We start from the raw sequence: 66889 nt of genomic DNA on the forward strand, positions 1-66889 counted from the left end.
GAGCAGAGATAAAATAAAGAAAAAGAATAGAGAAGATAAATGAAACAGATGGTTTTCTGAAAAGATCAGTAAAATGACAAGTGGATGGACTAAGGAAAAAGAAGGTTCAAATTACTAAAACGAGGGCAACCCGGGTGACTCAGCGCTTTTGGCCCAGGGTGTGGTCCTGGGGACCCGGGATTGGGTCCCACATCGGGCTCCCTGTGTGGAGCCTGCTTCTCCTCTGCCTTGTGTCTCTGCCTCTCTCTCCCTCTGTGTCTCTCATGAATAAATAAAATCTAAAAAAAAAAAAAATTACTAAAATGAAAATGGGGACATTACCACTAATTCTACAGGAATAAAAAGGATTATAAGAGCTAATGAGCTATTGTAGTCTAACAAATTGGATACCTAGATGAAATGGGAAATTTCCTAAAAACAAAACCTACCAAGACTACAAAGAAATAGAAAACCTGAATAGATGTATAACTAGTAAGGAGATTGAATCAGTAATTTTAAGATCGCCTGACAAAGAAAAACCCTGGACCCAGTAGCTTCTTTGGTGAATTCTACCAAACATTTAAAGACAGACTAACGGGATCCCTGAGTGGCGCAGCGGTTTGGCGCCTGCCTTTGGCCCAGGGCGCGATCCTGGAGACTCGGGATCGAATCCCACATCAGGCTCCCGGTGCATGGAGCCTGCTTCTCCCTCTGCCTATGTCTCTGCCTCTCTCTCTCTCTCACTGTGTGCCTATCATAAATAAAAAATAAATAAATAAATAAATAAATAAATAAATAAATAAATAAATAAATAAATAAATAAAGACAGACTAACTTTCCAGAAAAGCAAAGAGGAGAAAAAACTTCCTAACTTACTCTGTAAGGCTGGCATTAACCTGATACCAAATCCAGACAAAGACACCAGAAGACTGCAGACCAACATCCCTTATGATCATTGATACAAAAACTCTTCCAAAAAATACTAGCAAACCAAAATCAGCAACATTCAAAGTATATGCCATCACTAAATGGGATTTATTCATGGAATGCAAGGTTGGTTCCAGATACAGAAATCAATCATTGTAACACAGTAACAAAACAAAAGGGAAAAATGGTAATTTTTTAAAAAAGATGTATTTATTCATTCAGAGAGAGAGAGAGGCAGAGACACAGGCAGAGGGAGAAGCGGGCTCCATGTAGGAAGCCCGACGCAGGACTCCATCTGGGGTCTCCAGGATCATACCCTGGGCTGCAGGCAGCACTAAACCACTGCACCACCGGGGCTGCCCGAAAAATGGTCATCTTAATTGAGGCAGAAAAGCATTTGACAAAATTCAACATCTTTTTGTGACAAATACACTCAAGAAACTAGGAATAGAGGAGCACCTGGCTGGCTCAATCAGAGGAGCATAAGACTTCTGATCTCAGGGTTATGAGTTTAAGCCCCATATTGGACATAGAGCTTACTTTATTAAAAAAAAAAAAAAAAGCAAACCTCAGAATGGGAGTAAATATTTGTAAATCACATGTCAGGAACATAAAGTGGACTCCTAAAACTCAACTAACAAAAGAATCTAATTTAAAAATGGAAAAGGACTTGAATATGTATTTCTTCAAAGAAAATATACAAATGGCCAATAAGACATAAAAAGATGGTGAGAATCACTAATAAGTAGGGAAATGGAAATCAAAACCAAGAGACGCCACTTCCCAACTATTCGGACTATTAGGCTATTACCAAAACAAAACAAAACAACAACAACAAAAAAATAAATGTTGGCAGGGATGGGGAGAAACTGGAACCCTTGTACGTTACGTACTGGTGGGAATGTAGAATGGTGCAGCTGTTATGGAAAATATAGCACTTCTTGAAAAAAATTAGAGAATTACCATATGGCCCAGCAATACCACTTTTGGGTATATACCCCCAAAGAACTGAGAGCAGAGTATCAAAAAGATTATTGGTACACCATAACAGCTAAAACATGGAAGCAACCCAAGTGTCCATTGACAGATGAATGGATAAGCAAACTGAAACATATATGTGTATGTATTTTGCAGTTATATATATTTCCACAGTTAGCTTTTCCATTATGTATATTATTTATTTCACATATATATTGCATGGTTTGCTTATCCACATATATATGCTACTCAATGTTAAAAAGGAAGGAAATTCTGCAATGTGCTACAACACAGATGAAACTTGAGAACATTAAAAGAAATCAGCCAGTCACAAAAAGACAAAAACCATACCATTCTCCTTGAATGAGGGACTTAACATTATCCAAATAATAGTGTCAGAAAGTAGAATGGTGGGTGCTGGATACTGAATTTCAGTTTTACAAGATGAAAGGAGTTATGGAGATGGATAGTAATGATGGTTGCACATTATGAATGTATTTTTTTTTTTAAGATTTAAGAGAGGGGCACTTGGGTGGCTCAGTGAGTGATCATCTGCCTTTGGCTGAGGTCATGATCCCGGGGTCCTAGGATTGAGTCCCTCATCAGCCTCCCTACAGGGAAGGGAGCCTGCTTCTCCCTCTGCCTATGTCTCTGCCTCTCCCTGTGTGTCTCATAAATAAATAAAATCTTTAAAAAATTTATTTAAGAGAGTGAGAGCAGGGGGAGGGGAAAAGGAAAGGAAGAAGGAGAGGGAGGGACTCTCAAGGAGACTCCCCACTGAGCATACAGCCCAACCCGGGGCTCAGTCTCAGGACCCAGAGATCATGACCTGAGCCAAAATCAAAAGTTGGACACTTAAAAAAAATGTTGGACACTTAACCGACTAAGCCACCCAGGCGCCCATGAACGTATTTAATACCACTGAACTGTACACTTTAAAATGGTTAAGATGATAAATTGTATGTTATGTGTTTTACCACAATAAAAAAATGGAAAAAAATTGAAAAAAAAAAAAAAAGACATGTATAGCCTTAACTGTTTATACTGGAAAAAAATGAAAGGCTGAGATTTATAGGTTATTGGATATCACTGTAAAGAAATCAGGAAGGGGGAGGAAGGGGTAAAACCAGAGCACCAATCCAAAGGAAATATTTGAGTGATGAAATTAAAAGCAGAAACTAGGGGCGCCTGGGTGGCCCAGTCAGTTAAGTGGCTGCCTTCAGCTCGGGTCTTGATCTCGGGTCCTAGGATCCAGCCCTGCATTGGGCTTCCTGCTCAGCGGGGAGCCTGCTTCTCCCTCTTGCCCCTTACCCTATTCATGTTCTCTATCTCTCTCAAATAAATAAATAAAATCTAAAAACAAAAAAAACAAAAAAAAGCAGAACACAATAATGATCAACAGGGCCAATAGTTGATTGTTTGAAATACTAACAAATAGAAAAAAAAGGATAAACAATTTTAGGAGTGAAAAAGGGCACACTACACAGCCAGATTAAAAATAATATGGATGATATTATACCAATAAAACTTTAAAAAAATGAAAACATTCCTAGAAAATAGCATTAAGCCAAGTGGCTTAAGAAAAAAATAGAACACTCGCAAGTCCTCTAACATTTAAAGACACTGAGTCAGTAGTGCACAATCTTCCCATAAAGAAAAGACCACCCCTAGGTTTTACAGAGGAGCTCCACAAAACTTCCAAAGAGGTTGAAATTCTTATTTTTCAGACAACAGAAACACTTCACCTTATGCATAATAGTACCATAACTTTGACACCATAATTAGAGGAAAAGAGTAATGGGTAGCTCTATCCGCTCATGAACAAAGATGCAAAAAGTTCTAAACAAAATATCAGAAACTGGATCCAGGCAACAGTCATAAAAGTATAACAACACATGTCAAAATTGGTTGCAAGAACTTCAGGTTGCCTTTAACATCAGAAAGCATGCCAATGAATTCAACACATTATGTTAAAGGAGTAGAGCTGGATGAGCTCAATATTTTCAGAAATACCCTTTGGTGAATCATATTTGTGATTTACAACAACAACAACAGAAAACCTCTGTACAAAGCAGGACCAGAAGTAGGTACACACTTACAACCTACAGCAACCATCCCACCTAAAAGCGGGAGGTTGAGAAACAAGCCTTCCAAACCAGGAGTGAACTGGGCTGCCCAGTAGCACCGCACTAAGGGCTGTTTGGGAGGTCTTAACCCATGCAGGAAAACATGTCAAAGAAATAAGGGGCATCAGAATTCGCAAGGATGAAACCAAGCCATCGCTGTTCTCAGATGATGTAATTGTCCACATACAAAGCCTCAAAAACTATACAAATTCAATTAGAATAAATAAGATACTTTAGCAGGATGTTAGATGAGTAGACAAAGATCAATTGCATTTCTACAGTCAAGAAACTAGAAAACAATGAAAAACCTCCATCTTCTGTAACAGCAGAAGATACAAGGTATACCTAAAACAAAATGAGCAAAAGTTGTGTCAGAGATTTAAGAACCGCAGCTCCCCCAGGCCCTAACCAGAGTGTTTCTTGGAAAGGAGATGCAGGGCCACTTCGTGGCTTTCACACCTAAGCCTCCTTGATTGTATGATAGGTCCCCAGGAAATCCTGCTGGTCGAGTCCGAGTACAGACCTTACAAAGCTGAGCCCAGCTCCTGCAAATTCTTAACCCCATGTGTGTCCTGAGCTCTTCAGTCTTCCAGGAGATACCCAACTGGACTGATTTCAGGATGGTTCTCATGGAGAAGAGTAGATTCAGCTCCTTAAAAATGTAATCCCAAAGTGTGGTCCTAACTCTAAAATTTCATCCAGTGTCTGGAGTAAATCTGTACTGTTGGTCGTTTTTGGAGGGTGACTGCTATGAAAACCAGCAGATTCAACTCCTGACAAAATTGAGTTTCCACTAACTCCTAAGTCTTAAATATTGTATCAAATGTCTGGAGTAAATCTGGGCTGTAGACTTGATTCCAGATGATCGTTATGATGGAAATAAGTAGACTGAACTTCTTACAAACTGGAGGTCTGAGGTGTGTCATTTCCTTTCAGCCTCCCTGATCACATGGAGGGTCAGAGGCGCAGGATGGTTTGCTGTTGGAACATAGATGGAACCCCTTACAAAACGTTTAGCTCAAGGTATACCCCCAACTCTTCAAATATGTTTTTTTTAAAGATTTTATTTATTTATTCATGAGCAACACAGAGAGAGAGACAGAGATGCAAGCAGGCTCCATGCAGGGAGCCTGACACGGGACTCGATCCCAGGTCTCCAGGATCACACCCCGGCTGCAGGCGGCACCAAACCGCTGCACCACCGGGGCTGCCCTCCCCAACTCTTCAACCTTTCAATATTGTATCAAAGGTCTCGGGATCCCTGGGTGGCGCAGCGGTTTAGCGCCTGCCTTTGGCCCAGGGCGTGATCCTGGAGACCTGGGATCGAATCCCACGTCGGGCTCCCGGTGCATGGAGCCTGCTTCTCCCTCTGCCTATGTCTCTGCCTCTCTATCTCTCTCTGTGTGACTATCATAAATAAATAAATTAAAAAACTAAAAAAAAAAAAAAAAAAACAAAGGTCTCTAGAAAATCTGCATCAAGTAAATTCATTTGGGAGGCTCTATCTCAGTAGACACAAGTAAATTGAACACCTTACAAGGCTTGCCCTCACCTCAAATGTCTCAAGTAATTCCGTGTTGGAATTACCAGCCCAGGGCTGGATGGTTTGCAATGAAGAATAGATCGAACCCCTTACAAAGCTGAAACCCAAGTTTCTGGACTCTTCAGTTGGGGACCTTGGCAGGCCACTTCCTCTCATCTATCATCAAGTCCTAAGCTGACAAATTATTTTGTCACTGTGCTTATCTTAGGAAACTGACAAAAGTGACTCTCATAGTCTGTTAATGGGCTGCGAGTTTTCAGATGGTCTGGCAATCCTGCCACAGTGGCCGCCCAGGGACATGGGTTGCAGCTGAGAGACCTTGACCAGGCTCAAGACACTGTACTTGTGGGGGCTACTTTAGGCCATAGACCCAGGTGGTCAACCTTGAGCAGGTGGGAAGGTGAGACTGGGCCTAAAAGACTCCATTGTCCATCATCTCAGGAACTTTCCCTCCCTTTATTACGTTTTTGCCACTTTAAAAACAGCTTTAGTGAGCTGTAACTCACATTATACAACTCACATGTTTAAAACATACAATTCAGGGGCACGCGGGTGGCTCAGTCAGTTAAACATCTGCCTCAGCTCAGATCATGATCCTGGGGTCCTGGGATCAAGCCCCACGTTGTCGTGGGGCTCCCTGCTCAGCCGAGAGTCTGCTTCTCCCTCTGCCCCTCCCCCTCCTCCTGTGTGCGCGCACACGCTCTCTCTCAAAGAAATAAATAAAATCTATAAAAAATAAAATGTACAATTCAAGGGCTTTTAGTATAATCATAACCCATTTTAGAACATTTTTATCACCCCCAAAAGAAACTCCATACCTTTTAAAAGCCAGGACTCCCATCTCCCCTCAAAACTCTCCTGGCCCTAGGCAAACTACTAGTCTACTTTCTCTGTGAATTCACCTATTCTAGGTACCTCATATAAATGAAATCCTACAACATGTGGACTTTTGTGTCTGATTTCTTTCACCTATCAGTTTTTTCAAGGTTGATCCATGTTGTACCAGGTATCAGAACTTTCTATCTATGGCTGAATAATAATATTCTGTTGTATGCATGCCAAATAAACTACATTTATTTACCTATTCATAACTTGATGGGCATTGGGTTGTTCTCAGTTTTAGGCTGATTATGAATAAGGCTGTTATTAACAGTTATGTGGAAGTTTCTGCATGGCCATATTTTTATTTCTCCTGTGTATACACCTAGAGTGGAATTATTGGTTGATCTGGTAACTCTTTAACTTTTTATTATGATAAAATATGTATAGAACATAAAATTCATCATTTCAACCATTTCATTTATTTAGGAGAGAGAGAGAGCAAGCAGGAGGGGAGGGGCAGAGGGAGAGGGAGAGAGAGAAAATCTTAATCAGTTTCCATGCTCATCATGAAGCCTGATGCAGGGCTTGATCCCATGATCTTGAGATCATGACCTGAGCTAAAATCACGAGTGAGATGCTTCACCAACTAAGCCACCCAGGCACCTGTTAACCATTTTTTTAAATTTATGTATTTATTTTGGAGAGTGTGTGTCTACTTATGTTTTTGCCATTTTTGAGTTGTTCCTTTGTTATTGAGTTTTAGGAGGTTCTTTGAATATTCTGGATATTAATCACTTATCGGAATATGATTTGCAAATATTTTCTCCCATTTTGTGGGTTACGATTTTATCTTGATAGTAGCATTCTTTGATGCCCAAACGTGATGAAGTCCAATTTATCTGTCTTTCCTTTTATTGTCTGTGATTTTGGTGTCAAATTCAAGAAATCATTGGCAAATCCAATGTCATGAAGTTTATCCCCCATGTTGTTTTCAAAGAGTTTTAGAGTGTTAGCTTTTACATTTAGGTCTTTGATCCATTTGTATGTAGTGTCAGGTAAGGGTCCAATTTCATTCTTTTGTATGTGGATCTCTAATCTTCCCAGCATCATTTATTGAAAAGGCTGGGGATCCCTGGGTGGCGCAGCGGTTTGGCGCCTGCCTTTGGCCCAGGGCGCGATCCTGGAGACCCGGGATCGAATCCCACGTCGGGCTCCCGGTGCATGGAGCCTGCTTCTCCCTCTGCCTGTGTCTCTGCCCCTCTCTCTCTGTGACTATCATAAATAAATAAAAAAAAAATTAAGAAAAGGCTGTCCTTTCCCCATTGAATGGTCTTGGCATCCTTTTTGAAAATTATTTGACCATATATGCAAGGGTTTATTTCTGGGTTCTCTATTCTAGTGTATTCTATTGATCTATATGTATTCCTTTTGGGCTTATACCACACTGTTTTTTATTATTGTATTAATATTTTAATATTATATTATTATATAATGCTATATTATATTAATTATAATAATATTATTATATTATTAACATACTAAGTTTTGAAATCAGAAAATGTTAGTTCTCCAAATTTGTTCTTATTTTTCAAGATTACTTTAGCTATTCAGGTCCCTTGAGGTTCCACATTAATTTTAGGTTGGATTTTTCTATTTCTGCAAAAAATATCATTGGGGATTGCACGTGAATTTGCAGATCCAAACTTTGGATAGTATTGACATCTTAACAATATTGTCTCCCAGTTCATGTAGATGGAATACCTTTCCATCTATTTCTTCTTTATTTTTTTAAATGTTTGTTTATTTATTTATTTGACAGAGAGATAAGTGCGAGCACACGCATGAGCAGGGAGAAGGAGCAGAGGGAGAGGGAAGCCGACTCCAGACTCCCCAGTGAGCAGGGAGCCTGATTCGGGGCTTTATCCCAGGACTTGGAGATCATGACCTGGCTTAGCCAAGTGAGCTACCCTTATTCCTGTCTAATTTCAGGAATAGTTTGTAGTTTTCAGTGCGCAATTCAGTGCACAAAAATAAATATGTCATTATAGTCATTAAAATCATACATAAGTATTTTAAAACAAATGCCATGCTATAGTTTGGGGTCATGTTCAGTCCTCTAGCTGCAGATTTGAGAATTCGATGAGTACTTCTCTGTTATGATGGAGGAAATCGTTGGTGTGGCAAAAGCATAACAAAACACTTCTCAGGTCTTGTTCTCTCCTTAGCTAAAACCTGAGGCCTCAGAAGGCAGGAACAGTGCCTTCTACACCTCCCCTGAAAATGCCTGTCAGTGCACTTACCACTTGGCTATCCACCCACCCAGTAGCCACAACGACTGTTCACAAAATGCAAATTTGATCATCTCTCTTTGCTTAAAACCCATCAAATGCATTGCTATTAGGATAGCTGTTGACGTGTTCTCCAAGGTCAGTGTTATGTTCCCAGTCAATACATCTTAGTAAGTTCATCCCGGCTCCCTCACTGCTCTGCAGTCATTCAGGCCTTCTTTCCATCTTTCTAAATGTTTTTTTCAAACATTTCTAATTGCAGCCTACAGTAAGAAATTTATTTTACGTTGCAACCTGGTTGGCATATATCACAACAAAAGATTTGCAAAGCAATTCTTAGCTTTACTACTTATGCAATACACTCCAGTAGTTTTTATTTTTCTTAGAAAGTTGGCACCCACTTGATTGCTACGACCAATTGATGGAGAACAACATGGATTTTGTAAAACACTGCTCTAAGCCTTCCATTTCTTTGCCTCAGGGTCTTTGCATTTGCTATGCTCTCTGGAAAGCTTTTCTCGTGCCCTCTTCATCTGGATAAATCTTACTTATTCTCAAAGTATGAAATCAAGGATGCTTCTCGCTCACTTGTGCGCTCTCTCTCTCTCTCTCCCTCCCTCCCGTCCACTGCCTGCATTTGAATCCTGGAGATCGTGATGGAAGAGTCAACATTTGCGAAGGGCACATTTCATCTTACTATTGCAAAAGGTACTAATTATACAACTATTTGTGTGACTATCAGTATCTGTCTTCCCACAACGCGCAGACTCTAAATCCTTCGATTATCTTTATCTTCACAGTCCTAGCCTCACTTTGCCATGGCAAGTAGGAAGCACTCAGGAAAAACGTAAGGGAGAAGGAAGAACTTGCCAGAAAGAATCAAAACCTGGAAGCTGGAAAACAGAGCCCGCGTTGACGTCATCACACCGCCCCAGAAGCCCCGCCCTAAAGGCGAGGACACGCCCCCTCGGCGGTCGGCGGTCACGTGGGGCTCAGCGGAGGCGCGCGGGGGAAGCTGGGCCAAGATGGCGACCATGAGGAAGGTGTTGCCGCGGAGACTGGTGGGCTTGGCGTCTCTCCGGGCTGTAAGTGCCCCGGCCCGCCGAGGGGCGGCCCTGCGGGCACCGTGACGGTCGGGGTCGGGGCCCCGGCCCGTGGCGGCTGCTCTCTGAGAGGCCAAGCCGGACAGCTCCTCAAGCCACAGTCGGGAGGGCCTTGGAGTCTTGGATCCTTTGTCCCGCGCAGATCCCTTGAGGGGCACGGGGAGACTGAGGCCTAGAGATGGGGAACGACTTGCCCGGGTCGTAGAGACCTGGGGCGCCATCCCAGGTGTCCTCATTCCGTCCAAGGCTCTTCCCGGCCACCCTGGCGCCTTCTCGCTCTGAGCTTCCGAACTCTCCAAGCTCCTTTGTAGTGAAAATCACGAATAATCTTCCAGTTCCGAGTGGAAAAAAAAGCAAGGTCCCCGCCCCCCCCCCCCCCGCCCCGCCTGCGTTTCCAGCCCGTGTTGTGCCTGGGGACACTTGGAGAGCTACGGTAGCGCCAAGGAGGACTGGGGCCGCGTCGGGCCGTGTGCGACTCCCCTGGAATGGTCCTTCGGGCGTGGGCCCCGGTGTTTACCCCCGCCCCTGCTCAGGGAGTCAGGGGAAGTGTAGCAGAGCTGGTTCCTCAGGGTTGAAGAAATTGTTTCGGCTACAGCTGAAGCTGTGGGTCTTCCAGTGGTGCTGCCACTTTCTGGGTTGAATGACGATTACTTGCTCTCTGAACCTCAGTTTTCTCATGTATGACACAGGTAAACATTGCCCCAGGGTTCTCTGGAGAGAAAGGGAAACGTAGGTAAAGCATCTGACATTGGTTTAGCTCACAGTAAGTGATAAATCAGTGGCGTTATTTTTGCTTTAAGTGTAGAAAGAGTAAGAAAAGTAGGAGTTACAAATGTGTGGTGGGGGAAATGACACTGTCGTAGCAGCGGGCCCTTCAGAAAACCACTTTTAATGGCTACTAGGCCACCTGCCAGTTGTTAAGGTGTAAAATAAAGATGGTATTTCCAACTTGAAAAACCAAAAAAATTACATGAGATCGTGATGATTATGTGCTTTGAGAAAATTCTGGGTTTAATGAGGTGGTGGTCCTAGGCCCTCTGTGGGTTTACGAACCTAGGCTTGCTATCGGAAACAGATGGTTCAAGGTCAGACTTCTTCACTTGCTAGCTGTGTGATTTTCATCATCTTTCTGAGGCTATTTCTTCCTATATGAAGTTGAGATAATGATAGCCCCTGCCATGTAGGGACTAAACAAGGTACTGATCCTGAAGTTTGCACTGGACTTCAGTTGGTATTAGCTGTTGGTAGACGTTCGCTGTAACTCAGGAGGCCTGGCCTAGGACTTTTGTGGTTAGAGGAGATCATCTAACCACAGAGCTGAGCTGTACAGAGGGAATAAACTAGGTGTTTAACCAAGACCAGAGAAGAATGGGGGGACAGGAAGGTGGTTTACAGGTTAAAAACCAGGGCTGTAGATCTACAATGCCAGGTTCAGATAATGATTGTGACCAGCTAACCATTTGTGACCTTGGGAAGGTTGCTTAATCTCTGGGCTTCATGTTTTTCACAGTACAATGGAGATTGTAATTGTTCCTACCTAATAAGGTTATTGAGAGGATGATATGGGTTTATATGTAAAAAGCTCTTCTAAGTGCCTGACCAATATTAAATGCTTAATTAATGTGAATTATTGTTTTATTATTATGTGAAGAGTTGTTATGGGGAAGGAAGTGGAATTAAGTGTGTCCTGTTCTAGTAAAAGGAACTTGGAGGCAGGTCTTGCTTGCTTTCAACAACATCCAATAGTCATCTTTCAAACCCCTGTAATGTCCCAGGGCCTTGGAATTATAGCAACAGATAAAACCAAGTCCCTGCCTCATGCAGCTTCCATTCCAGTGGGATCAACTTAGGGCAATGTAGCAGCATAGGAACATCCCTGTGGTAGTGACATCCAACTTTCAGGGACCTTCCAACCTAGCCTGTTGACTTCATGAAATTCAGTGGCTCATCACCTTAGTCTCTAGGAAGTTTTCCTGACTGAAAGCGAGGCCAGTTCAGGTGAATTGTTCAAATTCCAGCTGATTCGTAGCCCAGAATGTTTCCTTCCTCAAGGGTTTCAGGAGTTTGGGATCCTTACCAGGTCACCCAGTGCACTTCTCCCCTTGCCCCATTGCAGTTGGGTTTACCCAGATTAAATCTGGTAAATCAAAGTTAATTTGAAGAGTTACAGTATTAAGAAGAACAGAAGAAAAGAGGGAAAAGAAGCCTCATATTGTTTGGTGGTAAGGATGGGCAGATTTGGGGCAGACTTTATTTTTTTTTTTATATAAGATTTTACTTACTTAGGGATCCCTGGGTGGCGCAGCGGTTTGGCGCCTGCCTTTGGCCCAGGGCGCGATCCTGGAGACCCGGGATCGAATCCCACATCAGGCTCCCAGTGCATGGAGCCTGCTTCTCCCTCTGCCTGTGTCTCTGCCTCTCTCTCTCTCTCTCTCTCTCTGTGACTATCATAAATAAATAAATAAATAAATTTAAAAAAAAAAGATTTTATTTACTTATTCATGTGAGACAGAGAGGCAGAGACACAGGCAGAGGGAGAAGCAGGCTCCATGCAGGGAGGCCGATGTGGGACTCGATCCCAGAACTCCAGGATCATGCTCTGAGCTTAAGGCAGGTGCTCAACCACTGAGCCACCCAGGTGTCCCTGAGGCAGACTTTAAATGGAGGAGACTCAAAGCCTTTTTTACTGTGTTCAATTTTTGGTGTCCTCTCTCCTCAGACCCACTCCTCGTCATCACCCAGCCTATGACTGTAACAGAACAAGTCATCCTCCATACCCAAACCCCACAGAGTCCAAGGCTAACTACTCCTCCCCATACCTGGGAAATGCCCTCCCCTCAGGGCAGCTATGCCCTTCACGCATTTATTGTTTCGGTGACTTTAATGAGTGAGTGCCTGGTTTGTGCCAAGCACAAGGTCACACACAAAGGATGGAACAGAGGTCAAGACAAAGTCTCATAGAGCTTATTCTCATTATTGTTAGTGCTCTGAAGGAATTAGAGGTTTTCTTTAAGGGTAGGGACAGAGGGAGAGGGAGAGAGAATCTCAAGCATGCTCCATGCCCAGCGCGGAGCACAGTGTGGGGCTCACACTCACCACCCTGAGATCACGACCTGAGCCGAAATCAAGAGTCAGATGCTGGGACACCTGGGTGGCTCAGCGGTTGAGCACCTGCCTTCGGCCCAGAGCATGATCCTGGAGTCCTGGGACCGAGTCCCACATTGGGCTCCCTGCATGGAGCCTGCTTCTCTGCCTCTTTGTGTCTCTCATGAATAAATAAATAAAATCTTAAAAAAAGAGAGAGAGAGAGAGAGACGCTTAACCAACTGAGCCACCCAGGCATCCCAGGAATTAGAGTTTTGAAATAGAAAATATTGAGGGTCAGGGGATTGGCAGCTTTACAAAGGGCAGTCAGAGGAAGCCTGTCTGGCTGAAAAGTGAAAAGGAGTCAGATGTGGAAGAGCCAGGTGAAGAGGATTCTGGGGAGAGGGAGCAGTGACCCCTGAGAGGGAGGAAGGCCTTTAGGGCTGCAGTTTAGGGATCCCACTCAGGGAGGCTCAAGTGAGGACAAGTAAGGAGCTCACTGGGGGGTGTGGGACAGTAGAAACAAGTCATGAGTTCACTGAGATCAGCAGGAACCAAGTGATAAGAAACTTCTAGCCCATAGTGAGTCGGGTAAGGTGATGAATCTGGTTTCTGGCTTAAGCATTAGAATGCATGTGTTGCTTTTTACTGAGAAAGCATGAAGCCAGACAGGGCTTTAGAATTTGAACAGTTCTATTTGGGGACTTCTAAGTTTAGGAGGTACAAACAGGTTTGTGAAAGAAACAACTGAAATGTTCAGCTAGCAGACAGGCAGTTGGAAATGGGCCGGTACTGGGAGCATGATTCTCTTGCCCATTCCTCAGTGAAATACTTTGGTTCTTTTTTTTTCTTCCTTCTAAAACAAACCAAATGTGAGAGTACATAGTGTTTACAGTGAGAAATACTGCTTCTTGTCTCAGTGAAGGTGGATCCGTTCTTTTAGATTTGTCGCCTTGGAGAATTGTGACAATCTCCTACTGTTACCTCTTGTTTCCTCTTTTAAACCGCAGGTCAGCACCTCTTCTCTGGGTACTTTTCCAAAGCAAGTGAAAATTGTGGAAGTTGGTGCCCGAGATGGACTACAGAATGAAAAGGTAAAGATAGAAATCAACCAAAAGAGGTTTTTTGAGCAGTAAGAGTTGCCTGTGGAGGGCACAGCAGGGATGGACGGAGTTATGCAAGATATGATCACCCCACCCAATACAGAGCAAAGTCAGGGAGGCCAGGCAGGCGCATGACAGTAAAGCAATCTAAGATGGCAGAGCAAAAAGTATGGTGTCCCTGGGTCCATCTCAAGGCTTCGTGGAGCAGTGCAGATGGTAAAGGCTGCAGGAAAGTAAGGGGAGTGTGAGGGCATGCCTCTTATCTGATAATTCTAATTCCATGTAAGGGGACTCATCCAAAGAACATCATGAAGGCCACCTGCAAAGACAGCCTTAGAGATGTTCCTCACAGCCTCATAATGAAACAGTTGGAAACCACCTCAGTGCTCACTGTGGAGAAAGTCCAGATACTTTATTTATTTATTTATTTTAGTCAAGATACTTTAATGATTTCATAAAATGGATTAGGAAGCTGTTACTAATAGAAGAGTATGTTAAGTGACTGAAGCAGATTATAAAATAAGATATGTTTTCATTTATTTTTTATGTAAAGAGACTTTATATATCTGTGGCAACATCTGTCTAGAAAAGGATCTAGAACAGTGCTGTTCAGTAGCACTTGCTGTGAAGATGGAAACATTTTAGATGTGAGCTGTTCTGGACAAGTGGCTATTGAGCACTTAAAATATGGCTAGTGTGGTCGGGGAACTGAAACTTTGTTTTTATGTTATTTAAGTTAATGCAAATTTAAATAACCACATATGGCTAGTGTCTAATGTACTGGACTACACAGATCTAGAATGTCACATTATCAGAGCATTACTAGTGTTATCTCTGGGAGATTTTAAGGATTTTCTTTTGTTTGGGGCACGTTTTCTGAAATTATTGTACATGATTTTTTTTTTCAATCATGTACCATCAAGAGAAGCTTTTTATTTTTTTATTTTTTGGAAAGCCTAGCTATAATAGAGCTTATTGATAACAATAAACTGTAAGCTCTGTGAGAGCAGAATCATGTCTGTTCTGCTCACTGCTATATCCCTAGCACCTAGCACAATCCCTGGAAAATTCTCAGAAATTACTTTTGGGATGGATTAAGGTAAAGCAGTGGGAGAAAGATTGAGAGGGTTGGGATGGAAGGGCCTGGTGAGAAGGACTTGCAGTTCTTGGAATTTTTTTTACCTGATACTGTAAGCACTAGGGAGCCATAGAAGGCTTTTGAGGAGAGTGAAACAATGGAGACTGTTTTAGAAAGATTCCTGTGTGGGATGAATTACTAGAGTGAGACCATGCCGTAGTAGATAGGGGAGAATGATAGATTTGGAAAGAGGGATGCATAGAATCTGGCGAGCAGCTAGGCATGGTAGGGGAGGGATAGAAAGAAGCAATAGGTCAATCATGTGAGGACAAAGTCCTGTGCCAGTTAGGAGACAGTAAGGGGGACAGTGTGATACTTTGGGGGCCCCATCTCATAAGACCCAGACAGAGGGTTAGTCCTCTCTGCCCTTTCAGGCCATGGCACATTGCTCTCAATTTGTTTGTGATGGGGTCATAAATTAACAGTTAAGAAAAAACTTTTATGATAGAAAAATATTGTTTCCATGTAAATATTAACACCTTTTCAGGAGAGAAGCTGCCTCCACTGCAAAATGCTATCTGGCAAGGATTATGTGTGAATTCGTGTTCATGTTTGGAAGCCGAGATAGTGAAGTGCATGCTGTAGCAGAGCTTTGAACTACCAGGCACTGTATCTAAGACCATTTTATTCCCATCGTTGCTAACCTGTCTTTTCTGGCATTTCTCTCTCCATTACAGAATATTGTATCTACTTCTACAAAAATCAAGCTGATAGACATGCTTTCAGAAGCAGGACTCCCTGTTATAGAAGCCACCAGCTTTGTGTCCCCCAAGTGGGTTCCCCAGGTGAGCCCCAGCCCTCAGTAAGAAGCATTTCTCAGATGAAAGAGGTGAGGTTTTGCATTTGCTCTGGAAGTAAGGAGAGGTTGGGAACAGAGGTCTCCAGATCTCTGGCTTGGTCTCAGGTGACTTCTAGTAGCATGGTACAGCAGAAAACATCACCTGGAAGGTAGGAGGCATAGCTCCTGTCTTGGCTTTGCCCCCAGCTCACTTGGGGACCTTGAGGTCTTTCCCTCTCCGGACTGAGGGTTACCTCTTGGGCCTCTTCTGGCTCTGGAAGTCTGAAATCTCTAGCCCTGTCTAGAGATGTGGTGTCTGGTTTGTAAAAGGGAAAGACAGACAACAGCTCTTTCATAGAAACAATCATGTGGGAAGAAAGATCCTGTTTCAGCTGAGTGTTAAGTAACACAGAGTCATTCTCAGGAAGTGGCTGCCAGTGTTGTTACTGCTTATGTGAAGCTGGCAGGATTAGCCAAAGAGAGAAATTGAGGGACTTACTGGCACCAGAGAGCCTTCTGGCCCATCAGCGGTCAGATAGATAGTAAAAGCACGGGGGAGGGTAGCTCTGCAAGAGGACTCATTCTCCCATGGTTCTGGACAACAGATTTTGTGATAAAAATGTTTTCTCAGGGCGCCTGAGTGGCTCAGGCAGAAAGCATCTGCCTTCAGCTCAGGTCATGATCCTGGAGTCCCAAGATCAAGCCCCACATCCGGGTCCCTGCTCAGCAGGCAGTCTGTTTCTCCCTCTGCCCCTCACCTTGTCTGTGTACGCACGTGTTTGCTCTCTCTCTCATAAAAACAAGACAAAACAAAAAAATGTTTTCTCTACCTGAGCTCTCTGCCTGCCTTGGCAGTGACGTGGCCATGTCTCCTTTGGCTCCCAGATGGCTGACTGTGCTGAAGTCTTGAAGGGCATCCAGAAATTTCCTGGCATCAACTACCCAGTCCTCACCCCAAATATCAAAGGCTTCCAGGCAGCGGTAAGAAACTTGATGGCAGAGGTCCCTGAAATGAGATTGATGGCATTGGTCCCTGTCTTGTCGATGGGCCCTAGTCCCTGTCCTGGGCTGTTTGTCTGAAGTAATGATGAGCACTGTCAGAGAGACCCAAGGCAGTCCTGGTCCTCACACCCTCAGCTCTCTGATCTTAACCAGCTACTTAACCTCCCTGAGCCTCAGACTCTGCCTGTAAGTTAGAGCTGATCATAGTACCTAGTGCTGGGAGGATTTCAGAGGATACGATGCACCTGCGTTACTTGCCAAGAGCCTGGGAGAAGGGAAGCACTTAATAAGTATTAGCTCCATACAAAAAAAAAAAAAAAAAAAGCATTAGCTCCTGTTGTTATTATCCATTCCTCTTTAAAGAAGGTGCTCACACTCCCCACAGGGGTTGCTAGTATCTGCCCTCTTTCTTAGAGGGTTGGACAAGAACATCGTTAGGGATTCTGATTCTGAATTTAGGCAGAAAGCTTTTCTTAAGAGTGATGTCCAGGGTGATGATGGCGGCAGCAGTGCTGGTCTTTGGAGGAAGGCCAAGGGTGATGCTGTTTCTTTAATGGAGATATAATTCACTGTGTTAATTTCCATAAGAAAAAAAAAGCTAGGTGGCTTAAAACGTATTCTTTCACAACTTTGGAGGCAGCAAGTCTAAAATGTGTTGGTAGGGCTGGCTCCTTCTGAGGGCCAGGAGGACCAATCTGTTCCATGGCTCCCATAGCTTCGGTAAAGATTGGCAGTCCTTGGCGTTCCGTGGCTTGTATACCTCATTCCCATTCCCGCCTCCATCTTCACTGGCCTTCCCCTCTGCATGTGTCTTCACGTGGCCTCCGTTTTAGAAGGACGCCCCTCATATTGGAGTCAGGACCTCTGTGACCTCATTTTAACTAACAATTTCTACACCCACCCTATTTCCAGATAAGGCCACATTCTGAGGTGCTGGGGATTGGGACTCCTACAGATCTTTTTTGAGGAGGACATAGTTCAGCCCACAGTACTTGTGTATTATAAAATTCGCTGTAAGAAAAGGGCTTTGCCACGCTGGTGTTCCTCAAAGAGAAGAAGGCTGAAAGGAATTCACCGTGCTGTTGGCAGGTTGCTGCTGGAGCGAAGGAGGTGACCATCTTTGCAGCTGCCTCGGAGCTGTTCACCAAGAAAAACACCAATTGCTCCATTGATGAGAGTTTACAGAGGTCCGACGACATCTTCAGGGCCGCTCGGGCCGCCGGTATCCCTGTGCGTGGGTGAGTCAAGACTGCCTTTCCCTCAGTACCATTCTGGAAGGGGGCCAGGCTCTGACTCCAGCCACCCTCCCCCCTACAAACTCCTCATCCGGGCTGCACGCTGCCCACACTCCACATCTTTCCTCAAGCAGCTGTGGTCAAATCCTGGCAGGTGCTTTCTCCAAATTTGGTTTTGGGGTCAGTTCACCAGAGGAATCCAGCAGGACTGGGCACTAACTGGGGTTTGTGGAGGCCAGATGAATCCCAGCTCCACCACCTCCTCTTCACACGTCTAAAGAGCCCCCTTGGCCTCTAGGTCTCCACCGTCACATCTTTAATGGCAGGAATGCCAGGCGTTATCCAGTTTGTTATCTAACTGTGACCTCAGAGTCTCCCAGCAGGGAGGGCTGTCCTTGCTTCCAGATGACAGCTGGCTCAGGAAGGCTGAAGGGTGAGGTTGCCCCACTGTCCACACTGCAGCCGAGTGCTCTTTCAGAAGTGCACATCTGATCACCTCACTCCCTGGTTAAAAACCTGTCAATGACTCCCCGACTTCGGGCTTTTCAACCTGTTTATAAGACCCTGCCTTTCTCTGCAGCCTCCTCATTCACTGTTCCTCACTTTCCAGCCCCATCTCCTCAGCACACTGCATTCCAGCTTGACTGGAACTTTGTTCCTTGTGTCACATGCTCCCACTCTCTCACCTCTGGGCCTTTGCACGTGCTTTCCATAGACTCAGCACTGTCTTGCTCCTACGTCCTATTTGCGCTAACTCCTGCTCATCCTTCAGATCCCCACAGGGAGGCCAGCTTCTCCAGGGAGCTTTCTCTATCTGTCAGCTGGTGTGGTGCCTCTTGTCAGGCTCTCCTGGCCCCCTGGACTGCATGTTGGCTTCTACCCTGCCTCCTGCCCCCTCTAGATCATGCACCCCACGAGGGCAGAGCCCACACACCAGTGTTCCTGGTGGGCTCCTTCCCGCATCACAGGGCCGGGACACTCAGGAAGTGAGGGTGGATGGCTGGGTGGGTGCGTGGGGAAGCAGGGGCTCCTAGGGTCTGCCTGACTCCCAAGCCTGTGCTCATTCCTCATCATCTCCCTTGTCCTTGTTCAGTAATGATTGGAGTACAAGGGGCAGAAAGAAGTTTGAGAAAACACCTTGAGATCTTTGAGCCTGAAATTACATGTGTGATGCCTCTCACAGGCAGAGCAGTTTGTAGACTCTGAGAGGCTTCAGTGGGGCCTTAGCTCCAGCAGAGCAGGTAGGAACAGAAGCCCACCAGGACCCAGACATCCAGACTCCTTCCCACAGCTTGCAAGTTGTGGTGATCAGGCCCATGCCCAGTGGTCCAGCCACAGGCTGTGCTGCTCTGCCTCTGGCTCTCTGTGCCTCGGCTGTTCTGCCCTTCGTTCTGTGGCTTGAGCACACCCAGGGCCTCTGCACTGTTCTCTCTCTGCCTGGAATGCTCTTCCAGGGACTCTCCCACCACCTGTTCCCCTCCTCGGCTCCCACATCACGGCCTCTGAGGCCTTCCTGGGTCACCCCGGCTCCTGTCAACCTCCTCTAGTTGCTCCTGCCACATCCCCTATTCTTCCTTTCATTGCGCATTACTCTGAGATCATCTCACCCTTCCCTTTGGTTGCTCTTATATCGGCTCTCTCCCTAACTGGAAATCACCTTCGTGAGGATTGGGACCTTGTCCCTCTTGTTCACTGCGTGACCCGGTGCCTGGCACATAGTGGGCAACTCAGGAAATATCAGTTGAATAAATGAGTGTGTGAATCCTTGGGCAGCCCACTGGAGCAGCTGATCCTTGGCCCCAGGCCAACCCAGCCCTTTTGTTCCTTCTTGGGTTTCATCTGTCCTTGATCCATTCCTGTGAACAGAGGCCCCAGCTGCCCTTGTGGCACATGTTCTGCTTTATCTCACTACCATTCGGCTCAGGTGCCTCCTCACTGGAGCCAGCGGCCTAATAGGCGCCCCCCCTGCCCTGCCCTGGCTCTCCACTGCCCCCTCCTGGCATTACGTGGCATTCCCTTCGTTCTGGCTCCACAGTATTGACTTGGCCTTTCCCCCAGGCATTTGACCTGCCCTACTTCAGGGATGTGTGTCTGTGTCAAACAGCTACCCTGCGTCAGCCCTGCTGGGGAGCTCAGGGGCACTGACACCATCCCTTCCCTGTCCTCCCACAGGTATGTCTCCTGTGTGCTTGGATGCCCCTATGAAGGCAAGATCTCCCCGGCTAAAGTAGTTGAGGTGTGTGTATGTTGGGGCAGGGGTTTTCTGTGGGTTGTCTACCTTGCCTGCCCCTGAGCTTCCCCTTGCCACCCTTTCATGGTGGGTCACTGATGTCATTCCTTCTCCCGCTCCTTCACTAAGTGCCTCTGGGAGCGCAGCCCAGCACCTGCTCCTGGAGTCCTGCCTCCCAGCTTGGCCTGATGCCTCTGAAGCCTTCCCCTCTGCCCCAGCCTGAAAGCCTCTGATTTGGTTTCCAGTCTGGTCCATGGCAGGTGATAGTTGAGGTGATCTGAGGAAAGGCTCCGTACCCCGGCTCCCTGCGGTTCCTCGCGGTGGTCGGAGGGGCCATGGCCTCCGAGTCCTCTGAGCTGTGACCAGGTCAGCACTGGAGAGTGCAGCGTGGGAACTGAGTTTGAGCAACCCCAGAGCTTATGCTGCTTGATTGTCAGTGTCACCCTGCAAATTTGGTGGTGTTAATGCTATTCCATTTCTAAAGCAAGGTAGCAGACTAAATAATTTGCCACATGGCTTGCAGATGGTGACTCTAGGTCTCAACCCCCACTTTACCTCCAAACCCACCTGCTCTTCCTGCACACGGGGTAGCAGCAAGGAGAGCATGGTGCTGACTGCGCTCCCGTCTCTGCCTCCCCTCCTGTCCCACCAGTCCTCAGTCCTCATTGCCTCCCCACAGAGGCTCACCACGACTCTCAGCTCTCAGAAGAAGCAGTGGAAGCTCCAAAAGGATCAGCCCTTTGCCAATGCCCCACAGCCAGGGAGCCGCTGCACTGGGCTGGTACCCTAGTGTCTGCTGCTCCAGAGCCTGCTCTTTTGCTGCAGCCTCTGCCTCCACCGGCTGTCCTCAGTCGGCTGCCTGGGCACTGAGGGACTCACTGTACCATCTACCCGGCACACCTCCATTGAGTGTCACCTGTGTCCCTGGCCCTGTCACACCCTCCACCTTCTCTGGCAGCTCATTGTGGAGGCAGCATCCCCGCAAGTGGGGCATATGCTGCACTGGTTATTCAGTGACTTTCGGGATTTGCAGATGAGCTTCTAAAAGTTGAAACAGTTATGTACTTTTATTAAAAATATGTATCTAGGGGATCCCTGGGTGGCGCAGTGGTTTGGTGCCTGCCTTTGGCCCAGGGCGCGATCCTGGAGACCCGGGATCGAATCCCACGTCAGGCTCCCGGTTCATGGAGCCTGCTTCTCCCTCTGCCTGTGTCTCTGCCTCTCTCTCTCTCTCTGTGACTATCATAAATAAATAAAAAATTAAAAAAAAATGTATCTAGCACCTCAGACCCACGAAATCATAGGTCTTAGGTGAACTTACTGATTCCAGGACTTGGCTCTGACACTGTGTAGGGGCAGTAAGAGTGGAACGAGGTCCAAGGCACAGCAGCAGGAGAGGGCAGGAGGACGTCATGGGGCTGCAGTGCAGGGCCGCTCCAGTGACCAGCTCTGTGCCCTCACGTCTCTGCTTTCTAGTGAGTAGATTGGGGAATATAGTTCCCACTCAGTCATAAGGAGCCCATGATCTGACAGGAATTTGGGGTTTCAAACAGGGCGATGTTCTACACAGGCCCAGGACCCCTGTGTCTGAGGTCCGAAGAATCCGATGTCCTCCAAGTACTTGCTTGCCTCCCCAGGTCACCAAGAAGATATACTCAATGGGCTGCTATGAGATCTCCCTGGGGGACACCATCGGTGTGGGAACCCCAGGGGTTATGAAGGACATGCTGTCTGCGGTCATGCACGAGGTTCCTGTGTCTGCTCTGGCTGTCCACTGCCATGACACCTATGGCCAGGCCCTGGCCAACACCTTGATGGCCTTGCAGGTATTCAGGACATGAGTCCACTCTCCTAAAGGGCTTAGTGGCAGGACAGCTAGGTTCATGTGTTCTTTCAGCGAGTGTTCATGCATAGCTGTGTGCCAGGCCCTGGGCCGGCCACAGTGGACACAGACATGTGACCCTGGCCTATGAGAGTGTGTTAGGGAAGACAGGCAAGGGAGTTTCGTGATAATCCCCATGCGTTCTGACAGATCACGTGCAGGGAGGAAGCACACGGCCAAGGAAGGCCTGCATCCCAGCAGGGGAGGTCGGAGAACATTTGCCAGAAGAGACCTGAATGAGGCTTGGAGAGTGTGAGGAAGTTAAGCAGTTGGAAAAGGGAAGCAGGAAGCTGACAGCCCTGTGCTATAAGGCTGAGGTGGGGCTTGGGGGAGGATGCACACCTCCGCCTAGTGAGTACGGTGACTGTGCACATGCACGTGGGGAGCCCCCGCAAGGAGACGGGAAGTGGAGAGGCAGGCAGAGGTCACTCCAGGGGAGCCTTTCATGCTGTTCCCAAAGATTGAACTGAGGCTTCAGATTGGGTTTCCTTTAAGGTTTGTTCTTGTGGGCTGGCCACCCCTTAGAAGGAAAGTTCTGAGTGTCTGACCACAGGCTGGGTCTGTGTCTTGGGTCTGACCTTGCTGTCACACTGGTTGAAGTCTGGCCTGTTGTCTTTAGGTTCGCTAAAGCAATCCTGGGCCATCTTTGTTTCTTGGTTGGTTTGTGTTTTTCCTTTTTTATTTCTTAGTGGGGTTTTTTTTCTTCTTCTTTCTCTTACCTCCTGGAGGCTCAGGTCTCTAAGCCACGTGATTCGGTAACTTTCTGGGTTTGGTTTCTCCATTGTAGCTGTCCAGGTTAAGGTCTGATGGGGGAGGAGAAAAAGGAACAGTCATAGGGAGAATGGCTGGTACAGACCCAGGGAAATGAGATAAGCCCCCTGGGCTTAGAGACCCGACCTGAAGTGAGAGCAGCCTCAGGCGGGGGTGGTGGGGTGGGTAAATGAGTCACGGTAAACAACAGGGGCCTGAAATAAATCTCAGCTGTGGGAGGCACTTCCTTTGAGTTTGTGATCCAGAAGGGCCTGAGGAGACCTCTCATGGTGAGGAGTTGAGCATGGAAGGAATAAGGGAAGATACCCCTGGCAGAGGAACCGGTGTCCACAAAAAAGATGCACACTGTTGAACTAAAAAGAGAAACATTAACAGAATCCTTAGCCAAAGTAAAGAACTTGTTGGAATTTCAGGGAGTTGATTGGGAGGTTTGCCAAGGAACAGCTTTGTAGGTTCTGAGCCCCACAATGACACCCACATTTCACCATCCTTGTGTTTCCAGATGGGAGTGAGTGTGGTGGACTCTTCTGTGGCAGGACTTGGAGGCTGTCCCTATGCACAGGGGGCATCTGGAAACTTGGCCACTGAGGACCTTGTCTACATGCTGTCTGGCTTGGGCATTCACACGGTAAGCGCGCCTGCCCCCTAGTGGCGACAGCCCCGAACTGACTGGAACCATCCCTGAAGGCAGAGGACAGAGCTGATGGTTTTGTTTAGGGGTTTTTTGGTGATAGGGCAGTTACCAGGTAACAGAGAGGCACCAAGGTGTAGGGAAAGGGCCACATCCATGACCTGAGTCCCTTCCCTCTGGATCTTTGTTCCGTGTAGAATGAGGGCTGGAGAAGGAGATGGCCCTCCCCAGAGCTCTGTCAGAGTCGGTGAGGGCCCTCGGTGGTGGGTTGGAAGCCGTATTGCTTCTGAACTTTGGGACCAGGTGGAACTTGGTTTAAACCCTAGTCCTGCCATTGACAGGCTGTGTCACTTAACAAAGGGCTTCACCTCTGTGGGCCTAAGAAACAGGAATGCTGACAGCACCTCTTGTGGGCCTGTAGTGAGGACTAGGTAGGACAACGGACACACCTGTGAGCTCCTGTCATGGACGGGTTTTCAGGGTGGCCCTTTCAGGTAGTGTGTCCCCCCCACCTCCCAATCCATGCCGCCTGGCAGTCCGCTACTTCATTACACACTTGTCGACGACTGCAGGCCAGGTCCTGTGCAGGGCTCTGGAGATGGGGACTGAACAAGACTGTCGAGACCCCTGCGCTCCCTGGTGGCAGCACCGGACACCAATCCACAGACTAAGGCATCTTCTACAAGGAGAGTCCCAGGGGTAACCCCAGACGGCAGGAGGCTAGGCCTTGCAGGCAGGGGCAGTCCCGGCATAAGAGGGACCTGTACTCTCAGTATCACGGTTTTCTGTCGTCTGATATTTCCCTGGGCGTTGCAGGCATGTCATGACCTAGTGTGTTGTTTCTCAAAGGGTGTGAACCTCCAGAAGCTCCTGGAAGCTGGAACCTTTATCTGCCAAGCCCTGAACAGAAAAACCAGTTCCAAAGTGGCTCAGGCTATCTGTAAACTGTGAGTCCCTTTGGGGGACTCTGTGGGAATAGGGGCACACATGAATGATTCGGGAAAGGGCACATGGGAATGAAATGAACAGGAGCAGGCACCTGCCTGGCAGGTCTGCACCTAGGTCTCTCCTGCAGAGGGGAGGTGGGAGGTAAGGGACAGGAGCTGCTTGGCCCCAGGCCCTCCCTGCCAGACCCTGGTCGGAGTCAGAAGCCTGAGCGCCTGCAGGTCTCCTTGGATCCACCGGCCCAGGAGTTGAAAGCCTGGGGGCTCCCTGGAACCAAGTTCCCTGGTGCTGAGGCCTCATCTCTGGGTGAAGTCCGTCAGCTAGCTACACAGCCTGACCCTGCTGTGGCCCTGGGGCCATCGCTGAGTGCGGAGAGCAAAGGGGCCTGGAGGAGTTATTCCCAGGCTGGCAGAGGGCCTTTGCGGAAGGGCTTGAGGGCTGAGCTGCTCTGCTGACCACCTGCCAACCCTTCCAAGCGTCTTTGGAAAATGTCCCCTCTGAACATGATATTTGAACACAGCTTATGTAATTAAAGGTCTGATGACACGGAAGCATGCGGTACTGCTGTTGTGCAGGTGTGTGTGCATGGGGGGCTACGGCGTGGCGTTCCGGAGGGCCATGTAGACGCGGATCTTCTCCATTTCCCCGCCCGAGCCCCGCATTCATTCCTGGACACCAGCGGCTGCGGGCAGGCTCAGGCGTGGCCAGGACACCCTGACAGGTGGGGGCGCGGGCGGGGGCGCTGCCGTCCGTCCGGCCGCCGCTTCTGCGCTGTGGCTGCTCACGCAGGAGGCCACGACTGTGCCCCACCTTTCCTCTCGAAAGAAGCACCTCACCTTGTGGCAGGTCTGGCGGGCAGGGTGCGGACACGGCGGCCCGGGCGGAGCCGAGCGCAGGCCGCAGCGCCATCCCCCGGGCCTCCGCGCCAACCCGGCCGGGCGCGGGGGCCGCAAACCAGCCCTCCCGGAGCCAGCCTCCTCCGGCCGGCGCCGCCCCGACCGCCGCGGCCGCTCGCCGGGGCCGGTTTCCGGCGGGGCCGCCTCCGAACGGGCTCGGCGGACACGCAAGGCTGGGGGGGAGGCGGTGCGCGCGGAGCCCGGCTCGTCCGGCCCGCCCTCGGCCCGCGGCTCCCTGGGGCCCGCGCCTCCGCTCCGGCCCCGGCCCCGGTCCCGGTCCCGGCCCGGGCCCCGGCGCCGAGCCGCGCAGGCGCCCTGACGCCGCGGCCCTTGGTCCTCCCGGCGCCCCGTAGCCCGCGCTCCCCGGTGACACGTTTCCTTGGGGGCGGGGAGGGGGCGGGGCCGGGCGGGCCGTCGGCTCTTAAAGGGGCCCGGGCCCGGGGCGCGGGAGGCGGCGCCGCTGGAGGCAGCGCGGGGCGTGCGGTCCGGAGCAGGTTCGGGAGGCGAGTGGGTGGGAGGCCTGGCGGGCTCGCGAGGGGCCGGGTGGGCTGCGGGGAGCGAGGGAGGACGTGGGGGGTCCCGGTTGCGTCCTGGGCAGGGTCCCAGTAGGGCGGGCCCTGCGGCTCCCTGCTCCCGCCGCCCTGGCTGGGCGGCCCTGGTTCATTCATTCCCGACCCGGGGTCTCCGAGCTCGGACCCCGGAGAGCCACGGCCCCAATCCCAGCCCGACGCCCACCGCCGCCTCCCCTCCATTTTGCAGACTGGGGACACCGAGGCGGCCACAGCCAAGGGGTCACCCCGCCGGTGGGGGGGCGAGGCTGGGCTCACCAGCCTTCCGGCCTCCTGGGGTCCCCCCGCGACCCCTCTGCGGGCTTCCGCCTGGCGGAGTGGGGGTGGGGCGGCCTCGGCGCCCGGAGCAGAGTCCAGCGCGGGGCGGGGGGCGGGGGGAGGGCGAGCTGCTCGGTGCGAGGCTGGCGCGCCGGAGCCCGGCTAGCTCCGCTGTGTGTCCTCGGGCAGATTCCCTCCCCTCTCTGACCTCAGTACCCCGGTGGGTAAAGCGCCAGCAGCACACCTGCCTCGTCAGGAATCCAGGAGGATAACGCAGAAGCGGCGCTCGGTGCAGTGGGCGGGAGTGGACGCCCGGAGGCAGAGGGAGGCAGAGGGAGGCAGCCGGAGGCAGGCAGGCGGCCGGCCGGCCCCGCCGAATGAAAGACCTCAGTGTCTGGAGCCCGGAGCCCTCCCGCGGCCCCCCCACCCCAGGCCGCAGAGTTTGTTCAGGGCGGAGGTGCACACCTGGCAGTGGAGCCGGGACCGGGGCCACGTCTACAGCCCCGGCTGCGTGCCGCCTGAGGTGGGGTGGGATCCTCGGCTCCCAGCGGGCAGTGACCCAGCTGGCCCTGGCCCCCGCTGCTGGGTGCGGCCCCCTCCAGGACCTCGGTGCTGCAGCTTGGCACAGCACCCCACCCTGGGGCCATTGGCTGTATTTCCTGCTTCCTCCCAGCTGACTCTTGAGGGAGAGGAGTCGGGGGCAGCCTGGAGCAGGAAGTCCTCATCACTGGGCGGCTCACACCAGTGAGGGCACAGGGACTGCGAAGGCCCGAATGCGAGCAGAGCGCCTCTTCCTGGGCTCTCGCTCATCCTCTCAATCCCAGGTGCGCTGGGCCTGACACCGTGGTGCCTGCGCATCGGTCTCCCGCCCGTAACGTGACAGGCTTTTCAGGTCCCCTCACTTAATCCTCACTGCCACATGATGTTTGTACAATAAGCTCCAACTCCTAGAGATGGAAACTGAGGCCAGGAGAGGATAACTGCTGTAAGGCCAGAAAGAGGTGGTATCCAGACTCGGCCAGGGGCTGATTCCAGAGCCACCCTATTAACTAGGACACGCTACTGCCTCCCTCCGACATTAGACGGAGGCCCTGAGCAGGCCGTCTCGGCCACCTCCAACACTATATTCTGGGCCAGGTACCATGGCAGAGAAGGTGCTGGTGACAGGCGGGGCTGGCTACATCGGCAGCCACACAGTGCTGGAGCTGCTGGAGGCCGGCTATTTGCCCGTGGTCATCGACAACTTCCACAATGCCATTCGTGGTGAGCACGGGGGTCCGGGGCCAGGGCTTCAGGCAGGGATGGAAGGAACCGTGGGTCCCGCCTCCACCTGTGGGTGTGGGTCAGTCTCGTCCCCTGGGAGCCCAGGACCCGTGTCCTCCTTTGATGGCCTCCTCGTGCCCAACCAGGAAAGGGCTCCATGCCGGAGAGCCTGCAGCGGGTTCAGGAGCTGACGGGCCGCTCTGTGGAGTTTGAGGAGATGGACATCTTGGACCAGGCAGCCCTCCAGCGTCTCTTCGAGAAGGTGGGTCCTGTAGGCAAGGGGGCCTGGCCAAGGGCCAGGCCTGTAGAGCAACAACCTCTGACCCTGGCTCTGCCCCTGTAGCACAGCTTTACGGCAGTCATCCACTTTGCGGGCCTCAAGGCCGTGGGAGAGTCCGTGCAGAAGCCTCTGGATTATTACAGAGTTAACCTGACGGGAAGCATCCAACTGCTGGAGGTGAGACATGCGGCAAGGGCACAGACACCAGGAGGCCCCCACCAGGCGGGTGTGCCAGACACCGTGGATGAGGGCCCGAAGGGGAGGGTCAGGCAGGGGGCCCACGCTGTATCACCTTAGATCCCGGTCTCTACATCTCTGCCTCCATCTCCCCACCTACAAGCCGCAGCCCCTCTCACTCATGGGGGGGCGAGGGACGTGTGAGGCCGAGGCCCCTGACACTGCTCCCCCCACCCACCCGCCGGTGGCCAGATCATGAGGGCCCATGGGGTGAAGAACCTGGTATTCAGCAGCTCAGCCACCGTGTACGGGAACCCACAGTACCTGCCCCTGGATGAGGCCCACCCCACAGGTGGCTGTACCAACCCCTACGGCAAGTCCAAGTACTTCATCGAGGAAATGATCCGGGACCTGTGCCAGGCAGACAAGGTAAGGGCCCGCCCTGCCCCAGCCTGGGTTCCACTCACGGACTCAAGGCCTCCCACGAGGGATCCCTGGGTGGCGCAGCGGTTTGGCGCTTGCCTTTGGCCCAGGGCGCGATCCTGGAGACCCGGGATCAAATCCCATGTCGGGCTCCTGGTGCATGGAGCCTGCTTCTCCCTCTGCCTGTGTCTCTGCCTCTCTCTCTCTCTCTCTCTCTCTCTCTGTGTGTGTGTGTGACTATCACAAATAAATAAAAATTAAAAAAAAAAATTTAAAAAAAAAAGGCCTCCCACGACCCTGAGGGTGGGATCCTGAGCACTGCCCACCTAGGCAGAAGTGGCAGGGACTTGCCCACCAGTCAGAGCACTGGGTGGACAGACACAGACCAGGCACAGAGGGGACATGGGGTAAAGAGCTCTGGATTCAGCCTGGACACAGCCAGCGCATCACCTGATCTGTGTCCCACAGGCCTGGAACGCAGTGCTGCTGCGGTACTTCAACCCCATAGGCGCCCATGCCTCGGGCTGCATTGGCGAGGATCCCCAGGGCATCCCCAACAACCTCATGCCCTATGTTTCCCAGGTAAGGGAGAAGGGGAGGGTCAGGGGATGGGGTGGCCCTAGGACTGAACGAAACAGCTGGTGCCAAGGGCCTGGGAAGAGCTGACCGGACTTCCACCCCAGGTGGCAATTGGGCGACGGGAGGTGCTGAATGTCTTTGGTAATGACTATGACACGGAGGATGGCACAGGTGAGCCCAGGACCATGAGGATCCAGGAGTGGGAGCCAGGGGCCAAATGGGGTCAGACAGACACTCTGCTGAGCACCCCCCTGCACCCCACCACCTCCTCCGCAGGTGTCCGGGATTATATCCATGTTGTGGATCTGGCCAAGGGCCATATCGCGGCCTTGAGGAAGCTGAAGGAGCAGTGTGGCTGTCGGGTAGGGAGAGAGAGGCGGTCCCAAGGGGGTAGTTAGTCCAACCTGCTCTCTAACGCCGCCCCCTCTCCCGGGCAGATCTACAACCTGGGCACGGGCACGGGCTACTCGGTGCTGCAGATGGTCGAGGCCATGAAGAAGGCTTCTGGGCAGGAGGTAGGCCAGCTGCCCCCCTGGGCTCCCCTCCCATGAGCCTCCCTGATGGGCTCCTTTGCCTGCCTTGGTGCTAGGTGACTGCACCTACATTTCTGAGCCTGGTGGGCAGCCAGGTGGCTGAGGCCAGGGCCAGCTAAGACCACTTCATCTCTGGCAGATCCCATACAAGGTGGTGGCACGGCGGGAAGGTGACGTGGCTGCCTGTTATGCCAACCCCAGCCTGGCCCTCAAGGAGCTGGGCTGGACAGCCGTCTTAGGGCTGGACAGGATGTGTGAGTCTCTGCCCCATCCTCGGCCCCCACCCCGACCCCTGGGAGGAGTCAGGGGCTGGGGGTGCTGACTGGGTCTGAGCATGCCCAACCTGGGCTGCCCGAGCTGGTGGATCCCAGCGTGGCCCCTCTGCGCACTTGCCCATCACAGGTGAGGACCTGTGGCGCTGGCAGAAGCAGAACCCTTCAGGCTTTGGTGGCCAGGCCTGAGGCTCTCCCCTGCCACACATAGGAGAGGAGACAAACGACAGCCTGCTCTCCGGCCTCTGGTGGGCACCCATGGCTTCAGCCTCCCTACCTCAAGCCCCAGCTGGGCCTGCTCAGCCCGCCAGGCACAAGGCCCAGTGCTGTGCTGGGCAGGAGTTGGGGCTCGAGCCCTTCAGGCTCCAGGAAGCATCGGGACCACCAGAAGCGAACGGGGGAGCAGGGGCCCTGGGACAGGCACTAATTTATACTGCTCTGAAAGAGCTTCCCAAAGTATTTAAAATAAAAGTTTTTTAACATTGGGACAGAATTCTTGCACGTGGTCACTCTCTACCCTTTGGATAGAATCATCCAGCCTGAGATCTGAAGCAATTTAATTTTATCGGAATCCAGGACACAACAAGAAAAACACCCAAAACCACATGGAGACAGAAGACGAGACACAACTCCTCCCCCACCTCCCCCCTGGCCCTAGACTGGGGACGTTGGGGGGCAGGACAGCTGGGGGAGACCTTGAGCCTCAATCCAGCCCAGCAGGCTCCAGGCCTGTGGGGGGAGCTGGGGGGGAGGGGGAGGCAGGGCCCACCCCCACGTTGGATAGGCTGAGGGAAGGCCCCCCTGAAAGGACTGCCCCCTCCCCAACACCCCTGCCGAGGGGCAGGTAGCCCACAGCAGCACGAGGGCCCAGGGCCATGGACACATTCATGATTGAGAAGCAGCTGGAGGGCAGGAGGAGAGACATACGATTATCTGGGCAGAATCACTTGGGGGAGGAGTGGTGGGTGGGGCCTGGAAGGGCCCCATGGGCCAAACCCTGAGGTCACAGGAGGGGGCCCAAAGCGGGGCTAGTGAGTGAGGTCCTGAGTGAGTGGGTCAGCGGCTTGGGCCCCTTTCTCCCGCTGCCTACAGCCCCTCCAATACTGCTGCCAGGGGGGCCCCACCTCCAGGGACACGGGAGAAGGGCGGCCCACCCCCTGCTGCAGACAGCCAGGGGGCTGAGGCCTGGTCAGGCCTCGGCCCGCCTGCCCCAGAGGCTATGGGAAGAGGACAGGTCAGGGATGGTGGGGACAGGGGCTCGACCGGCTCAGATCCAAGATGGTGCCGTGCGTGCTGGGTCCCCAGGAGCTGGGGGAGTGCGCTGGAGGCCAGCGACTCTGGTTAGACAGGAGGCAGCAGCTTCTCAAGAAACTCCTTCACCGCTGCCATCTCCTGGGGGTGAGGCGGGACTGTGAGAAGCTCCCAGCTGGAGGGAGGAGGGAGAGGGCTGGGAGTAGGAAGCGGCCCCTCATCACTGACCTGAGGACAGGAGCTGTGCATGACACCTGGGTAAGTCTTGAACTGGACCCTGGCAGGTGTGACAACGGACCGGAGCTTCTCAGCCGTCAGGGCCCCAAACCGTACTGGAACCATGGGGTCCAGCTCCCCATGGCACTGAAGGATGGCCAGGTCCTTGGCGCTGCCATTGGCTGCCTGTGGGCCAGACAGGCCCCGGAGGGCAAAGCCAGTGCTTCGGCACAATCCCCAAACCACGAGGAGACTCCAAGGGCAGGAGTGGGGCCATGGAGACACTCACCTGGGGGAAGGCCCGGTGCAGAGGCAGCCAACAGCTCAATGCCACAATGCCAGCCAGAGGGTGGGGACAGGTAAGGGCCGTGTAGAGGGACAGGGCCCCACCCTGGAACAGAGAATGAGAAGTCATGAGGGCACAGTTGTTCACCTACCACCCCCACCCTCTCTCTCTCCCCTCACCTGTGAAAAGCCTCCCAGGACAATTCGGTTGGCAGGGATCCCATTCTTCATCTCATGCTCGATCAAGGCCTTGACTGGAGGGAGGGGGCATGACTGGGTAGGGGAAAAGCTGCTGGGGGCCCGGGGAAGGAGCCCGATATAGCCCAACGCTTTCTTGGGGTTGGGAGGGCAGTGGAGGGGAAGGAGGGTGGATGCTGAGGAGGGGCTGGGCCTTACTGTTCTCTGCTGCCTTCTTGATGCCAGCCTCGTCCTCTGGGGCATCTGGACTTAGCCCCATCAGGTCAAACCTGGGAGAGGACAAGCGTTGGCTCCTGGAAGACCCGGGCCAGCCCCTGGCAGTTCTCAGCTCCCATCCTTCCCCCTGCCAACTTACCAGGAGGGCATCACCATCTTCATGTTGAGAGTCACAGGGATCCGGGGTCTGGGGGAGGGCAGCGAGAAGAGCCATCAGGCACAGAAGGGATGAGGAAGCCACAGCAGCGGAGAGCAGGAGGGGGCAGGGTAGCCCCTGGGGGCCCCTCCCAGCAGGCAAGGCCTGTGTTTAAGGTGTTGCCAGGCAACCTGCCACGTGGGGCTGGAGGCTGTGGTTAGGGCACCAGCAGAGAAGCAGAGCTGGGTACTCGGGTGTGACGGTGTGACGGGGTTCCCGCTCAGTCGGTGAGTACTTGGGGAAGGGGCACAGGATCTCCTGGCTCTAGGAGATCCCTGGCAGAGGAGGGCCTCGGACTGGGAGCTGGGGTCTGGGGGCGCGAGCTCCTGGGAGGGAAGGCTGAAAACGGTGCCTCCAACTGCCCTGGGCCCAACCGCAGGCTGTAGCTGGCAGGAGACGACAGGCCTGAGACCACAAGACCACCCCGTAGCTGATCCCCATCCTCAGCCCCTCCCTTGCCGGGGTGACACTCACGCATGGGGACAGATGTACTTGACGTGAGGGAGCCGGATGGTGGAGAGGGCGTCAGCCCAGCTGTGCCTGTAGGAAGGGAAAAAAGGCACCGGTGTACGAAGGAGAGATGGAGGGTGCAGGTCCCTCCAATCCTACCCTCTGGGCCCTCCCTCACCTCCCCCAGGAACACCCCTCCCTCCCCAGCTCACTCACCCTGTGTCTCCAAGTCCATGTAAAAAAATAACCTGAAAAAGGGTCAGACATGGGGCGGTGGGAAGAGGGCAGTCATCACGCTGCTCTCATTCCACCCCAGTTCTCCTCCTCCAACTTTGGGCCACCCCTCAGTGCCGCCAAGGACCTGGGGCTGGGGGGGGTGGAGGGGAAGGACCGTGGGAGCAGCCAAACCGGCTATTAACCCGTTGCCGCCTGGCTTCAGATTGCTCCCTTGTCAACCGTACCACCTCCATTTTTCCCCACACCCCTTCCAGCCAGTCTCCCTGGCTGGCCTGGGGGCTGGCCTGGGGGCTGCCTGGGGAGGAGAGGACCCTTACCGCGGCCGTTTCCCGCTCAGCTCCAGACACGGTGGCAGCATCGGTGAGCAGGGGCACAGACATGGTGTTACCACACATACACTGCAGGCTCCACGGCTGGGGCCTGTGCAAATTTAGGGGAGTGGTCAAGAGCAAGAGCAGCCGGGAGAAGAGCCTCTAAGCCAGGGCCCACTCAGACTGTCAGCGCCCCCCTGCTCCCTGGACTCTGTCCTGGGCACAAAGGAAAGGCAGGCAGAAGTCTCAGGCCAGAGCAGGTAGGAAGTTTGCCTCCATTCCTGGGCTGAGAAGCAGAGGAAGCGCCCTAGTGTCCCTGGTTCTGGCCCCGCACACAGCCGGCGCTCGCTGGAGACCAAGGGGGCAGAGGGAAGGCTTGGCCGTGGGGGAGGGGAGCCAGGGCACCCCCTGCGGTCACCCCCCCCCCAACTGCCTCCTCCCTGCTTTCCAAGCATCACGTCTCTAAGAGAGCCCCGGGTTCCCTCCCGCCCAGCTCCCAGCGCTGCTGGGGAAAGAAGGGGAGAAAGGTTTGCTTTCAGCCCCTGCCCCCCACCCCCACCCCATTTTCTCCGCTCCGCAGGCTCCCCAGCCTCCCCGGCCTTCACAAGCAGTTTGTGGCTCGGCCATTCCCAGGGCCCCCGGGGGCGCCCCTGTCCCCAGGAGGCGCGGACTCCCGCCCACCGCGCACCCCCTAACTGGCGGCCCACGCCCCACTGAGCGGTGCTACCTGCTGCTGCTCGTGCCCGCGGAGTCCGGCCCGGCCCCCCAGTCTGACCACGCTCCGGGACTCCCAAACACACAAAAGAATGTGCGGCTGGCTGGCTCCTCCCCATCCTCAGCATCCTCCCGAGTCCCCCGGGCTCGCGCCCCCCGCCCCGAGGCGCCCCCGCCCCTCCCGGACCCCGAGCGCACCTCTGCACGTGGATCCCTCACCTCTGACCCCTGCGCCCTCTCCCTACACGGGGATTCCCCTCCCGCCTCCCTGGGAGACTTCCACCTCTCGCCGCGGGGTCCCCGCTCTCAAAGTGATGCCTTCCGCGCTGCCCGGGGAGGGGAGCTCCTCACAGTCACACACTCGCACGCGGAGCCCGAGTCCCCCTCTCTCCACGCGAGAAACGTCCGCTCCGGCCAAAGGTCGCCCCCTCCCGACCCCGGGCCGGGGCCCCCCTCCTGCCCACCCGGGGGCGTCTGCGTCGGACCCCGGGAGCCCCAGCCCCGCCGCGGGCCCTTCCCCTCGCGCCCCCCAGCGCCCCCCGTCACGGCCGGACCCTCCTCGCCCCTCTCCCCGCGAGTCCCCGAGCCGGGCCGGCGCCTCCTCGCAGCGCGCTCCCCACCCCCACCCCCGCCGCCGCGCTCCCCTCCCCGCCCGCCCGGCCCCCGCCGAGCGCCCGCCCGCCCCGGCAGCCCCCTCCGCCGGCGGGCCCGGGACCGGGTACCTCCACTCCCTGGGGCTTCCGAGACCTCTCGGGCGAGTCTCCTCTTTCTCCCGCACAGGCACACACTCTTCCCCCACGGCCGCCCCCGCCGGAACTTCCGCTCGAGTCCCGGGAACCCAGCCATCGCGCTGCCGGAAGTGGCCTGGCCAGCGGCACGGAACCCGGAAGTGGGCGTCGGCGATCCGCCAGACGCGAGCTGCCATGTTGGGAGCGGCGGAAGCCCCCGGGTCGCCTGCGGGAGCCGCGCGGCGCGTCGGTGGCCGCCGCGTGCCGCCACCAGCCGTGCGCCGCCCGGGGGGACGCGCCTCACACTGGCCTAGCTTCGCAGGGACCCCGCGCGGGCCCGACGGCCGCCCGCGTGAAGACGTCGGCTCGGGCCGCCCAGTCCTCGTCCCGCTCTGAGGAGGAGGAAACTGGCGCTCGGGGCGGGGAAGGAAACAGCAATCTCGGGACGACTCTAACGCTGTCTCCGCACCTGCTTCCTGAGTTACAACACGCTGATAAACCCCACCCCGCCTACTTCACAGCTCTGCTGCGAGGCTCACATGAGGTCGCCTGGAAATTACAGTGTGAGGACCGGAGACCTAAAAAGGACCCCGGGAAAACAACGCAGGTCACATCAGGGCAGCTGGACGGGCAGGGTTGTCTCTGCCCTCAAGCAAGACCATGTGGACGGTGCACCACGTATCAATGGGCTCCTGTGAAGAACAGAAAAGGCTTCATTTTGTCCCCATTTTGCTCCTTGCTGCACTGATAACAGTGGAAACGGGCTCAGGGTCCACAGAAAGGCTGGAAGGGGAAGCGAACGGAGATGACAGGCTGGGGGCATCTGCGAACAGGAAACGAGTGATTCTGGTACCTCACCAGCTCAGGACTCACTCCCACTATAACCTACGGTAGTTTTCTTTGAACTGAAAGAAAACAGTAAACTTGGGAACTCAAAGCACTTCTCCAGGTGGAGAGGCAGTTTGGTCCTAAGTGCTCAACAGGTACAAAAAGCCTGATACCAGGATTCCAAACAGGAAATCTTTTGAGTCCCGAGGACTGCAGCAAGCCAGAGACCTGGACTGGATGTCAGAAAGGGAGGAGTGTGCCCAGACCACGTAACTGCCAGCCACCCCCCCACATCCCTGCTAGGTCTGCTTTAGAAGAGTAAACAGTTCCTCCTGCACCCCCAATCACCTGAGACCCTGGAGCACTTCTTCAAATTCTCAAACAAGTTCTTCAGAGTGAAGCTTCAAATTCAGAAGCCCAGTCCCAGAGGCTGCCTATGATTAGGCTTTAATTAGCAGAACTAATGAAGGGATAGTCTGCTCTAAGATTTCTAACTTTGTTTTTCGTCCTACTCCAAATTTTAAAACATAGCCTTTATTTTTTATCTCTGAAATGATCCAACTGAAATAAAAAGGCTGTGGCTGAGGAGTAGGACCCTTAGTGCATCAAGAATTGCATTTGTACTCTGGTTGATTTCAAGTTCTATTTTAGAAATCTTGAGGCTAGACAAAGCTTGCAGGTGGCAGGACTACTGACCATCTCAAATCCTCTCATTTTAGATACTCAATTCTCTCCAATTGCTGTCTTGACTTAACAAAATTTAAGCCCAGGCTTAGGTCCGCATGTGCTGCTCACTTAACTTTCCTTGCTCTTTATTCTGGTGAGCTGTGGGATCTGTTCTCCCTTGTTTTTGTAAATGTCACTCCACAAGTTACTTCCTCTCATGAGAAATGGAACATCGGTTTATAGCCTCACCTTCCTCTTTACAAAGCGTGGGTGGGTGAGTGTAGGAGTACTTTTAGTCCACTGTACCTTTCCTGGAGAAAATGATCTAGTCTTGAATATCACTGTGGCACTATGACCTACCTGATACAAAACAACAAAAAATTCCAAAGTTCCATACAGTCCCCCCTAAAGTGATGGAAGTTTAATCAGTACTACCAAGAAATCAAAAGAATATACAAACATTAAGTCTGGCAAAGATTTATTAGGAAGCTTATTAGTTACGGTGAATAAAAAGCCATGAACAGAACTGAGATCTCCAATTTCTGGCACTGTGCTCACGACACTAGTTAGAAGCTAATAAACATTAAGGATGTCCCAAGGGGAATCTTACCTAAGTCCCAATCTTATCCAACCAGGACAACTCACAAACACAGAAATGATGCCCATGTTCTCCCCAACTGCTTACCAAGGCAGTAGGTAAAAAGACCTCCTCAAGCTATGAAGCATCAGGAGATTTCTGCTCCTCTAGCTATAACAATGGGACACTAGTACATGACAGACAACTCCAAGCTGGGCAACTTGACAAGAATGCTGAACGCTGACAGGAAGAAGGAGCAAGCAGGGACAAGTATTTCTAGTTGGAGACCCTCCTGATGGCTAACAGAAACACAATGCTGAGGCTTCAGAAAGTTTACTGCAGCCCAAGAAATAGTTTCCATTAAAAAAAAAAAAAAAAAAAAAGTCACACAAAAATCCTGCCACAAAGCAACAAGACACTTGGGATCCCACGGCCACACTGACTGGAAAGGCAGACATCATTCAATGACTGCCAGATGCTGACCAGCCCAAGACTCAATTTCTAGGCCCTAGAGAACCGCGATTGTCCCTCAGCACCCACACTACCCTCCCCGGTGGTGTGGTATCTTCCATAGGCCAGATTTCTGCAGCAAGCCCCAAAGACAAAGCTTGGCAGAGGCTGTGGCACCAACTCTCTCTGGAACCCTCTCTCTTTGTCCTCCCCAACAGGATGCTGTACATCTTCACAGACACAGCGCTTCTATGGGAGCCCTGGCCAGTCTTAGGAAATGAAGTGTGTCTGTGGGGTAACCTGATGGACCCTGTGGTCTGCTGGGTTGGCTGATGCTTCATAATTGCAGATGGTCACCTCATGTCGGCGAAGCTGCAAGAAAAGTGAGAGGCTGGGTCAGCTGGCCACTTCCCAGACCACACAATGGAGTAGTCCTTATTCAGGTTCATTTCTGGAAGTCATCTCTTCCCCCTTCTGACACTCTTATCCTAGGATGATTGCAAAGATCATTATCAATGATTCATCCCATAACTTTAAAAATTCATTCCCCCACTATAATAGTGCCACTATGAGAAGAAGACCTTATCTATATCTTGTTTATCATCTTATATCTGGGTGCCTGGAACAAGAAAAGTTACCAAAAATGTTGAAGAGTCTCAAAGTGAGAAAAAAAAAAAATGAATGGATATCAATTGTATTATTTCAACTCCCTTAAAAATACAGCCTGTCAAGAGATGGACAGTTTACAGTAATGAAAACCAAGAAAAAAAAAAAAAAAAGAAAAGAAAACCAAAAAAAAAACTGCACAGTCTGAGAGCAAGTGGTGTCTCACATGCTCTTTTTTCCTTAAAGTGCCCATATCCAGCATACAGATACATACACACATATATGTATGGGGGGGGGGGGAGAGGCAACGTCAGGAATGCTTCCTGCCCCTTCTTACCTCAGTCCATTCTCCTCTCAGGCCAATATACAAGACCTTTGTGGTATCAGCTCCAAAGTTTTTTGAAATATGAATTGAGAGATGATAGACATTTGAAAAACGAGAAATTCTAGAGAATGAAAGGAATGGGGAGAGAAGACACAGGTCAGAATTCAAACACTACCTCACCACCAGCCCAAAAACAACAATTCTAGCTCCAACTTGTGGTAAAACCCAGGTAGATGTCAGAGAACATTCTGGGCTCTTATGTCCCATTCTTGTCTTTTAGAGAATTGATTCAGTGGAAACTGAGCATCTCCCAGATCTTGCTCCAGGCCACAGGAAGAGAAAAATGAGTCAACACTGGGATCCCATGGCCACACTGACTAGAAAGGCAGACATCAAGGAGCAGGAATGAGAAATGCTGTATGACCAAGCAGGGATTCTAACACAAGTTCAGTATTGATCTCGCCAATCTTATCATTAGGAAAAAGAACCAGTGAAGACAGAAGGTGGTCTTGTGTAATGTGGCCTACTGTAAGCCCACTCTGCAAAGAGTAATTGTGAAAACATCTCTCTTAAGACCACCCTAGGAGCGCACTCAGATTTGTCAACTGCTTACAAGTTTAACAAGTCCATGACTTTGCACTGCTTCTCTGCCAAAAATTGACTAAGCCAAGGATCAGGCTTCCTCCACTGTTTTAACTAGTTTCTCACGCTAAGCAGGAAATGGGCCAAAATTAAACTGCAAGCTCAGTAAGTGCTAATGCATGTATGTTCACTGCAAATGAACACCCGCTGTTCCTCAGGAGAAGCCAGAGAGTGGAGACAGGCCGAGTGCTTACTTTGTAGCATACTCTAATTCTCCTGTAAGATCCCGATTCAGACTAAAGGTCTGATCTGGCTCCCTGTCTGTATCATCAAAGGACATCTGTGGAATGTTTTTGTACCTGAGAAAAGAAAGGGAAGAAAAATCAAGAAATGTGCATTATCACATTGTGCATATTTTTCAGTTTTTCAGAATTTATTGACTCAACTGCCTTCAGTTTTATCAAATTTTAGGAATGGCATTTTACTGGCATTTATACACAAATATCTTTAAAACAACAAGAGCTGAGAACTGCAACATAAGCCAGTGGCATCTTTGAGTGGGTTAAAATCACGTGAGAAGCAATACACAAAGAGGAGGCTCAAACCAGGTCACGTGCAGTAAATTCAAGGAGAAAATCAGCAACTCAGCACATTCAGACCAAGCTGAGGAGGTTAAATAAAACAGCTTACTCATGGGGGGAAAAATACTTTGACAGAAACCTATAAACAGAGTTAAGAGATAAGAGCAGATAACTTCTTGAGCAGGTTAACGCTCAAGCAATTTTTGTGTCTAAAATTACCCTATATATTGAGTCCTCTCAATTCTTCAAAAAAATACAATTTGGGGGTTTCCATTTCAAAAAGAGCACAAAAGGCTGCCAATCCACAATGGGCTTTGGAAAGTCAAGTAAAGTGCTAATGAAGAAAAAGGTTTTCAAAGAAACATCTAAGAAACAGCTGACCCCTCTACAACTCACATATTCTAAACACCTCAGCCACACCCCCACCACCTCTTAGAGCGTTTTATTAACACACCCACACAGGAGGGGCCTAGACATTAGGGGCAGCAAAATGCATGTAATTTAAGAAAGCAAATGTTTGCTTCAAAGTGTTTCTAAGAATGATGCACAGAATAATAATAGTGAACATTTATGAGTAGCATTATGAGAGGCAGTATAGCACTGCAGTTAAAAGCAGTGTCTCTGGAGCCAGACTTCTAGGTTTAAAGCATGGCTCTGTCACTTACCAGCTGTGTAATTTTGAGGAAGTGATTTAACCTCTCCGTATCTATTTCCTCATAAAGTGGGGATAGTGATAGTACATATCCCATACAATGATGAGATTACATAGAATCAATTCTAAGATACATATACTTTAAAAATTCTACTATGGGGGATCCCTGGGTGGCGCAGCGGTTTGGCGCCTGCCTTTGGCCCAGGGCGCGATCCTGGAGACCTGGGATCGAATCCCACGTCGGGCTCCCGGTGCATGGAGCCTGCTTCTCCCTCTGCCTGTGTCTCTGCCTCTCTCTCTCTGTGTGTGACTATCATAAATAAATAAATAAGAAAATTTAAAAAATTAAAAAAAAAAAAATAAAAATTCTACTATGGAAAATTTCAAATATACATATAGAAGCAGAGAGAAAAATACAATGAATCTCCATTTAGTTATCAGTCAGCTTCAATAATCAACATTATGCCTATTTCCTATCACCCTCATTTTGTGTTTGACATTTTAAAGCAATCTCAAACATTTCACTTTACTCATACCTATGTATTTCTAAAAAGGCTTCTTAAAATACCACTCTTAAAATGATACTATTTAACAAAAATTAACAATAATTCCGTAAAATCATCTAACACCTAGTCTGTGTTCAAATTTCATTAAGTACCAATTTAAATTTTCTAGATGTCAGTAGCATGTCACAGCTAAATAAGCTAAAGTCTTTTTATTAGTGGTGTATAAGATCATTACAATGGATGACTTCTTAGATTTGATAAGGTGTAATATATGTAAGGTGTTTATTTAGAACTGAGGGCTATGTGTTTGTACCTGCCCTCCCCCAACTGGGCATTTATTATGTTCCAGACTTACTCTAAGCTCTTCCCATGTTAAGTATCATTCAATTCTCTCCACAGTCTTATAAGGTTCATACTATTACTACTGTCATTTTCAACATGAGAACACTGAGAGAAAGACAAATGATGCCCGAAAGCTATGCAGCTAACCGTTGGTACAGCCAGAATTTGAACCCAAGCATTTTATTCCAGAGCCCACTCTTAACCATGATGCAACACGGTTTTCTAAAGCCAATCCATTTCTCCAGTAAACAAGTCTTCAAAAGCATCAACTCAAACGGACTGTTTCCTTAAAATGATTAAATATGTGAGTTTGCTTTCAAATTCATGTTTTCTAACCTCCAAAAATAGTGTCAATTTCTTATATCTCTCATTTAAACTGACCAATTTTTCAGGAAGAAATTTTTTTTGAAATGTAAAGTTCTTCCACTGTTTGTTTCTCCAGCACTCAAAAACATTTTCCCCTTCTCTTAGGAAGGCTATGCTGGACTAAGGCAAGCTGTCACAATGGGAGCACTAACTCTGGTGGCAACAGATCCAGTGTTGCAAGAGGTATATGGAACTCTGCAAACTAAAGGGCAGGCACACTCAGATGGCAGGAATTCCATGTCCAAAAAACACACGCAAAGATTCTGTGTGAAATAACAAGGGTAAATTTGGAAACTAACCTCAAGAGTAAAAACCGTAAAGATCATTTGAGATCTGCAGCTGGGTTACTAAGAAAACTGCAAAGTCATCAACAACTGGCATTTATAGGATGCTCTGTGGATGATTGGCGCCACAGCAAGCACTTTGAAAAGACAGAAGCTGTTGGCCTTAAAGATGCTTAATCTAAAAAAGTCGTTAATTCAGGAAAAGATAAGTGTATTCTGATGCAGAACAAGACCAAGACTTTTAAGGGGGGGTTTACTAGGTTTCTTTTAACCTAGTAAAAGGAAAAAAAGTGTGTCATTCTGGAATAAAGTGCTACCAGAGAAAAGAGAAGTAGGAGCATCTTGAGGGCCTCAGCCCTTGCCACTTACAGTCTCATCTCAGAGGGGTGTGAGTCATCATCCTCTCCCATTATAATGATGCCTTTGAGCTTGACATTGCCTGTAAATCTGCCAGAATGCAAAAGAAGTCGTCAACCTGGGTCTGAACTTTTGTGTAGCTGTGTGACCCTGGACAAGACCCTTCCCCTTTCTGGGCTTCCTACTCACGTGTCAGACCTATACCAGAACAATTTCTAAGATCCTATCTCCCTCTGGCATTCTGCAGTTCGAACAAATTTACCTTAACTGCTCAGTTCTTTTTCAACAGATACATTATGCTTTCCTTCTCAAACCCACCACACTGTAATTTCCCCCCCACTTCTAGAAACAGATGTGTGCCCCTGACACCACCAATGAATGAGTCCTGAGAAGACAACTAGGTACAGCCTATCTAGCCTGAGGCCAACACCAAGGAGATACTTACGGAATATTAAACAGAAGCTCTTCATCTGCATCACTTTCAACAAACTGGAGGGAATAGGGAGTGGGGAGGAGAAAGCAACAAATATTTGCTGAGAGCCTACAATTTCAGGCATCTTCCACCCTGTCCTACGACTGGAGTGCAAACAGTCAACCTCCCTCGGTTTTCCAGCACTTACTAATGCTGGAAGCTTATGAGCTAACAGTCTGCAGACCACCCTCTGGGAGGGTTGCTAAATGGGGGGAGCCCGTGAATAAACTTCCAGGCAACCAGCCTCCTGAAACTGTGTGCAAAAATCTGTGCCTGTGGGGTCCAAGCGGCCCCCAGTGTGTCCAGCAGCTCTGTGACTCCACAGTGGCAGATGCTCTAGGAGGAGGACACGCTCCATCTGCCTAGCCTGTCTTTGGTCTTCATCAGGTGATAGGATCACGCAGCCATTGGGACTACTAGTCAAGCAGCAGAGAAAACGCCCTCACGGCCATCCTCCGTTATCTCCTGAAGCTCTGGAAGAGAATGCTGGCCGTGGAGGGCCAAAGCGCCCCTTTCCCTCCCTGGGCCTCAGTTCCTCTATCTGCACAATGGGGACACTCGACCCTGTTTTCTTCCCACGGGGCGGGCAGGTGACGGGCACGGGAAAGCCCTTGGCCAGCGGGCTGTCGTTATTTTTAACAGCAGGACTGAGGCCCACAGAGCAGACGGGAGGCCTGACGCCCCGCGCGGGTCCCTGCCTCGCCCGCCCGCCCCAGGCCCCGGAAGGCCCACCTTGGAGCGGTCGGTCCGCTCCTCCCACGGCTTGAAGACGCCGCGGCCGCTGCCCTCGCGGCTCTCGTTCAGGCACTGCAGCCGCTCCAGGTCGATGCGCAGGTACAGGCCGTAGGCCAGGCCGCGCTGTTCCGGCGGCTCCTCCCGCTCGGCGGCGCAGCGACAGCCGCCCCCGCCGTGGCTGTGGCCGTGCGACATGGCGCCGCCGCCGCCCGCGCGTGCCCTCGGCCCCGCCGCCGCCGCCGCCGCCGCCACCGGGCTCGCTCCGCTCCGGCCGCCAAGCGCGCCGCGGCCGCCGCGTCGTAAAAGGCGCCCCAGTGCGGCGCATGCGCCCGGGGAGGGCGGGGCGGGGCTCGGAGAGGGCTTGACGCTTGACGGGCGCTGGCAGGTGCCGGAGAGTCCAGCGCGGGCTCGGCCCCGGGCCGGCGCTGTCGCTCTCCCCGCTCCCAGATGTGGCAGCCGAAGCGCACACTAGGCTGGCGTTCCGAGTAAACGACGGCGCTGGGATTCGAATCCCCCTTCCCATTAGGCTAACGTCTGTGCCCTTTTGCCACCCGCGTTTTGGGGGAGTTGGTGGAGGAAAGCGTGCGCGGTGATAAGGCCCCGAAGGCGCGGGAGCGCAGCGTTATCGCCGCCTGCCAGGTGCACCTGCAGGCCCCGGAGCTCACAAACCCCCTTCCCTAACCGCTGTCTTCCCGGCGGGCGTAGCGGTCGACAGCACCGGCTTCGTGGACGGCCGGACCTGGAGACAAGCCCCGGGTCGGCTGCTAACAGTGTGACACTGTGAATGAGTCATTTTCCCCGTCCCGGGACTCCGTTTTCTCGTCTGTAAAGTGGGAATGGTAATATGTTTCGTAGGCTCAGTGAGTGTTAACATGAGATAATGAACCTAGCACAGGGGCTGACACATGGTTCGATAGCTGCGTCAGGTCTTGGTTCAAATCTAAGCACCGCCCACTTCCTAGCTATGGGGCCTTGGGCAAGTGACTTAACCTCTCCGAGTCTCAGTTTAACCTCTCGAGTCTCCGAGTCTCCACCTGTAAAGTGCACGGATTGGACTACATGACCTCTAAGTCCCCTTCCATGCGACATGTCAGAGCAGTTTTTTCAAATGGCTGGTAGTGACCCATTAAGGGGTCTTAAAGTCCATTTGGAGGATTGTGACTAGCATTAACAAAATAAAATAGGACATGATTTTAAAATTCAGAATATATCACACTTTTAAGTCGCAATTTATGGAACTTTGTTCCAGTTTTGGATTTGTGTACCCAGGTGCATGTAAAGTGTTTTTCATATTGTGGATTGAAGTCAAAGAATTGGAAGCCACTTTTTAGAGTTGAAATGATTTGGGGTAAAGAGTAGAATGGGGGATCCCTGGGTGGCTCAGCAGTTTAGCGCCTGCCTTTGGCCCAGGGCGCGATCCTGGAGCCCCTGGATTGAGTCCCACATCGGGATCCCTGCATGGAGCTTGCTTCTCTCTCTGCCTGTGTCACTGCCTCTCTCTCTCTCTCTCTCTCTGTGTGTCTCTCATGAATAAATAAATAAATAAATTCTTTAAAAAAAAAGTAGAATGAGTTCTTACTGCTGGTGGGGAGAGGGAAACACAAGAGGATGTAAAGAGAGTTATGGGATACTCTGCATATCCCTTGCCCTTCAGGTCTGGCTCTGGAGTGGGGGCAAGACTGGGGGCTGGTGAAATACAACTCAAAATATCCACCTGGTTAAATTCCACTCAAAAATATTCACTGGCTCAGTCAGTGAAGCATGTGATTCTTAATCTCAGGGTTGTGAGTTCAAGCCCCACATTGAGCATGGAGCCTACTTAAAATATTTTGGTGTCCTAGTTCAATTCTTTGTGAAATAGGCGAGCTTGGTTCTGGTTCAGAACAGCACAATGTCACGAATTATTGCCACACTGCCATCACAGTTTCAGGCCAGGGGCCTGGCACATAGTAAACACCTGGTAAATATTTGTTTAATTGAGTGATACACTTAGAAGCCTTTCTTTGAAAAGACCGTGTCGCATTGCAGGACTAACCCAGGCCTTACAGAAGGCAACTACCCAGTTTTGGCTTCTTTCCTGTCATTTTCATCATTGTTACCCTTTGCTAACTTATTGAACACTATGTGCCAGGCATTATACTTGTGATTCTGTAGATTACCTGGGAAGTTTTTTTCTGGGCCAGTTTGGCTTCGGGTGGATAATTTGGAATGGCCTCACTCACGTGTCAGGTTGATGTTGGTTGTCTGCTGAGGTAATGGGGCCACATGCCTCTAGCAGGCCACTTGAGTTTAGTCACATGGTGGCTGTTCTAGGATCAAGAGAGGGAAGACCCAATTGCATGAACACTTTTTAACCCTCTGCCCCTATAATCTTTGCTAATGTGCCATCAGCCAAAACAAGTTTCATGGCCAAATCCAAATTTAAGGGTGGAGGTATTGATGGCATTTTTTTGATGGAAAGAACTAGAAAATGCTGTGGATCCTTTCCCCCTCCTCCTCAATATATCTGTACTAATTATCTTTTGTTGTATAACAGATTACTTCCAAACATAATGGCCAAACAAGAGTTTGGTATTTATCTCAGTCTCTCTGAGCCAGGAATGTGGAAATGGTATATCTGGGTGGTTCTGGCTCAGCTCTCTGTAGAGTCTTTCAAAGCTTCACTTCCAAATCGGAGCACTCATGTGGCTGGCAAGTTGGTGCAGGGTGTTGGCTGGAGGCTTCACTTCCTTGTCATATATACCTCTGCATAGAACTGCTTGAGTGTCCTTAGGAAATAGCTGGCTTTCACCTAAGCAGAGACAGCAAGGTAGAAACCACAATGTGTTTTTATGACTTCGCCTTAGAAATCACATACTGTCAATTCTGGGATACCTCATGATTCCACAGGTCAGCCATACTCGAAGTGTGAAGGAACTGTGTCAGGGTACAAATACCACGAGGATTTATTAAAGGCTGGCTACCACACTACCATATGCTAAGTGACCACTGACAATGTCTTTACTTTTCTCTGATGCTTAATTGGTAATTTAACTGAAGATACAATTCATTGAGAATTTTAAAGATATTGCTCTTAAAAAAAAAAAGATATTGCTCTTTTCTTCTAGCTTTGAGAAGTACAATGCCATTCTGATTCCTGATGCTTTGCATGGGTCCCACCTCCCTTTCTGGAAGCTTTGAGCTTTTCTCTTGGTCCCTAGTCCTCTGAAATGTGATGATGTTGTGCTTTGTTGTGCCTCTTTTCTGATTCACTATGCTGGAGACCTGATGGACCTTTTCGGTTTTGAAACCTTAGAACAGAATGTGAGTATACAGGTTAGGACATCTGAGCTTGCCTGGGAACACACTGAGCGGTGCAAAGAGAAGGGGGAGGAGGGCTACCGCCCTGCTTTTCCACCTTCCACCCCCTTCTAATGCATAGCTCCAAGTAGCCCTCTAAGGCCTTCCAGGTCATTGTGAAAGTTTATTTTTCTTTTCTTTTTTTTTTAAGATTTATTTATTTATTCAGAGAGAGAGAGAGAGAGAGAGAGAGAGAGAGAGAGGCAGTGACACAGGCAGAGGGAGAAGCAGGCTCCATGCAGGCAGCTCGAGGTGGGACTCTATCCCGGGTCCCCAGGATCACACCCCAGGCTGCAGGTGGCGCTAAACCGCTGTGCCACCGGGGCTGCCCAGGTTTATTTTTCAAGGTAGTCCCACAGACTGTATTTTATGTAACAGTTCATGAACTCCATTTATAACTTTTTTAAAAAAAGATCTTGTTTATTTATTTGAGAGACTGAGAACATGAGCAGTGGGAGGGGCAGAGAGAGAGGGAGAAGCAGACTCCCCACTGAGCAGGGAGGCTGATGCAGAGCTCAGTCTCAGGACTCTGGGATCATGACCTGAGCTGAAGGCAGACGCTTAACCGACTGAACCACCCCTCATTTATAACTTTTTAAGTACGCTTCCCTGTGTACTTCTGCCCCAGTCCTGCAAATATTAAGTATGGCCTGCTGGGCAAGTTGCTCAATTTCTCTCCTCATATTGGTCATATCTAAAATTGGAATAAGAATCCCTACTCTGTTGGGTTTTACTATGAGGGCAATATGAGATCATGCATGGAAAATGTTTGGAACAACATCTGGTCAGTAGGAAAAGGTGAAATAGGAGCTTAGTTTCTCCAAGAGCAAGACTTTTAATCTAGCGCCCCCGTCTGGTTGGATGAGAAACTGCAGTCGCTTAAGAGGGCTCGATTTGGCGGAAACCAGCAGTTGGAGATTAATTTAGCTCTGATTTGGGAATAATGCCTTTTGCCTCTGCTTACTGGGCTTCCTCTGCGGGTCTCTTCTCTTGCACTCCTATGCTGCAGGCATGGCTGAGAACAAATGGAAATTCTCACTGACGTCTAGGACTACCTGGGGCAGATAGGAAAAGTTTCCCATTTTTTCCCTTCTCTCATTCCCAGGTTCATTGCAAACATTTCTGTGGTTCAAGGACTGCTAAATTTGTATCTGTGTTCCCTTCTCACCTGCCTTAATTAGGCCGAGAGAAACGAACTGTTTTTCTTTTATTTTTGGATGCCTCTGTGTGGCAAGCTGAGGGTGTGGTAAAATAATAGCTAACAACCACATGGCACTGATATGTCCCAAACACTTGGCTACAAATAATGCCAAACACAGGGCACTAATAATGTGCCTGACACTTGGCCACCAAGTCCCTAGGGCTTTACTTATATTGTGTTTTAATCTTCATAATTGCAGGTGTCCTATTATGATTCTCATTTTATAGATGATCAAACTACAGCACAGAGAGGCTTAGTAACTTGCCCAAGGCCACACAGCTGGTGAGTACTGGAACTAGGACTTAAACCCAGGTAGTATCCATACTCTTAACCACACTGAACCTTCTCCAAATATTAACGTTATTGAGTATTTCTCAGTGCCAAGGTGAGACCCCAAGAGTTCAGGCTTTTAACCACCATGCTGTACTTACCAGCTGGGTTATCTTGGATGATCATTTCCCTCAAAGCTTCAGTCATAGGGCACCTGGGTGGCTGAGTCAGTTGAACGTCTGCCTTCAGCTCAGGTCACAATCCCGGGGTCTTGGGATCAAGCCCCATATCTGGCTTCCTGCTCTGCAGGAAGCCTACTTTTTTCTCTCCCTCCACCTGCAGCTCCCCTCGCTTGTGCTCTCTCTCTCTGTCAAATAAATAAATAAAATCTTTAAAAAAAATCTTCAGCCATAACAACAGTTCTTTACTAAATGCCATTCCACATGGAGTACTTCACCTTATTCATCATCAACATCTGGCTAATATGTCCTGAGCTCTGTCTACATGCTAGGCACTGTCTTAAGCACTTTATATGTTTTAACTCATTATATCATTATATAATAGCTCTGCAGGGTTGATAGGTTTTCCTCGTTTTTGGAGGAAGAAACAGAACACAGAGAGGTCAAGTGAGTTGCTCAAAGGTACACAGCTAGGAAGTGTGGGATTTGAAACTGGGTGGCCTTACTGATTACCCAGGGGTCCAGGCTGTTGTAATTGCTTTTGGAGTCTTTGGTGCTGTTAGCAAATATTTCCAGTTCTCTGTGTCCAGGCACATGGGGAGATTACACTTCCTTATCCCCTTAAATTTAGGTGCAGTCTATGAAAGATGGTGGAAACGATGGCTGTCACTTCTGGACATAGCTTAGCGGCCAGTGTGATATTCTGCACTCGTCCTGGAAATCTTAGCAGCACAGGTGGTGCCTCCCTCTGCCTGGGTCTCTGAGTGAGGATGACCTAGAGCAGACCCACAAAGGACATGTAAGGTGAGTGAGAAACATACCTTGAGGTGCTCAGCCACAGAGTTTTGGGAGTTGTTACTACAACATGACTAAGTCCAGGGTTCCCCAACCTCAGCACTATTGACATTTGGGGGTTGATAATATTTTGCTTTGGGAGGCTGTCCTGTGTGCTATGGAATGTTTAGCTTTTTTTTTTTTTTTTTGCCAAGTGTCTTGTTAGGGGAAAAACACCTCCCGTTGAAAAGGACTTCCCAGCCTATCCTATTAGTCTGAGTATCCTGCCAGTCCCAAGTGAACCTCAATTAGACATCACTTCTTTATTTTTTATTTTTTTTAAAGATTTTATTTATTTATTTGAGAGAGAGAAAATGAGCGGGAGGGAGAGGGAGAATCTGAAGTGGACTCTGTGCTGAGCGCAGAGCCTGATGCAGGGGTCTATCCCATGTCTGCGAGATCACAACCTGAGGGAAGAGTAAGAGTTGGATGCTTCACCGACAGAGGCACCCAGGGGCCCTTATTTGTTTTAATATGCTCTTGGGTTAGGCTAATATTTAAGATAGTCATGTCAATATTCATAGATCAAATTGGTCTGTAATTTTGTTGTTGTTCAATCTTTATCCAGTTTCCATGTCAGTGTTATACTAATATCAATAGCATTTTCCTCCCTTTGCTTTGCCTTGGAGTAGTTTCAGTGGCATTGGTATGATCCGACTTTAAGGTGGAAAGAATTTCCCTAAGAAACCATCTATGGGGGGGCTCTACAACTACTATCTATGTTTCTTCTGTGATAACGAGTCTGTTTAGACTTGACAACTCTATAGGAGTCGATTTTTTAAAAAAGATTTTTGTTTATTTATTCATGACAGACACAGAGAGAGAGGGGGGCAGAGACACAGGCAGAGGGAGAAGCAGGCTCCATGCTGGGAGCCCGACGTGGGACTCAATCCCAGGTCTCCAGGATAACACCCCGAGCTGAAGGCGGCACTAAACTGCTGGGCCACCAGGGCAACCCCAATTTTTGTTTAAGTTCTTTTGTTGTTGTTTTTTTTTTTCTGGATAATTATCCACTTCATATAGGTTTCCTGGTCTGTTTCATATAGTTGTGGCCCAGGGTTTTAAAAGCTGGGAAATTTTACAAAGAAGTCTAGATTTCTAGGGGTGCCTGGGTGGCCCAGTTGGTTAAGTGTCTGCCTTCAACTTGGGTCATGATCTCAGAGTCCTGGGATGGAGCCCCGAGTTGGGCTCCCTGCTCAGGGGGGAGTCTGCTTCTCCCTCTGCTCCTCCCCCTGCTCATGCTCTCTGTCTCTCAAATAAATAAATAAATAAATAAATAAATAAATAAATAAATAAAAGCTTTTTTATTTTTTATTTATTTATTTTTTTAAAATCTTTTTTAAAAATAATTTTAGATTTGTCTTTTCTTTAAAATTCCAAAGATGGGGCAGCACTGGGCCCTGCCTTCCACCTAGAGACAAACCAGTGGAGCTAGGTAAATGCTTTCATTTCCTTTTTCCACCCACACCCAATATTATCTTATACTAAACTCCTGGCATATGAGTTTGTGATCCCTGAGATAAGAAGGAATTAGGTAGAGTTTGCCATTTTCGTGGTTGTTAGGAGCTATAGTGTAAGGGACCCAAAAGAATAGACAGGAATCCATTAAAAAAAAAAAAAAAGTTGGAGAACCCTGTCTGGGGCAGCACGGACTATGATTTCAGTTATCAGGAAGGACTTGCTGACCTCAAAATAGTGCTCAGCTTGTGACCTAAAGTTTCAGTTCCCATCAGTAGGAAATAAAGCTTTTCCTTTCATTTCACATTTAGAGGGAAGGAAGGAAGGAAGGAAGGAAGGAAGGAAGGAAGGAAGGAAGGAAGGAAGGAAGGAAGGAAGGAAGAAGGAAGGAAGGAAGGAAGGAAGGAAGGAAGGAAGGAAGGAAGAAGGAAGGAAGGAAGGAAGGAAGAAAGGAAGGAAGGAAGGAAGGACATTAAAATGTATTGAGCTCCCTTCCTCTCATTGAATCCTTACAAGTATTCTCGTGGGGTGTCATTATTCCCATTTTACAGGTGAGGAAACTAAGTCAAAGAAGTGTCACAATTTCCAAACCAGGTTGCTCATCAAATTCATTGGGGGAGGCTTATGAAAAGGACTTACTTCCAGATCTTACCTCTGACCTATTTGAACAAATTTCTGCACTGGGACTCAGAAGAAACCTGTATTTTAAACAATGATTGGTTTCTGATTACTGTCTCCTCTACTGGATGGAAGCTCCAGGGAGGCAGGGGCCGTGTCTGTCTGATTCAGAACACAGAGTGGGGGCAAAGTGTGCACTGTGCAAACGAGTGTGCAAACTTTCCAGCCCTGACCCATGGGCCAGGGGCAAAGACCTTGTAAACTATTTGTGGCAAATTGGCCAGAGCAGTTTTCTCAAACTTTTTAGTGTACATTTTAAGAATTACTTGGGTTTCATTTTTTTTAATTATTTTTTAAATTTTTATTTATTTATGATAGTCACACAGAGAGAGAGAGAGAGAGAGGCAGAGACATAGGTAGAGGGAGAAGCAGGCTCCATGCACTGGGAGCCCGACGTGGGATTCGATCCTGGGTCTCCAGGATCGCGCCCTGGGCCAAAGGCAGGCGCTAAACTACTGCGCCACCCAGGGATCCCTCTTTTTTTTTTTTTTAATGGCCACTCTCGAGTCCCAAATTTTTGATGGCTTGTACTTTCCATAGAAGTTTTTGAGAAAGAGACTGAGGTGGTAGGCATCACAGAAAGAGAAGTCTGGGGGTCTGTGAAGACACACTGCCTGTTTCACCATTTAGCCAAATAACCAGAGAGATGTGGAACCCTCATGGAGATAGCCTGTGAAGGGGGCATCTGTCAAGGTGATATGCCAGCTAGAGGGTTCTTCTGGGCATTAATTACATGCAGCAGAGAGAGAGGGAAAAAAACATTATTAGCAACGAGTAGGGCTTTTTTGCATTGGAATTCAGCCTCACTTGGGGATGTGTGCTTGTAGAGAGATGGTTAAATGTGACAACGTGTGCTTGGGAGTCAGGCCAATGCACAGCACCACTGCTCCCTGATTGTGTGAGCTTGCACACGTTCTTGATTTCTCCGTGCTTCAGTTTTCTTTTTAAAAATGGGGCCATGACCACCTACCTGGAAAGATCATCGTGACAACTGAGACAATGTGTGTGAGTCAGAGTGGTGCCTCCCCCATGGTAGGTGCAGAACCAGTGAGACCAGTTACTCTTACCTGACTGCGCCAGACTAGTGTGCTACTCTGTATCCCAGGGTCTAACTCAGGTTCTGGCTCAGCAGATGTCCTTAATGAGTAAAGGACAAAGTGCTAACTGACAAACTGTGGGCAAAATCATCCATCAGAAACCATGTTCCAGAATTTACTTCAGTGTGTCGTAACTTCCATCCAGGAAAAGTTGGGGAAGGTAGTCCATATGCCAAGAATGCCCTTTTTAGGAGAGAAGGATAATAAAAACATGCTTCTGGGTTGTAGATTTGATGTAAGACCCAATCCGATGTAGGGGCACCTGGCTGGCTCACTAGGTTGAGCGTCCGACTCTTGGTTTCAGTTCAGGTCATGATCTCAGGGTCGTGAGATTAGAGCCCCATGTCAGGCACCCCACTCAGCAGAGTCTGCTTAAGATCCTCTCTTTCTCTGCCTCTTCCCCTGCCACCACTCTTGGCTGGAGAGTTCTCTCTTTAAGAAAGAAAGAAAAAAAAAAGCTACAATCCAATGTATGCAGGGGCTGCCAGCAAGCCCTGGGCTCCATTAATGAGAGGCCAATGTGGCAGATCCTTAAGCTCTTGCCGATGTGACCCTTCTGCAAGAGTTGTCATTATGCTCTCGTTGGGAAGTCAGTGTAAGCCTGAGGAGACCTACGTGGGTCCTTCACCACGGCCCCAGGGACTGACAGGTGGAGTGGCACACGCTTTGCAACAGAAAGCCTGGGTCCCACACCCTCCCTTTGCAGCAGGTTGGCTGTATGATTTTACCCTTGAGTCCCAATGTCTGGCTGTGACAGGGGGTTAACATCTCAGTTCCAGGAGGTACCCATTTTCACTGGACCTTCCTCCCTTTGCTCAAGGGCTACTTCCCCCCGAATTCCCACATCCACCAGTCCCCCTTGGCTACAGACAAATCCAGCGTCCTTTCCGAAGCCCAGTGAGGGGATTAGGCTCTCTGCCTCACACTTAGGGACCAACGGCCACCCTCAGACACATCAAAAGAGAAAGAAGACCACGGTACATGACGGTTTTTTGTTTTTTATTTAGACATGGAATTTTCCTTCCTTTTCATATAACTTATCTAATTAAAATATTCATCTTGGTAGTTACCACAAAAAAGTAACATAGAAAATTGTATTTACATTTTGGGACCAAAATACAAATGGAGAGCAGGATGATACCTTGCTCCTTTCCCTCCCACTTCCCGGAAAGAGAAAGCCCCAAAGAAACTGCTCATTACACCAAGGATCACAAAAGGTTAATTTGTAATTTGGTGATTTGTATGTAGTGTAGCACAGGAAAAAAAAATTGCACACGTTTTCACAAATGAGACCAAAGGTTCGACATCATCCTGTGTGTCTGCTCTGCAGCCATTTCAATAACCGGGTGAGAAGGTTGTTCAGAAATTCAGCTTTTCCTCTTCCCTCTGTACTCTTCTCACCAAGTCACGTCCCTGATGCAGACACTCTTGGAGGGGGAGGAGGGAAAGATCTGGCTCTATGCAAACAGGGCTGATCGAGAATCTGTATGTGCTGGAAATGGGTGGTGATGTTGGCATGAACAAATGTGTCCTTCTTTCCCTCCCTGCCTAAAAATTCCTAACAAAGGAAATTAAATCATACACAACTGAATCTGCGATATGGAAAACTGGTTTTAATGACAAAGACTTGAACACACAGCTAAGAGACAAATTCCAGCTGGTGGACACCTATAGGAAATTATTCCAGGCAACAGCTGTCTGGCACCTGACCCAGATGTTCAATTGGCTTTAGGGAAGAGGCTTCCTGATACCAGATTTGGGGAGCAGGCCAGGACTAGGGGTGGAATGGTAAGACAAACGATCAAGAGAAATAATATTTTACCCAGTTCAAAACACAGCAAATGGAAACACGGCAAATACTTGTGTCCTGTTGCAACAGGCACCCTGCACAGCAATGCACACCGCACAACGCAGCTTTTGCCACACAGAGTCTCTGCTTGCTCTGGAATCTTCAAAGTTAGCCTGAGGTCTCCAGGATGGTTCAAAGCAGTGGACTCCATATTCTGGGCTTTGAGGGAGCTTGTCAAACTCCTGAGGCTGTCCTATTAACCACGCCCTCAGTCTACCTCTTGGGTAACTTAAGGACAGGTCCCTCCAATTTATAGCAACAACTGCCCCCGAGGTCACAACCAAGTGGGTTCCTACTAGATCAGTGCTCTTCAACAGCCACGAAGGGTACTGACACTGTCCTCTTAAGTGCTGACTGTGCTCCTATGTCAGCTTGAAAGTGAGATCCTCCCTTCCCAAACCTAATGGGTGTCCTCGCGGTTCTCCCCCATCCTGATACTACAGCTCAGACACTTCCTGTAAGTTGGCCGTTCCCTCCAAATTCTGGCTTAAACACTCCCAAACCAGAGTGCTTCAGCTGCAACGTTCTCTGCAAACATAGCAAATTCTTGTGCTCTTCCAATCACATGATCTTACCTTTTCAAGAAAGGCAAAACAAAACCAATTTCTAACACAGCATTACAACTTTTTAGAACCACTCACTTCTATTAGCAGTTCACAGGGAACGAGATTAAAGTGCTGGCTTTTTAAACTCTAAAGTCATATGGGGGGTGGGGGGCACAAAAAGCCCTGCCATGTTTTCACGTCTTCTCCCCCTGCTAGTGGGGAGAAGGAAAAGTAGGGGAGGAGGAAAAAAAAAAAAACCCTAAAGTTTTGAATCAGAAATTGTAAATCGTAAAAATGCTGGGGTTCCGTGCAAATCGATCCCCCAAGGTTTGTGTCCTCTAGTGAGCCTCAAAAAAGTGGGAATTGGCAAAAAGGATGGGGAAAAGATTCCAGACCTTTACAAATAACCTCCTTTAATAAATACTATTTAATGCGGAAGAAAGAGATGCACCTGCATAGGAACTCAAAGCAACACCAAGGGCCTCAGAGGCTGGGGGTGGTGGTGGTGTCTACCTTGAACACTTTTTGTTTCCACGTTGAGGCACCCCTCTAGGCCAGTCAGGCTGGGACTCACTCCTTGCCCTGCGTGCAGCAGGCACCATATGGGCTCTGAGGACACCCAGTCCTCCCTCTGGGCCAGAGTCCACTACTCAGAAGAGCTGAACTGGGACAGGTGAATGGCTTTCACCAGGTTTTTATCTAACTTTAATAAAGGACCCTAAAAAGAAAAGGCTAAGTGTATGGTAGAGGACAGAAAAGAAAAAAGAAAAAAGAAAAAAGAAAAAAGAAAAAGAAAAAGAAAAAGAAAAAGAAAAAGAAAAAGAAAAGAAAAGAAAAAAGAAAAAAATACTTGGGTAATATAAATACAATCTGGGGGCAATATTTATTAATTAAAACTATGTCTTATAGTTTACAAAGAAGCTAATTAACAACAAAAGTATAATTGACCTTAAAATCCTCAGTAAGACTGAAGGCTTCACATCTTCTTCAGAATTCTGAAGTGTTCTCCAGGCCGGGAGGCAGTGGCCGTGGTGCACAGGCTCACAGGGGCAACACCTGCGGACCGGGCAGGGCTTGAAGACCAAAAAGTTGCCTCCAAGCAAAGGATCCTGGTCTCCTTTGGAAGTTCCATTCCCCAACCCCATTGTCCTGGTACTCCTCCCCACAAATTTCATCTCCAAGGCGAATCCTCAGTTTATCGTCGGGAGAACCTGTTCTTGAAAGCTTTAATCGTCTTGGCCATCATTGGGGCAATTTCTGCACAAAGAGAAATAAGGCAGTTGTTTCAGATCATGGCAGTTTACACACGCACCGTGAGTGCTGACAATCAAGGCCAAGCCTTGCTGCTCTTTGCTCTGCGCCACCAGACAGATGGGTGCAAGCAGTAGTCATCTCCCAGCACAACAGAAGAGCGGCCCACAGCTCTGCTTCTGGAGCACCGGCCGGACCCATAACCACCCCCAGCTCTAATTCTGACCACCTCACCAACATCCGAGAGATTGGCCAATCTGCCCCTGGATGTGCAGTAGGTGGGAGAACTGGGATTCACCATGTGCCAGACTCTAACGGCGATCCTGAGCCACGATTTAACTCTGTTTCGCCAATCTCCAAACCAGCAAAAAGCAGCCCCTCTCATTCCCATCTGTCCAGGGCAGCAAGAGGTCCAAGATAAGCTTAATGCAGACACCACCTGAGGATGGCTAGCCTGTCCTCTTGAATGATTAACCTGAGCACAGCCAAAGCCATGAGCTTTGGCTCATGGGCCCTGAAGTGAGTACAGAAGCCTGCTTTTAGGGGAGGATGCCCCCTTAGAATACTGGGGACAATCTCTGGTAATATGCTTAATAAAATACAAAATAAAATACACAATGGTCAATAAAATACAAAATACAAGCACTTAATAAAATACAAAATACATATACTTAACAAAATACAAAAATAAACAGATATAAAAAGTAATACTTGGAAGCTGGGGTTATAGGTTATAAGCCCTCAAGATGGACTGTCATTTAGCAGTTCATAATTATAGTTATGAACCCCACGTTACTGCCTGAAGAAACAGGTTTACATTTAGGTTTTTAAAAAAAGCAGAGTGCCAAAGTGAATATTCTCTGCAATCATTATTGGAAAGATATTCGTGCATCATGCACAAAGTGGGGGAAAGAGGCACCAACATTTAGACCAGCTCCATGCAGAGCATGGGACATGTGCCTCATCTAGTACAAAGAACATGATGCAGTGGCAAGGACATTAGAGGCTTCAAATACTAGCTTTGAGGTATCTGAGCATGAAACCCCAAGTTACTTACTCTTCACAGTCGGTTTCCTAGGATCATAGGAAACAGTGCTGAGCACGGGAGCCAAGTGAGCACCGCTGGTGCTTGGGCCATCATAGGCTGGCTGCTCGGGGCTGGCGCTAAAGCTGTTGCTGCTGCCACTGCCAGAAGGAGCGTGGCTGTTTCCTGTGGGGTACGGGGCTGGCTTAATCCTGCAACACAGAGCGAGCTGGTTAGTCCTGAGTGTGAGAAATCTGCCCTCAGCACCAACAGCCTGAGGCTGGCCTGTCTGAGGAAGACCCAGTTTCTTTGCCCAGCAGACCCTAGCACCCCAGGTTCTAGTGACAGCACAGAGATAATAGGGTTAGCTTTTCAGAATGAAGGATCTCAACTAACTTCACCCTTCAGATGTAAATTTGTATTCTGAAGATGCTAATGTGACTGAGCTTATGAAGTCATCACAATAGCATGGTTTATTCTTTTTCTTATATTTAGAGTAATCTCTACCCCCTACTGTAGGACTCAAACTCACAACCCCCAAGTTCCAGAGCCACATGCTCCAATGACTGAGTCAGCCAGGACTCCCAGGGGCATGGTTTGATTACACAGAGAAAGGGAAAGCACAAGGAAGTGTCTCCCAGAAGCCAGGTCCTGTTCTCCATTTCATCTTGACCCCCCCTGAGAGGCAGGAATAATTATTGGCCTACACTGCAGTCACAGAAGTGGAGGCTTGGGGAGGGTCATGTGCTGAGCTGGTCAAGGTAAGACTCCAGAATCCACTCTGCAAGGTCATGCTCTCACCCCAAAAATGAGTTGCTTCCTGCCCCTGGGCTGCCTCATTGGGATGAATGACAAGCTCCTGGGGCTCTTGTCCCTGAGCACACAGAAGCCCCGAAATTACAGAGAGCTTACCTAATTTTCTCAGGTACAGCTGCTCCTCCAGTTCCAAACTTCTCCTGTCTCCTTCGAACATCACGAGGTGGTTTGGCCACAGAGTTGACAAAGGCCATCTTTGCTTGTCGGCCTGTTGAGAAGTACAGAGATCAATACTGGCCTCTGGGCAGATGCTGTTATATTAATAATCTACACTACTAAGAAATAAAGGCTTTTCAGGTGCCCCCAAAGCCAGGGGATTATTAACCCTGAAAACCCCTACACACAGTATGTGTGGTGACAGAAGAAACACCTCATCCCTATCCCACTTCTGCAAAAGCAAGACAGATTAAGAAGCTAGAGGCTACTATCAGCCTGGCCCACCAAGGACCTGCTGTCAACCAGGGCATGGCACCCTCATCCTGCTAGGTTCATCCCACCCCCACCAATCCCGAACTCCCCTTTACCTTTGGGCTTATTGGCATGTGCAGATCTGATATTCTTTGTCAGTACTCGTAGCCGCTGCTCCCGGGCATCTTGAAGCCGCAGGTACATCTCCCGCCATGACTCATACTCTTCCGGCCTTTCTTCCTTAAAGTCTCGGTGACAATGAACTTTCCATAATTGATCTGTTTCTTCAATTAATACCTAAAATCAGAAGCAGGGCGTCATTTATATGCAAGCACTCTGACATATCTCTTTTCTATCCTAAATCACCTCAAGATGAACACTTTCCTAATGTTTTTTGGTCCTCGTGGTCATAATATTATATTAAAATATCACAGTTCTAGGGAAAAAAAATCACTATATTAAAAAAAATGCTTGGGCGGCCCGGGTGGCTCAGCAGCCTGGCCTTCAGCCCAGGGCCTGATCCTGGAGACCCAGGATCAAGTCCCATGTTGGGCTCCCTGCATGGAGCCTGCTTCTCCCTCTGCCTGTGTCTCTGTCCCTCTCTTTCTCTCTCTCATTAATAAATAAAATATGAAAGAAAAATGTTAACTGTACTACCTGCTTTTGGGGGAGGGGGGTTGTGCGGTTAGGAGAGAAGACAACAGAAACTAAAGGTCAGTCTTTTCCTTTAGGAAACCAGTGACAGGCAGAACTGGGATAAAGTCATATCCAGGGAAGGGGACCACATAATGATGATCCCTCAGAATCAGAGACAGCTAACTAATGCAACCAAACGATTGTATATCCCAGCTTACAAGAAAGATATTTGGGTGTCTCTAGGAGACATGTAGCCAATCTGTGCTCTTTTTATTTTTATTTTTTTAAAGAGGGAAAGAGATAGTGGGGTGGGGATAGAAGAGGCAGAGGGAGAGGGAAAGAGATAATCTTAAACAGGCTCCATGCCCAGCTCAGCGCCCAACACGGGGCTCCACCTCACAATCCGCAGATCATGATCTGAACCGCAATCAAGAATCAGACACTTGGGATGCTTGGGTGGCTCAGTGGTTGAATGTCTGCCTTCAGCTCAGGGCGTGATCCCAGGGTTCTGGGATCATGTCCCCACAGGGAGTCTACTTCTCCCTCTGCCTGTGTCTCTGCCTCTTTCTCTAGAACTCTCATGAATAAATAAATTTTAAAAATCTTAAAAAAAAAAAAAAAATCAGACACTTAACTGACTGACCCACCCAAGTCGTCCTGTGCTCTTTTATATTCACCAGATACCTGAGCGTCAACACAAAGCTCTATCCCTGCCCCTGATCACAGGGGCTTTGCTGTCAAAATTTTCCTTTAACCTCTGTGACTAGATAAGCTCAAGAGAAGGGTGGGCAGTGTTTTCCTGCTCCCTTTGAAGCCCACCCTGACTTCAGGCCAGAAGCAGATGCTAAAAATATGCATTTTTAAAGGCCCGTGGGCAAACCAGCATGCCCAGAACGGTGAACTGACTACTGCTGCCTGCCCTTCAGCCACTGCAGATTTAGAAACAAAGCTATTTCCGGAGACATGAGCCAGAAAATGGCCTTCTCTGCACCCAAACAGGATACTCACGTGATTGTATTCCTCTATGCGGTATAGCTGATCAGGAGTACACCTCTCCAAAACGGGTTCAAGAACAGAAAATGGGACACCACCCACTTCAAAGATTGCTGCAGAGAATCAAAGGTGAAAGTGTTGAGTACTGGCCAAGCCACCCAGTAGTGAGGTCCCAGTGCCACAACATGCGTAGGAACAGGAGAAAAGCACGTGACTTACAATCAATGTTGTTTTTAAGTACCCGGATGCACTGCTGGTGCAAGGTCATCATTTTGGGGAGATAGGCGCATTTGGAGCCAGAATACACCTGCATCTTAGAATTCATTCTTCGCCCAGTAAATCCAGTTTCCTCCTCTTCCTGGGGTGAAGAGAGCGCTACAGGGCAGGGAAGACAGGACCGGATGTTACAGAGGGCACTACACTCTGCAGGGAGCGCTCTCCTACTCTCCCCCTCCTCAGTCTCCCAGAGCCCTTTCTCAAGGGCAAGCAATGGTACTACTGCTATTTTTCCATTGAGTCTGTGCAAATATAAGCCAGTATGTATTTTATTCCCTTTTCACTAATTACTAACACCCACTATCATTGTTTTTTCATTTACTACATTTTAGAAATCATCCCATGTCAGACACAGACTTTCTGCATTTTTTACAGCTATATAGGAGGCCACTGGGTAGATGACCCATGGTTTAGGTGATTCTCTTGCCAAGGGACATTTATGTGGCTTCTGATTCTTCCGTTATTAAGACCAGAACCTTGGTTTTTTGTTTGTTAAGATAAAAAGCTCCTGCAGAACATATCCAATGAAGGGCAGCTAGTAACAGCAACAGCTGAGATTTACCAAACACTATGTGGGAAAACCCAGAGGTAAGAGCTTTACCACCATTACCACTTTTAATCCACTTCACAGACTTGTGAGGCAGATACCAGTTATTATGCTCACTTACAGAACATAAAACCGAAGTCCAAGGAAATTACTACCCCAGTTCATAGAACTTGTAGAAGCTAAAACTGGGATTCAAACCCAAGCCATCCAACTCCAGAGCCTGGGAGGCTAGGAAGTGCACCAAAATCTTACGACGTCATGATTAAATTGTTAAAATCTTTTTTTCCATTTAAAAGAGGATGCAGAAAATTACCTTTTCGCTTTGGTGGGAAGGAGGACATCAATTCCAGGGTAGGAAGTGGCCGGTAATTGGCCTGTATCATGGGTAATGGGAGGTCTGGCAGCACTGGCAGTGCATCAGCGGGGACCTGCAGAAACAAGACCAGTAAGTAGATAGCCCTGTGTGCCAGTGCAGCCTCTGGCCCTGTGGCCCATTCCCGGGAGTGGTGACTAGGCACACAGTTTCACAAGCAGACCTGCCAGGTCTCACCCCACCGAAGACAGGAAATACACACAGTTGGGCTTGGCACCATGGGACACCTCAGGAATTAGGCCTTTTGGGTGCTAGCTACCCTGGCAGCTAGAGAGGTCTGGAAAGTGAAATTCCACGGGCCACACAAAAGCCAGCCCACCAAACAAGAGGCGGGCTAGGTCCCAGGAGCTCTGCGGGGCCAGCTGCTCCAGCTGGGAGGTCACCAAGCAGCTGAAGGGCTTACCTTTTTCAGCTTGGCTAAATCAGATCCAGCTGGCTGAAGCTTCTCTGTCTTGTTTTCGTTCACTTTAGGTAATTTCTGAACTGAATCCGAATTTTTATTAGTGCTTTTTGGATCATTTTTTTTTAGTCCTTTTTCTCCAAGAGTCGTGGCTGAAGTTTTCACCATCTTTTTCTTTTTCTTCCGGGGCTGGTCATAGCTGAGGTATGACTCAAAAGACATGGTGGGCTGCTCAAATTCATCATCCATATCCACTTCGTCAACTTTAGGGAGGGAGCCCACTGACTTTCTGTCAGAGTGAGAAGGCTTTACTTTCCCTTCCGAAGTCTTTAGGTTGTTTGACACCCTGTCTCTTGCCCCCTTTCCTATGTCTGCGCTGTCTAGGCTCTGCTTGTTTTTGTCCGATTTGGCTTTCTCTGGGTCTTTGTGCTTTGGCTTGCTTCTGAGGTGGTTGTCTGGAGCCAAGTCTGAGGAGGGCAGAGACTTCTTGCTGCTGCCTTCTTTCTCCCTCTCTCTCCTGACACCACTAGAGGGCAGCTTCTCCTTGGTGCTGTCCCCTGACAGTGGTCTCCGGTTTTCCTCTTTAGAGATGGCCTTGTGGGATTTCTCTCTACTCAAAGACGACTTCCCATCTCCCCTGGCATCCACCGGACGTTTTTCCTTGTAAGACGACCTGTGTTCCTTGTGCTGACTCGAGGCCCCCTTCCCCTGTGGGTCCCCCAGATGTCGGTCCTGACTGCCTGCTAATCTGTCCTGAACGGCATTACCATGCCCTTTCCCGGGCTTCTGGTGTGGAACAGAAGGCTCGTGGTCCTCCTCCAAGGATCTGTAATGGTCCATGGACACCTGATGGGGACTGGCAGATGATGGAGGGGACTGAACATGCCCATAATCAGAAGACTCATGGTCTGAAGAATAAACTGGTGAAATTCTATGGCATCTCTTTCTCTCGTCTCTCCTCTCTTGAACATGAGACACTTTGTGAGTTCTCTCAGGTTCCGAGAGTTTTCTGTGTTTTTTCTGCCTATGATCAGGGCTATAGGATTGGCTACTAGAGGCTTTCCAGTTTTCCTGGTAGTCCCCCTCTATCTCCTCCTCCTTCTGAACAGCATCTCTGGGGCGCTTTCGGGAATTGGTCTTCTCAAAGTCCTGCTCATCAGGCTCAGGGTTTCTACAATACAAGAAAAAGCAGATAGAGCAGATATCTCAGTGTAATCCTTGTTCAGAGGACAAAGTCACAGAACCTGAACTTACAAAAAGAGATGAAAAGGAAGGATGCAGACTTAGAAACAAGGACTTGGGAAGAAAGTGAATGGATCCTGCTCAAAGATACTCAATTGAGGTTTGAGATTGAGAAAACTCAAATAATTCAATAAACAGAAAATGATGCATTTAACTGCAGAATACAAAGATCAAGTATCTTGAGGACATGAAGAATGCTTAAACATTTTTCAACACAGGGGTGCGCGAGTGGCTCAGTCGATTCAGTGTCTGCCTTTGGCTCAGGTCATGAACCCAGGGTCCAGGGATGGAGCCCCACATCAGGCTTCCTGCTCAGCAGGGAGTCTGCTTCCCCCACTAGAGTGCTCTTTTGTTCTCAAATAAATAAATAAAATCTTAAAAAAATAAATAGAGCAGAAAGAAACATTATCAAAATGCTAACAATATTTATGTTTGGTGGTAGAATTACAAGAAATTTTGATTATTTCATTTCTATTTTTAATATTTTCTAAAATCTTACAATCATCAGTTATTTTTATAATTAAGACAAAATATTTTATTTATTTTTAAAGATTTTTATTTATTTATTTTAGAGAGAGTGAGAGGACACGAGCAGAGGAGCAGCAGCAAAGGGAGAAAATCGCCAGGAGACTCCACTCTGAACACAGAACCTGATGCAGGGCTCGACCCCAGGACCCTGAGACCATGACCTGAGCCAAAACCAAGAGTCAAAAGCTTAATGGACTGAGCCACCCAAACGCTCCCAAAATAAATATTTTAAGTAAGAAGGCAGAGAAAGAATAATAAAGAAAATGTATCTGTCTGTAAATATCCCAAGTGCCAGGTATAACCATGGACTTGAACAAATCTACAGAGTAATGTTCTTACCGTTCCACAGGAACTAGTTTCTTCCACTGGGCCACTAGGTCCCTGGCAAAACTTCCAACGTGCTCGTGTTTTCGTAAGCTATTTACTGTTTTCCCAACTCCGGTCTCCTAGAGATTTGACAAAAGAATTATTAGATAGTTATAGAACTAGGTTCACAACTTTCTAAGGAAATGAAGCCTCTTTGAGAAACTCCTTCCTAAAACTACCTTTAAGTCTCAATACAAAATTACTTTGTGTCTATGCCTCAAACCTCTAATGACACACAGTAGCAAACACAGTAGCAAAGCATACCAGACTCAGAAGAGGAAAACAGTTATATTAAAACACTTCCACAACTTTAACAATAAATAACAAGAGTGATTACAGCAAGTGTCAGGCACTGAGCTAAGAGCTTTACATACTATATCTCAGTGAATCCTTACAACTCTGTGGAGGCAGGAATCTGTCCACTTTTACATCAAAGGAACAGCCTAAAGATTTGGATTTGCATCTAGGACTAGTTGATGCCAGACCCAATGTTCTTTTATTTATTTTTACTTTTAAAACAAAATTCACCATATTAACCATTTTATTTTCAATTAGCAATAATCATACCAGATAAACCTCATTGGCTACAATACCGCCACTGTGCAAAGCTCATTCTAACCATTTTAAAGTATATAGTTTATTGGTTTCCAGGACACAATACTGCAAAACTGTCACTACTATTCCAGAACATTTCCATAACCTAGAGAAATCTTGTTCCTCCCAATTTCCCCCATCCTCTACCTTCTGTCTATGGATCTGCCTATTCTGGACATTTCACATAAATAGAACCATACAATACATGGCCTTGTGTGTAGCTTCTTTCACTTTCAAAGTCCATGCTTTTAATCTTATTGTACAGTCTCTCCCAGTGGAAGGAGATGGAATATAGTTATATAATATCTAACACTTCTTACCGCAAGAATGTCTACTGTAATAGGCAAGGTGGAGAGTTTCTTCAAATATTTCAAGAGCTGCAGAGAGAATAAAATAAACATTAATTTCTATAAAATCATGATCACTCACTGGAACAAATAATAATATGATAGGTAAGTGCTTACTGAGTTCTGTGTGTTGTACAGTAATAAGTATGGTTATTATCTCTATTTTATGAGTATGAAGATAGAATCAGAAAAGTTACTTGCCCCAGGATGCAAATAGGGCCACATATACTCAGATCTGTGGCTTTAGATTCCCTGCTTTTCACCTACCATTTAACACAAAGGGACGTAAGACATAAGAGAACCAAACCTACCAACTCTAATAAAAGTTATCAACAACTATCATTGCCCCAGTTTTGAGAGAATTTCTGAGAAAGGTGCCAATTTAGGGAAATCACTCATGGACCCAGCATAGAGGAAAGCAAAATGGAGAAGAGGTTCCTCCAGGAAAAGAGTATTATGCTTCCAGGAAGAGTCACAGTTTAAGAGAATTGTTTTTTTTGTTTTTTTTTGTTTGTTTTTTTTGGATACAAGTGGGGATTTCAAGACTAACTTCAAGTCACCAGAATCAGAGGTTTGCTGGTACAAAACTGTGAATGCAAAATGTCAGGGTAGATTAGGAAAGTGATCTGGTTTTGGCCACATTTCCTTTCTGTAGTTCTAAAACTAGGTTAAAATCAGGACAGCAGAGCTGTTGAGACAGAGTTCTGGAGTCAGAGACAGGCTTCAGTTTGGTCCTGTCATCACCCTACTGGGTGATCTTATGCAAGTCATTAACCTGCTTGAACCTTACTTCATCTGCAAAATAGAAACTGATCCTGTCTCTTTACAACTTTACAAGATGTGAGGATTCACAGAAACAAATCATGTGCAGTCCTTGGCCACTGTGCCTGAAACATAAAAGCCCAGTATATGCTTTTTAAAAAAATGTTTATTATTAATCATTTCATTCATCAACTGATAGCTCTTTAAAGGTCTACCCTTGATTGTGGAGCAGATATCCTCCCAACTAATTCCTACTTACTCCATTTCTACCCAAAGTCATGGTTGGCTATGCCGCTTTTCAGGAAATGTTTACCTGTATACAAACATACTTACCATTCAAGGAATGGTACAAAGTACAAATAGTTCAGAATAGATAACTGTGACTACTTTTACATTCAAGCACCAGAAAACAAGATCTGTTCTTTTTCCATGTGTAGGCCAAGCTATAATTAGTATGCCATACTGCTATTAAGTGGAATAGCAAATATGTTTTTCTGGTCATTCTACTTCAATAATTACTGAACTTCGTCTCCAGGCAGAACAACTGGATCACAAGTGATAATCCTGTTTGGCTGGGAAATGAGAAGCCAAGTACTGTATCCAGGGAGTTTTCACCTTCATAGTTGAATGAAAATTTTCCTCCACTTCAAATGTGATCACCACCATCATCCAACTCAAGATAAAATTTACGTGTCCTTCTTGTCACCCAAGCTATGGGTACAAAAATTAATGCCAATTCCTATTCTTACAGGAAAATTTAGGATCATTGTAAAGGCTAAAAGCTGGTTGTCTCCCCTAATGCCATTCCCTAGAAGGCATTTATAGATCATCTACTATGTGTCTGTGACTATGCTACGTTCTTATATGTGTTACCTTATTTCAACCTCATTAACTAACTCTATTAAGTGGATATTTTTCTCCCCACTTTAGACACTGAAATAGCCCAGTACGGTTAAGTAACTTGCTTTAATGAGCTAGTAAGTCAAGTGTGTCTACAATAGCATGAACTACAAAGACAGGAGAAGCATCCAACACGATTAACACTGTCCTCAGAGGGCAGCCCAGGTGGCTCAGCAGTTTAGTTTCTGCCTTCAGCCCAGAGCCTGATCCTGGAGACCTGGAATCGAGTCCCACATCAGGCTCCCTGCATGGAGCCTGCTTCTTCCTCTGCCTGTGTCTCTGCCTCTCTCTCTCTCTGTGTGGGTCTCTCGCGAATAAAATAAAATCTTAAAAAACAAAACAAAACAAAAAACAAACAAAAAAACCACACTGTCCTAAGAAAACAGAACAGGAGCTCATGTGCCTAGAAACAAAGCAGAAGAGCTCCTCCTCAGTATTACATTGTTAGGTAGTTTAGAGTGCACAGAGTAAAGGAGGTCACCATGGGAACAGAGTCCCAAGACCTCTACAAAGCTAACATACAAGGATGGGGCCAGAAGTCACAGAAAGAGTGTTCATCTCAAAGCCTAACACTAATTCGAAGTGTAAATGCTCCCTTTCTGTTTTGCTCTGGGTTAGCAGGGATGACCTGAAAGCAGACAAAACTAAAATCCTGGAAATTTCCAAAACATAAGACTTACCAAAACATAAGAGAAAAAAGGCTTCAGAGCCCCTCTATTTTCAATGAGGTTCAAGAAAGTACAAAGCAGAAACAAGGTAAAAGCACTTTGGGCATCCTCGGGTACGTGGAAACTTGCTGTTATCAAACCAAGGGACCAACTGCAGAGTTTGCAAGAACTGATAACAGCTTATTGAGAAATGCCAAACATTTGCACGGTACACGCTTAGGAACCTCAGTTGTCCTTTGCACACTCCTTCAACCCAAAGAGCAAAAGATGTTCATAATGTTGACATGCTTGTTCTCCACTTGCTATCAACTGGGTTCTTGGTAGTTTTCACACTCAAAATGTAATACAGAACAAGTAACTTT

The 66889-nt window shown here is 48.7% G+C and overlaps 6 protein-coding genes across 14 annotated transcripts in view; 2 read left to right on the forward strand and 4 right to left on the reverse strand.

Annotated features, from left to right (window-relative positions):
• The first annotated feature begins 9634 nt into the window (after positions 1 to 9634).
• Positions 9635 to 25116, forward strand: HMGCL (3-hydroxy-3-methylglutaryl-CoA lyase). Of its 3 annotated transcripts, XM_041765098.1 has the most exons (10): positions 9672 to 9748; positions 11883 to 11988; positions 13861 to 13944; positions 15769 to 15876; positions 16755 to 16850; positions 17961 to 18109; positions 20279 to 20342; positions 21974 to 22162; positions 23492 to 23617; positions 24470 to 25116. In XM_041765098.1, the coding sequence occupies exons 4-10, from the start codon at positions 15808 to 15810 to the stop codon at positions 24569 to 24571; spliced, it is 795 nt and encodes a 264-aa protein (XP_041621032.1). In that variant the 5' UTR covers positions 9672 to 9748; positions 11883 to 11988; positions 13861 to 13944; positions 15769 to 15807; the 3' UTR covers positions 24572 to 25116. The 3 variants fall into 3 exon arrangements, with proteins under 3 accessions (XP_041621030.1, XP_041621032.1, XP_041621031.1); XM_041765096.1 differs by lacking the exon at positions 11883 to 11988 and having other exon boundaries at positions 9635 to 9748; XM_041765097.1 differs by lacking the exons at positions 9672 to 9748; positions 11883 to 11988 and adding an exon at positions 10320 to 10455.
• On the reverse strand, positions 10342 to 26707 carry LOC121496621 (translation initiation factor IF-2-like). Of its 4 annotated transcripts, none has more exons than XR_005989284.1 (6): positions 25402 to 26707; positions 23116 to 23342; positions 22938 to 23021; positions 20633 to 20780; positions 16700 to 16875; positions 10342 to 10477 (listed from the first exon to the last, which is right to left on the reverse strand). XR_005989284.1 is itself a non-coding variant. In XM_041765095.1 (4 exons), exons 1-3 carry the CDS (start codon positions 26211 to 26213, stop codon positions 22957 to 22959), a joined length of 1104 nt encoding a protein of 367 aa, XP_041621029.1. In that variant the 5' UTR covers positions 26214 to 26707; the 3' UTR covers positions 10343 to 10477; positions 22938 to 22956. The 4 variants fall into 4 exon arrangements, 1 of the variants encoding a protein (XP_041621029.1); XR_005989285.1 differs by lacking the exon at positions 20633 to 20780 and adding an exon at positions 21658 to 21808; XR_005989283.1 differs by lacking the exon at positions 20633 to 20780.
• GALE (UDP-galactose-4-epimerase) lies at positions 25172 to 30300 on the forward strand. 4 transcript variants are annotated; one of them, XM_041765094.1, is made up of 11 exons: positions 25899 to 25955; positions 27426 to 27551; positions 27698 to 27813; positions 27895 to 28008; positions 28261 to 28437; positions 28900 to 29013; positions 29115 to 29181; positions 29287 to 29372; positions 29448 to 29525; positions 29683 to 29797; positions 29946 to 30300. In XM_041765094.1, exons 2-11 carry the CDS (start codon positions 27431 to 27433, stop codon positions 30002 to 30004), a joined length of 1047 nt encoding a protein of 348 aa, XP_041621028.1. In that variant the 5' UTR covers positions 25899 to 25955; positions 27426 to 27430; the 3' UTR covers positions 30005 to 30300. The 4 variants fall into 4 exon arrangements, with proteins under 4 accessions (XP_041621026.1, XP_041621027.1, XP_041621028.1 ...); XM_041765092.1 differs by lacking the exon at positions 25899 to 25955 and adding an exon at positions 25172 to 25286 and having other exon boundaries at positions 29115 to 29372; XM_041765093.1 differs by lacking the exon at positions 25899 to 25955 and adding an exon at positions 25326 to 25411 and having other exon boundaries at positions 29115 to 29372.
• A 55-nt stretch (positions 30301 to 30355) lies between these two features.
• LYPLA2 (lysophospholipase 2) lies at positions 30356 to 35023 on the reverse strand. Its single transcript, XM_041765100.1, has 10 exons — positions 34612 to 35023; positions 33182 to 33284; positions 32844 to 32875; positions 32652 to 32717; positions 32121 to 32168; positions 31964 to 32034; positions 31748 to 31821; positions 31572 to 31673; positions 31295 to 31468; positions 30356 to 31207 (listed from the first exon to the last, which is right to left on the reverse strand). Exons 1-10 carry the CDS (start codon positions 34812 to 34814, stop codon positions 31157 to 31159), a joined length of 924 nt encoding a protein of 307 aa, XP_041621034.1. The 5' UTR covers positions 34815 to 35023; the 3' UTR covers positions 30356 to 31156.
• Positions 35024 to 36572: 1549 nt separating this feature from the next.
• On the reverse strand, positions 36573 to 43230 carry PITHD1 (PITH domain containing 1). The gene is made up of 6 exons (XM_041765101.1): positions 42944 to 43230; positions 42185 to 42228; positions 41752 to 41829; positions 38906 to 39010; positions 38082 to 38190; positions 36573 to 37510 (listed from the first exon to the last, which is right to left on the reverse strand). Exons 1-6 carry the CDS (start codon positions 43139 to 43141, stop codon positions 37409 to 37411), a joined length of 636 nt encoding a protein of 211 aa, XP_041621035.1. The 5' UTR covers positions 43142 to 43230; the 3' UTR covers positions 36573 to 37408.
• A 9756-nt stretch (positions 43231 to 52986) lies between these two features.
• Positions 52987 to 66889, reverse strand: part of ELOA (elongin A) — a 16418-nt gene continuing 2515 nt past the window's right edge. The window contains exons 2-11 of the mRNA XM_041765090.1: positions 64171 to 64227; positions 63230 to 63336; positions 61124 to 62291; positions 60661 to 60775; positions 59744 to 59899; positions 59540 to 59637; positions 58012 to 58192; positions 57584 to 57695; positions 56705 to 56883; positions 52987 to 55653 (exon numbers count right to left, since the gene is read on the reverse strand). Of these exons, the coding sequence (XP_041621024.1) occupies positions 55592 to 55653; positions 56705 to 56883; positions 57584 to 57695; positions 58012 to 58192; positions 59540 to 59637; positions 59744 to 59899; positions 60661 to 60775; positions 61124 to 62291; positions 63230 to 63336; positions 64171 to 64227 (2235 nt within the window). The 3' untranslated portion in view covers positions 52987 to 55591. The remainder of the gene's footprint in view (positions 55654 to 56704; positions 56884 to 57583; positions 57696 to 58011; positions 58193 to 59539; positions 59638 to 59743; positions 59900 to 60660; positions 60776 to 61123; positions 62292 to 63229; positions 63337 to 64170; positions 64228 to 66889) is intronic.

Source organism: Vulpes lagopus, chromosome 8 (genome assembly GCF_018345385.1).
Source record: "Vulpes lagopus strain Blue_001 chromosome 8, ASM1834538v1, whole genome shotgun sequence".
NCBI classification, from domain to species: Eukaryota; Metazoa; Chordata; class Mammalia; order Carnivora; family Canidae; genus Vulpes; species Vulpes lagopus.

Excerpts from the sequence above, each read along its gene's own strand:
- LYPLA2 (XM_041765100.1), bottom strand. The coding sequence starts at position 34,814 with ATGGCAGCTCGCGTCTGGCGGATCGCCGACGCCCACTTCCGGGTTCCG. Across the intron at positions 32,876-33,181 it reads CTGAGCGGGAAACGGCCGCG|GTTATTTTTTTACATGGACT; the intron begins GTAAGGGTCCTC and ends ACCCTTTTTCAG. Across the intron at positions 31,674-31,747 it reads TCCTGGGAGGCTTTTCACAG|GGTGGGGCCCTGTCCCTCTA; the intron begins GTGAGGGGAGAG and ends TCTCTGTTCCAG.
- LOC121496621 (XM_041765095.1), bottom strand. The coding sequence starts at position 26,213 with ATGGAGGGGAGGCGGCGGTGGGCGTCGGGCTGGGATTGGGGCCGTGGC. Across the intron at positions 23,343-25,401 it reads CCCGCCAGACCTGCCACAAG|TTCAACAGTGTGCATCTTTT; the intron begins GTGAGGTGCTTC and ends TTCTCTTTTTAG. Across the intron at positions 23,022-23,115 it reads TGAGGCTGCTCTCACTTCAG|ACCTTAACCTGGACAGCTAC; the intron begins GTCGGGTCTCTA and ends CTCCCCCATCAG.
- GALE (XM_041765092.1), top strand. The coding sequence starts at position 27,431 with ATGGCAGAGAAGGTGCTGGTGACAGGCGGGGCTGGCTACATCGGCAGC. Across the intron at positions 27,552-27,697 it reads CTTCCACAATGCCATTCGTG|GAAAGGGCTCCATGCCGGAG; the intron begins GTGAGCACGGGG and ends GTGCCCAACCAG. Across the intron at positions 28,438-28,899 it reads ACCTGTGCCAGGCAGACAAG|GCCTGGAACGCAGTGCTGCT; the intron begins GTAAGGGCCCGC and ends TGTGTCCCACAG.
- HMGCL (XM_041765096.1), top strand. The coding sequence starts at position 9,689 with ATGGCGACCATGAGGAAGGTGTTGCCGCGGAGACTGGTGGGCTTGGCG. Across the intron at positions 22,163-23,491 it reads ACACCTTGATGGCCTTGCAG|ATGGGAGTGAGTGTGGTGGA; the intron begins GTATTCAGGACA and ends TTGTGTTTCCAG. Across the intron at positions 23,618-24,469 it reads CTGGCTTGGGCATTCACACG|GGTGTGAACCTCCAGAAGCT; the intron begins GTAAGCGCGCCT and ends TGTTTCTCAAAG.
- PITHD1 (XM_041765101.1), bottom strand. The coding sequence starts at position 43,141 with ATGTCGCACGGCCACAGCCACGGCGGGGGCGGCTGTCGCTGCGCCGCC. Across the intron at positions 41,830-42,184 it reads GAGCTTCTGTTTAATATTCC|ATTTACAGGCAATGTCAAGC; the intron begins GTAAGTATCTCC and ends GCATTCTGGCAG. Across the intron at positions 39,011-41,751 it reads CACCCCTCTGAGATGAGACT|GTACAAAAACATTCCACAGA; the intron begins GTAAGTGGCAAG and ends TTCTTTTCTCAG.